Raw genomic sequence first — 72,089 nt, 5'->3', positions numbered from 1 at the left:
TCTAGATTAATGTGTAGCATCTAATGGAGTATTACAATATCTTTAAAAGAAACGAGAGATTACAATTTAAAGAAGAAGTGAGAATTAAAACCGGTTTATTACTCTAACTTTGAGATATTCAAAGATTATAAAATGCAGTTTCGGGTATATCTTTATGTCAGCAGACAAAACCTATTTCATGGAGGAGTCATAATGCACTGATATTAACAACCTAAGTTATAACGACATAACATGGTCACTAAATGTTGTTGGAAATTTAATCAGTGGACTCATAAGTTTATTAACTCCATATAATGTTTTGAAGAATTAGTGTGATAAAGTCAGCTACCATAACTCCTTGAACAGTAACAGTTCAAGAGGTGCTGCATTAAGTTTCGATACGCAATTAATTATTCGTTTATGAACAAATTGAGGAAACTAAGTTTTGTATCGAATACATTCATGATATGCTTAAGGATCCTATAACTGAAGGGCTATTACCCATAAGTCTTATTAAGAGAGCTCATAGACGGGTATTAATTAATAGTCGTGCGCAATTGCATATCGTACTATGAATGATTAAGTATTAGTTAATTTTCCTCAAGTTTGATTTTGTATGTCTGTTAGAATATGTTCAACCGGTATAATGGAATAGACAAATAAAAGTTACAAATCAAACAAAGGGCTTACGCGTATTTTGATCATGATGATTAGGTTTTAAATTAAGGCTATAGTATGATTAATGGGGGTCCTGAGTCGCATAATGATTCAACGGCTGTATTTTTCTGCTATAGTACTTGTTTAAGGCTAAAATGAGTGTTAACTCCTGATCAGGCTTATCTAATACTCATAGTAAATGATTACTCGGCTAAGTGTGAGAATGTAAGATTAAATATATTACGTATTAATATTTAATCTATAGCCATCATAATCATTTACATTATAGAGATCAAAATATATTAGAACCTATTATTTAATTAGTTGGTAATTGTTGATGGACCATATTACCCTTAGTAACTAATTAGGTTTCCTCCTGGGTGCTTATATAAGGAGAGTTATGTGGAGGTTTAGGGGTTACTCAGTTACACAATTACACCACCCCATTAGCCATAACATCATCACGAAACCTCCTCTCCTAACCGATACCCTTTTCGGTTTCTAAGTTCCCATCATCAGTTAGCACCCTAAGGAGGAACCAGATCACCTTGACAAAGATGTCGAACTCCATGTCGTCTTCTCTCACTGGATTCTCCTCTGCACTGTCTGCGGTGACAGGTATGTTTATATTGTTTTCCTTCATGCACAAACAGAACTGAACCAACAATCTGATAAAGCACTGGCAGCCGATTTGAAATTCTGGAGGTTAAATTGTAGGGTTACATCTGATACTTTTCTAAATCTTCAGTAGTTCTTCTAAATCTTCAATAGTTCTGAAAGAAAGCTTCAAGAGCTGAAAGGGGAAAAAGGAGAATACTGGCTGAGAGTGCGGGAAAAGACAAACACGGACTTTGTAATTTAAGATGTAGTATAATATAATATAATATAAGACATGGCTTTGTGTAATACTTTAGATACCGAATATTATGTCAAGTGGTAAAAGAATTTCAACTTTAATATCACTCCTATTTGTATACACTCAAAATTCAATTATAAGTTTTTATTTGGTTTGGCAGAGTATTTCGAGAAACCCTCTCCATCTCACACTTTATATACTTGTTTGACCCGGAAATTGATGAATGTTGTATCGTCCTCCTCTATTGGTCCTAGGATACTCTCTTGGTAAACCACATATTACTATATATAAACAAACAAAACTTTCTTATATAAACCCAACAAGAATCATAACAAACGAACACTAAAGATTCGTTTGAGGATCCTTAAAAAATTAATGTTGTCGATCAAAAGTAGAATCATACGATGGAGTATCATTATCTTGTTCTCATTTTCACCTTAACATTTGCTCTTATGGTACAATCTAATTTAGCTTGGTTAGGAAAAACTGAAAAGATCATTGCAGATACGGAGGACTACCTCGACAAAAATGCTAATGCGGCCGCGACCGCCATGGAAGCATATAATCCTGAGCTGTTAGCGTGAGTCTCTTAGAGAACCTCCAACGCTGAGGTTCATTTACGCCACCTCAGCATTTGTTTACCATTTGAGTAGACGTCCTTAAGGGTGTTTGTTTGTGTTCATCCTGATATCTGGACGAGCCGGATCTCTCACAACCATACCCTATAATATATATTTTTAAGAAAGGTGTTTGAAAAAGGCTGACAGTTTTTTTAAGGATGAATAAAAATCTAATATGCTAGCTGATGTGACATGGTTGTAAGCGTTGGAATTTCTAGTATTGGGGATGATAATAAAGTAGTTTTTAACAAATATTTTCCCATGTAAATTTAGTTTTACGTATGATTAACACTTACAAAATTTCTCTAGGTCTTTAACAGATACAGATTCGACAAGAAGGGACCTACATGAATGTCACGCAAGGAACCCGATTGATAAGTGTTGGCGGGGCAAAGCCGACTGGGCGGAAAACCGACAAGCGTTAGCCCAATGCGTGACCGGTTTTGCAAAAGGAACTACAGGGGGCGCGGGTGGGGAAATCTATACGGTGACATGTTGTTCTGACGAAGACGCCACAAATCCAACACCAGGGACGTTGCGCTACGGTGTCACCCAAGAGAAGCCTTTGTGGATCATATTTGAAAGAGATATGGTGATTACTTTGAAACACACACTTGTGGTGTCTAGTGACAAAACAATTGATGGTAGAGGTGCAAAAGTTGAGATTGCTTATGGTGGTGGTATCACCATTCATGGTGTCAACAATATCATTGTTCATGGGATTAACATCCATGATGTTAGAGAAATGCCAGGGTTTGGATCAAGATGTGGTTGTGATGGTGATGCTATTACTGTTAAAAGTTCTTCAAAGATATGGATCGACCATTGCTCCCTTAGTAAGGGTGTAGATGGGCTCATTGATGTCACTGTGGGTAGCACGGCTGTAACCATTTCCAATTGCAAATTCACCGATCATGACAAAGTAAGAGCTATCTCCTATTAGTTTCTTGGAACATCACAAAAATGTCTATCTTGTCTGATGAGTTTGACAAAATAGATTTGAATGTTTTTTAAAAAAACATTATTTGACTTGACTTTAGGGGTGTAAACGAGCCGAGTCGAGCCCAAACTCGCTTAGGCTAGAGCTCGGGCCCATTTAGCATGTGCGAGCTTGAGCTCGTGCTCATTTAACATATGAGAGCTCGAGCTCAGTTCGTGGTAATTCTTCAAGCTCGAGCTTGACTCGTTTATTATTTAAAAGTTAATTTATACGTACTGATTATATATTTTTTTAATAAAATTCATATGACATAATATATCTGTGTATAGGTTATTAAGTTATTTTTATCATCATTTTATAAATAAAATTATACTTACATAAATATATATTCAATATATTAAATAATAATGAAAGGCTCGTTTTCGCGAACCGAGTCAAGCTCGATAAATGAAGCTTTGGCTCAGGCTCGTCTATTAAATAAACTTACTTTTAGGCTCGAAATCATTTTAGCATGGCTCGTTTCGAGCTTTTTCAAGCAGCTTGGATCGTTTACACCTACAACTTGGTGGGGCGCAACAACATGAATTTGTTGCGCCAATTTTAGAACGGCGGTGAAGAACAGCGCAGGATAATGCATATGCATTGCTAGATGAAATTTTTTTACGTTAGGATTGAAATTTGTTAAAACTAAGGAACACATGTCAAACACTGGTTTATTAAAGTTTTTTGAAAGTCATAAATATTTTGTCAAGCACATCTTGTTCATCAAGATGGTCATTTTGGTGATTTCCTTTTAATTTAATTTAAGGTATATAGATAACTGAACTTTAGAATACATACATTATTTAACAGGCCATATTGCTTGGAGCGGACGACAAGCATACTGAAGATAAAGCAATGCATGTCACGGTCGCATACAACAAGTTTGAAGGAATCACCCAAAGAATGCCTAGATGTCGCTTTGGCTTTTTTCAAGTCGTTAACAACGATCATTGCGGATGGGGGATTTACGCCATTGGTGGTAGTTCGAATCCTACTATTCTCAGCCAAGGCAACCGATTTTGTGCTCCCAATGAAGCTCACCTAAAACAGGTATCCTATAAGTATATTTGAATGAGCTTTATCGTAACTAATATATTCTATCTAATAATTCCGAATTTTATATCAAGGTTACAATGAGGACTAATGCCAAAGAGGAAGAGTGGAAGAACTGGAATTGGAGATCATCAGACAAGGATGTATTCGAAAATGGAGCCTTCTTTGTACCATCCGGGGTTGATCCGCAGCTAACCCCTGAACAACAAGAACACATGATTGAAGCTGCACCAGGATGTCACGTTCCGAAACTCACTAGTTGTGCGGGCGTACTCTCATGCGTGCCCGGACAACCTTGTTAACAACCCTATTAACATACATTGTTTTACATTTATTCGCATTTTAAGTATTATATTTCCTTAAGAGCTAGTATATCTATCCAATTTGGCTCACCAACTTCACCTATCACTTATACATTGGTGTTGCCCACCTCTACCCGCTCGATTTCTCCGCTTCTCCACTGACACAGACGGATTCCACATCCCCTCCTGTCCACACAGATTGCGTTCGTGCGGGCAAAAATGCCCCCTCTCTCCTCCACATTGACCACCAACTCCTGCCACGTTGGCCACGAACGACCACGAATGTTCTTACTATATATATTTTTTTTATCACAGTGAATATTTGTAATGAGTAGAATGAAATCGATATATTTGAAATTATCATTTGAATAACTGGCTTGTTTTAGATTTTACTTTGTTCCTTTACAGGTGAAAACAACAATGATTAGGTTTAACAACATGAAGTATTTGATAGAAATATTCATCAGAGTTGAATATCTGGATTTTTATAACCATCTATACATAGCATAGCAAGTATATATGGCTTGTGTTATAAAAAGTTATCAACTTATGGTCTCAAAATCGTTGATTTAAAATATAGTTATATAAAAATATGTAACAAGTCAAATTTCAAAAATGACTTGGTTTGTTTACACAAACGCAAGTGCATTGTGTCTAAAGTGGGAGAATAATTACGAATCTGTGATGGAAACAAATCAACAACTGAGATTAGTGGATGGTGACGTAATGAACTGAAGGAGCAAAAATAGGAAAAACCAGCCATTATTGATTTTTATCAAGGTCCCTTCTTTGTATATGACACTATATATTTTCTCAAACTTACACCATTAAATCAAGCATTTTTCATTTATAATTGAAATATATATATAACATTATTATTTAGGGGAATTGACCTATAATAATCCCATATAGACCTTATTGGTCATTAATAATCCTACCTCAGAATATTCCCCCCACCAGTCCCACCTTTCACCTATTTTTCTAACAATTATCCCCCGTTAAAAAAAACTTAACGGAGTTAAGCTTTTTTTCCAAATTACAAACAGATTTTTTAGGGTTTTTGATCAGAACGATGATACGAGTCCATTGATGTAAAACTTACTTCGAAATGGTGCTCCAAGTGACGTGATTTTGGTTAATTGGAAATTTAAACACCCGAATTGAAGTGCCGTTTTCATCATTTGGAGCCTCGTTTCGAAACAAGTTTTACATCAATGGACTCGTATCGCCGTTCTAATCAAAAGCCCTAAAAATTTGTTTGTAATTTGGAAAAAAGCTTAACTCCGTTAAGTTTTTTTAATGGAGACCATTGTAGGAAAAATGGGTGAAAGGTGGGACTGGTGGGGGGAATATTCTAAGGTGGGATTGTTAGTGGCCAATAAGGTCTAGGTGAGATTATTACAGCCCAATTTCCCTATTATTTATAATTCAAGTATAATATTACTATATTTAATAAAACTAGAATTGATTTCCCACGTTGTGGGGATCGGTTTTTTAATGTGATTTGAGTGTACTGATTTTTTTTTTTTTTTTTGCAATTGCTTATCGATCAAAACGTAGACCAATTGAAAAATCTACAAAAAAACGGCAAAAAAACATTTTTTGTCTGACATAACTCATTTTCGAAACAAAAAATACATCAAAACATAAACCAAATTGAATTTATACCATACTTACATAAAAATAAGCACATAGGGGATCAAAATGTTATTACGTCAAAATGTAAATCAACTTGAATTTACACCGACACATACACAAACGTCAAAACAGACCAACTTAAAATGTTAATAAAAATAAGCAACAAAACATATTATTTTCGACATGTTTCATGAAATATAAAGTAACTTGAATTTACACCTTATAATGAAAACGTATTATATTTGACCTGCCTCATTTACAAACATAATTTACGCCAAAACGTACATCAACTGAATACGTCCATAAAAATAAACACGAAAACGTATCATATTTGATGTGACTCATTTTTTAACTTTTTGTATGTCAAGACGTAAATCGACGCAAATTTATACCGACCCGTAAAAAATTATACAGACCCGTATATAAAATTAGGCACATAAAAATAAACACGAAAACGTATCATATTTGAGATGGTTAGTTTTAAAATAAATTATAAAAAAGACAGGTGACCTTTGTAAAATCTTTAAAAAAAACTTCGCATCCCAGGAAAAAAAATTATGGTTCGCTACTGGCGTGAAGGGGTCGGCGTAGAAAATTCCACCGGCATGGAGGGGAGGGAGTAGTGACATGGTGGATTTTGATTGGTGGGTGGTATTTGGGTTAGTTTTGATAGGTTGTATGGTTATTATTTGTTTATTATTTTTTTTAAAAATGTCCCCTTTTATGCCCCTTCCACTTCGTATTTTTTTTAAACACGCCCCTCTGCCGACGTTGCTTTCACATGGCACTTAATCCCCGTCCACACCAAGTAGTCTATTGAAGTCCTCTACAATCCTCCAACATTTCCATCAAGATTGATATATCATCTTTAATCACATCAAGATATTATCAATATATTTGATGAGACGGAAATAATCACAACCATGAGAATAGAGTGTGAAGGGGTATGGTCCTGAATCCTACGCACGACATTACAAGACATGTGCACATAAGACCATACCCAGACTTAGCAGAACTATACTTAGTTACCACAAAAGCATTCACACAGCTCAGACCGGCTCATGCAGCGTAGTAACAACTAAGACGAATACAATAGTATAGATGGCAAGGGCTGTAGCCTATCAACATATGCCAGGAAATAAGAAGTACAAAAGGAAAGTGACGTGGAACCAATCAGGTTGCGTCGTTCACTGCTCCATGATCTCCACTCATAGCTAGCGGAAGACTCGACAACAAGGACAATCATTACGCCATATCCTGTTGGTGCATATTTCGTACGTCTGCCACTGTGCGAATAGTTAGATAGAGCGTGTATTGAGTATTATATAGAATAGAGAAAGTTGGACAGGTTTTAGTAATGTCAAAGTCCATCCGAACGGATGGACAAGTCCATCCGAACGGATGGACAATAGAATAGTCCATACCCCATCCGAATATAGGTTTGACATTGTAAAGTTCATCCGGACGGATGGACACTAGCTCATTCGGACATGTGTAGGCTATTGCCTATAAATAGGGATGCGGGGTTCCAATTTGGACAAGCTTTTGGTTCCAAGAGGGGACATGTTGGCCAACTGGTCTCACGGTACGGTAACTTACAGATACGAATAAGTGATCAGATTATAAGTGACTGCTCGGTGTCGTATATGTTGACATTTAAGAGATATACAGTCAAGAAAATCAAGAGCAATGGTGATATATATGCGGATTAGACACCAAAAAATAAACACTCAAAAAATGGCTACAAATTAAGGAATGTGTTTAGTGACGACATCAGATTCCTAATTGATGGAGAAAGGTCTGGTGGCAAGAAAAGCTGCTTCCAGAAGGTTGTCAAGTGTTTTCGCTTGACGATTCCATTCTTGGGTGGTTGGTTTGGCCCTTGTTCCTGTAACTCGAATCCTAGCCCGGTATATCCCATTTTAGCTCTACACCATTGTGAACCTTACGCCTTTTTTACTCTCTGATCGAGGTTCTCGGCATTGAAAAATCTTCGCAAACTAAATGACACGTGTATATGTGGGCATTTAAAAGATATACCATCAAGAAAATCAAGAGCAATGGTGATATATATGCGGATTAGACACCAAAAAATAAACACTAAAAAATGGCTACAATTTAAGGAATGTGTTTACTAACGGCATCAGATTCCTAATTGATGGAGAAAGGTCTTGTGGCAAGAAAAGCTGCTTCCAGGAGGTTGTCAAGTGTTTTCGCTCGACGATTCCATTGTTGGGTGGATGGTTTGGCCCTTGTTCCTGTAACTCGAATCCTAGCCCGGTATATCCCATTTTAGTTTTACACCATTGTGAACCTTACGCCTTTTTTACTCTCTGGTCGAGGTTCTCGGCATTGAAAAATCTTTGCAAACTAAATGACACGTGCATATGTTGACATTTAAGAGATATACCGTTAAGAAAATCAAGAGCAATGCTGATATATATGCGGATTAGAGAACAAAAAATAAAAACTCAAAAAATGGCTACAATTTAAGGAATATGTTTAGTGACAGCATCAGATTCCTAATTGATGAAGAAAGGTCTGGTGGCAAGAAAAGCTTCTTCAGGAGGTTGACAAGTGTTTTCGCGCGACGATTCCATTCTTGGGGGGTTGGTTTGGCCCTTGTTCCTGTAACTCGAATACTAGCCCAGTATATCCCATTTTAGTTTTACACCATTGTGAAGCTTACGCCTTTTTACTCTCTGATCAAGGTTCTCGGCCTTGAAAAATCTTCGTAAACTAAATCACACGTGTATATGTTGACATATAAGAGATACACAGTCAAGAAAATCAACAGCAATGGTGATATATATGCTGAGTAGACACCAAACAATAAACACTTAAAAAATGGATACAATTTAAGGAATGTGTTTAGTGACGGCATCAGATTCCTAATTGATGAGAAAGGTCTGGTGGCAAGAAAAGCTGCTTCTAGGAGGTTGTCAAGTGCTTTCGCTCGACGATTCCATTCTTGGGTGGTTGGTTTGGCCCTTGTTCTTGTAACTCGAAGTATATCCCATTTTAGTTTTACACCATTGTAAACCTTACGCCTTTTTTACTCTCTGATCGAAGTTCCCGGCATTGAAAAATCTTCGCAAACTAAATGACACATTTATATGTTGACATTTAAGAGATATGCAGTCAAGAAAATGAAGAGCAATGGTGATATATATGCGGATTTGAAACCAAAAAAGAAACACTCAAAAAATGGCTACAATTTAAGGAATGTGTTTAGTGACGACATCAGACTCCTAATTGATGGAGAAAGGTCTGGTGGCGAGAAAAGCTACTCCCAGGAGGTTGTCAAGTGTTTTCGCTCGACGATTCTATTCTTGGGTGGTTGGTTTGGCCATTGTTCCATTAACTCGAATCCTAGCCCGGTATATCCCATTTTAGTTTTACACCATTGTGAACCTTACGCCTTTTTTACTCTCTGATCGAGGTTATCGGCACTGAAAAATCTTCGCAAACTAAATGACACGTGTATATGTTGACATTTAAGAGATATGCAGTTAAGAAAATCAAGAGCAATGGTGATATATATATGCGGATTAGACACCAAAAAAGAAACACTCAAAAAATGGCTACAATTTAAGGAATGTGTTTAGTGACGACATCAGACTCCTAATTGATGGAGAAAGGTCTGGTGACAAGAAAAGCTGCTTCCAGGAGGTTGTCAAGTGTTTTCGCTCGACGATTCTATTCTTGGGTGGTTGGTTTGTCCCTTGTTCCATTAACTCGAATCCTTGCCCGGTATATCCCATTTTAGTTTTACTGGATTGTGAATCTTACGCCTTTTTTACTCTCTGAACGAGGTTCTTGGCGTTGAAAAATCTTCGTAAACTAAATCACACGTGTATATGTTGACATTTAAGAGATATACAGTTACGAAAATCAAGAGCAATGGTGATATATATGCGGATTAGACACCAAAAAATAATCACTCAAAAAATGGCTACAATTTAAGGAATGTGTTTAGTGACGGCATTAGATTCCTAATTGATGGAGAAAGGTCTGGTGGTAAGAAAAGCTGCTTCCAGGAGGTTGTCATGTGTTTTCGCTCTACGATTCGATTCTTGGGTGGTTGGTTTGGCCTTTGTTTCTGTAACTCGAATCCTAGCCCAGTATATCCCATTTTAGTTTTACACCATTGTGAACCTTACGCCTTTTTTACTCTCTGATCGAGGTTCTCGGCATAGAAAAATCTTCGTAAACTAAATGACACGTGTATATGTTGACATTTAAGAGAAATGCAGTTAAGAAAATCAAGATCAATGGTGATATATATGCTGATTAGACACCAAAAAATAAACAGAAAAAAATGGCTACAATTTAAGGAATGTGTTTTGTGACGGCATCAGATTCCTAATTGATGTAGAAAGGTCTGATGGAAAGAAAAGCTGCTTCCAGGAGGTTGTCAAGTGTTTTTGCTCGACGATTCCATTCTTGGGTGGTTGGTTTGGCCCTTGTTCCTGTAACTCGAATCCTAGCCCGGTATATTCCACTTTAGTTTTACACCATTATGAACCTTACGCCTTTTTTACTCTCTGATCGAGGTTCTCGGCATTGAAAAATCTTTGTAAACTAAATCACACGTGTATATGTTGAGGTTTAAGAGATATGCAGTCATGAAAATCAAGAGCAATAGTGATATATATGCGGATTAGAAACCAAAAAATAAATACTCAAAAAATGGTCACAATTTATGGAGTGTGTTTAGTGATGGCATCAGACTCCTAATTGATAATTGATGGAGAAAGGTCTGGTGGCAAGAAAAGCTGCTTCCGGGAGGTTATCAAGTGTTTTCGCTCGACGATTCTATTCTTGGGTGGTTGGTTTGGCCCATGTTCCTATAACTCGAATCCTTGCCCGTTATATCCCATTTTAGTTTTACATCATTGTGAACCTTACGCCATTTTTACTCTCTGAACGAGGTTCTCGGCGTTGAAAAATCTTCGTAAACTAAATCACACGTGTATATGTTGACATTTAAGAGATATACAATCAATCAAGAGCAATGGTGATATATATGCGGATTAGACACCAAAAAATAAACACTCATAAAATGGCTACAATTTAAGGAATGTGTTTAGTGACGGCATCAGATTCCTAATTGATGGAGAAAGGTCTGGTGGCAAGAAATGCTGCTTCGAGGAGGTTGTCAAGTGTTTTCGCTCGACAATTCCATTCTTGGGTGGTTGGTTTGGCCCTTGTTCCTTTAACTCGAATCCTAGCCAGGTATATCCCATTTTAGTTTTACACAATTGTGAACCTTACGCCTTTTTTACGCTCTGATCGAGGTTCTCGGCATTGAAAAATCTTCGTAAACTAAATCACACATGTATATGTTGACATTTAAGAGATATACTGTCAAGAAAATCAAGAGCAATGGTGACATATATGCGGATTAGACATCAAAAAACAAACACTCAAAAAATGGCTACAATTTAAGGAATGTGTTTAGTGACGGAATCAGATTCCTAATTGATGGAGAAAGGTCTGGTGGCAAGAAAAGCTGCTTCCAAGAGGTTGTCAAGTGTTTTCGCTCGACGATTCGATTCTTGGGTGGTTGGTTTGGCCCTTGTTCTTGTAACTCGAATCCTATCCCGGTACATCCTATTTTAGTTTTACACCATTGTGAACCTTACGCCTTTTTTACTCTCTGATCGAGGTTCTCGGTATTGAAAAATCTTCGTAAACTAAATTACACGTGTATATGTTGACATTTAAGAGATATGCAGTTAAGAAAATCAAGGGCAATGGTGATATATATGCGGATTAGACACCAAAAAATAAACACTAAAAAAATGGCTACAATTTAAAGAATGTGTTTAGTGACAGGATCGGATTCCTAATGGAGAAAGGTCTGGTGGTAAGAAAGGAAGCTTCCAGGAGGCTGTCAAGTGTTTTCGCTCGACGATTCCATTCTTGGGTGGCTGGTTTGGCCCTTGTTCCTGTAACTCGAATCCTAGCCCGGTATATCCCATTTTAGTTTTACACACCATTGTGAACCTTACGCCTTTTTTACTCTCTGATCGAGTTTCTCGGCATTGAAAAATCTTCGTGAACTAAATTACACGTGTATATGTTGACATTTAAGAGATATATAGTCAAGAAAAATGAAGAGCAATAGTGATATATACGCAGATTAGACACCAAAAAATAAACACTCAAAAAATGGCTACAATTTAAGAAATGTGTTTAGTGACGGCATCAGATTCCTAATTGATGGAAAAAGGTCTGGTGGCAAGAAAAGCTACTTCCAGGAGGTTGTCAAGTGTTTTCGCTCGATGATTCCATTCTTGTGTGGTTGGTTTGGCCCTTGTTCCTGTAACTAGAATCCTAGTCCGGTATATCCCATTTTAGTATTACACCATTGTGAACCTTACGCCTTTTTTACTCTCTGATCGAGGTTCTCGGCATTGAAAAATCTTTGTAAACTAAATCACACGTGTATATGTTGACATTTAAGAGATATACAGTCAAGAAAATCAAGAGCAATGGTGATATATATATATGCGGATTAGACGCTAAAAAATAAACACTCAAAAAAATGGCTACAATTTAAGGAATATGTTTAGTGACGGCATCAGATTCCTTATTGGTGGAGAAAGATCTGGTGGCAAGAAAAGCTGCTTCCAGGAGGTTATCAAGTGTTTTCGCTCGACGATTCCATTCTTGGGTGGTTTGGCCCTTGTTCCTGTAACTCGAATCCTAGCCCGGTATATCGCATTTTAGTTTTACACCATTGTGAACCTTACGCCTTTTTTACTCTCTGATCGAGATTCTCGGCATTGAAAAATCTTCGTAAACTAAATCACACGTGTATATGTTGACATTTAAGAGATATATAGTCAAGAAAATCAAGAGCAATGGTGATATATATGCGGATTAGACACCAAAAAATAAACACTCAAAAAATGGCTATAATTTAAGGATTGTGTTTAGTCAGGGCATCAGATTCCTAATTGATGGAGAGAGGTCTTGGGGCAAGGAAAGCTGCTTCCAGGAGGTTGTCAAGTGTTTTCGCTCGACGATTCCATTCTTGGGTGGTTGGTTTGGCCCTTGTTCCTGTAACTCGAATCCTAGCCCGATATAACCCATTTTAGTTTTACACCATTGTGAACCTTACGCCTTTTTTACTCTCTGATCGAGGTTCTCGGCATTGAAAAATCTTAGTAAACTAAATCACACGTGTATATATTCACATTTAAGAGATATACAGTCAAGAAAATCAAGAGCAATGGTGATATATATGCAGATTAGAAACCAAAAAATAAACACTCAAAAAATGGCTACAATTTAAGGACTGTGTTTAGTGATGGCATCAGATTCCTAATTGATGGAGAAAGGTCTGGTGGTAAGAAAAGCTGCTTCCAGCTGGTTATCAAGTGTTTTTGCTCGACGATTCCATTCTTGGGTGGTTGGTTTGGCCCTTGTTCCTGTAACTCGAATCCTAGCCCGGTATATCCCATTTTAGTTTTACACCATTGTGAACCTTCCACCTTTTTTTACTCTCTGATCGAGGTTCTCGGCATTGAAAAATCTTCAATCACACATGTATATGTTGACATTTAAGAGATATACAGTCAAGAAAATCAAGAGCAATGGTGATATATAAGCGGAATAGACACCAAAAAATAAACACTCAAAAAATGGCTACAATATAAGGAATATGTTTAGTGACGGCATCAGATTCCTAATTGATAGAGAAAGGTCTGGTGGCAAGAAAAGCTGCTTCCAGGAGGTTGTCAAATGTTTTCGCTCGACGATTCCATTCTTGGGTGGTTGGTTTGGCCCTTGTTCCTATAACTCGAATCCTAGTCCGGTATATCACATTTTTGTTTTACACCATTGTGAACCTTACGCCTTTTTTACTCTCTGATCAAGGTTCTCGGCATTGAAAAATTTTCGTAAACTAAATCACACGTGTATATGTTGTCATTTAAAAGATATACAGTCAAGAAAATCTAGAGCAATGGTGATATATATGCGGATTGGATGTCACACCCTGGCTTTTGCGGAAGCGTGGGTTTAATTTGGTGTGCATTCTTAATACCATAGCAAAAATCATAACAATGCTATATGTAAATAAAAACACATGATAGTCATCCATTCATCAAGTTTAAAGTTACCACAACATCATTGTTTAAAATGTCGACACATAAAAACAAGTTACAAACATGACATGAATTTAAAACGTGTTCACATGACACAACAAAAGGTTTTAATAAAAACACGGTTTAAGACTTGTAACCCGTCCAGGCAAGGGTCACACCTCGTAAACTTGGATGACATCATTATTCCCTACGCAGCTTGACACGATTGCACACTTTGCCAGATCCACTAATTTCCTGAAATACATGTAGTTTGAAAAATCAACAAAAGTTGAGCGAGTTCATGTAAAAGTGGGTATGTATAAACCTTTCATGTATGAATAAAAGTCCCTGGTATGTAGCAATAAGGAAAAAGAGATCACCAATGGGTTGCAAAGCCACTGGTATGTGTGAGAAGGTGCAGGAAAACTCAAACCTAGCAAATTTGTTACCGGACTTCGGCGGTAAGACACAGACACCTCTATGGGTCGCCCCGGCCTCATGGGTGTGGGCTCGCTACACCCAAATAGATCTATCACTCTTGTGTCCCTCGGTCCTAACAACGAGGATTAATGGCCTTAAGCGTTGTACCCACCCCTCACATGATTTAGTAGTAAAACCCTCCCTACGCTAACCATACCATGTAAATAAATGGTTGTAATAATTATCGCATGTATTTCACCCCCGAAGTATAAAACTGAAAACAGTAAAGAGAAAAGGGGGACATGAACTCACAGAAGTGCGTCTCCTAAAATCGTACTCAAATCTCCGATCTCGTCAGCAAATACGACCCCCTACAATGTGCTAATGTTTATTAGACGAACGGCCGTGCCTTGCCTATGTATTTACGGGTTTGAGTTACGTTACTTTGTCATTATTCCAAGTCTTAACTTCTTGTTAAAATAATAATTATTATTTTAACTTAAATTTTGTCTTTAGGGTTTTGGAATAATAGTTAGGCAACTATTTTGTATCCGAATTTCTCAAGTATTATATACGCGTATTTCCTTCCCAAGGATGAGGGTATTTATACATGTACACTTGTAATTCCGAAAAATATATTTTAAGTCCCACTTAGCAAAATATATTTAAATTATTTGTCTAAATCATCTTAATTTAAAATATATATATTTTTCCCAAAAATATTATATGTTACTTCATAAATTTTCCAAAATAATATTTTACCAAAAATATACAAAATATACATGTAAAAGTATTTTTCTGAAATATCACATAAGTTACGTTTTAGCATTTCGTATTGCAATAATAATTGCGTAACTTAAATATTTATTTCGCGAGAGTTTTGGTATTATTTTGGAGTCGTAATTTCATGGTATACATAAGTTATATTATTTTACCATAAAAAAATAATATAACTAGTTCTCAAAATAAACAAGTAATCACACGAGAGTTTTAGTATGAAATATATATTCTAAATATATATTTATCAAATTTTACTTACGAAAATCAACCTCCGGCACTTAGTATTTTTGTAATAAAAATCATGGCGAAGTTTATTTTGAAAACAAGGTTAAAAATATATTCGTAAGCACTTGCTAGAAAAATATTTTCTAAGTCTTGAGATTTTTAGAAAATTTCGCCAGAGTTTCCCCTAAAAACGGAGGTGTCCATGCTATTAAGCATATCATTTTCTTTTCAAAATCAATCAACAACAATCCTTGAATCATTTTTACATTACCAAGAGCAAAATATATGCGTTTCACACTAGTCATGAACTTGATATATCTCGAAAAGGCATAGTAACTTGGTAAGATTTTTAGTAGACCTAGTTACCTACTGAAACGTATTTATTTCTTTAAATATCATTCTCTTAAAATAATTTAGTGTTTACAACTTGTAAGTAATTTTTACAAAAATTTAACTCTTGAACTCTTCTTGTAAATAAAAGCTTTTTACACTTATTTTACTTACAAAAATTATGTAAGAGTATGTAAAAGTCATAAACTTTTAGAGATCGTTTCTTGAACTTGGTTTGTTTACAAAAACCTTTTGTAAAACTTGGATTAACAAGATCATCCATTAACTTGTTCATTTGTATTTTAAGAAAATTATTATTTTTTTTTATTCAAGTTCATGATCAAACTAGAAGGTGGTTATTTATGTATCACATAACCACTTTCTATTCTTGTTAAACCATGTTCCTAAACATTATTGAACAAGATCTTATGGTGTTTAACATCACACAAGCAAGAATCATCATAAAACTAACAACATACTCATTACAACATCAAACTAGTAGCATTTTTCATCTTCAAGTAAACTTTTTATGTAGGATTTCATGTAAAGTTTCATGTTCATCTTTTAGTGTTCTTGTTTCTTTAGTGATTTGAACATACTAAACATACTACAACTTTTGATCACAAAAGCAAGATGAACAAGGGTGTGCAAGTAACTTACTACTAGCACAAGGCTAGGGTAGAATCTAGTGAAGAAGATGATGAGAAAAGATGATGGTGAAGCAAGAAACAAGGCTCCTTTGAAGTTCCACACGTAGCAACTTCCTTGATTCACCTTACAAGCACTTGGATGAAGCTTAAAATGGAAGAGATGGTGGTTGAATGGTGGTGATGTTGGCGGTGGTAGTGAGCCGAGAGAGGGAGAGAGAGTGTGAGAGTGAGGGAGTAAATGATGAAGAGTGATGGTTGTGATCTTGCACCATGCTTAAATAGATCCCTTCACATATTTTGGTCATATTTACAAGTAAAAATCAAATAAACAAATGAAATATAATCCAACACAATATATGAGGGTATGGTGGATGATTGTGTGGGTCCACATGGGGACCGAATTCGGACTAGGGGGGTTAAGGTAAAGATTTTCCAACTGACAAGTAACTACTAGTTAGAATTCAAGCATACTCTTATATATGTTAGTTACTTAGATTTTTAGTGGGTGTTAGGGTGTTCGGGGATCACGACAAGCCAAGAAATAGGGAAACAATGTGTTTGGCAAAAATTTTGTGTTCCAGGTAACGTCCGGTTATTCGGTTGGATACCGTTCCGTTAAAGTGTTTAATTATTCCTTAAAGTGACTTTTATATATTTTTGCAATACTTTTAATCCCCGGCACTTAGGAAAGTATACAGGACCATTCTGACATATTTTTGCTCTTTACTAGTATTTTAAAATGCTGAATTTTATTAATGAGTGCCGAATTCTGCATTTAAAGTGTGTTTTAGGCGCTTCACGGTACTGTAACTAGCACCTAGTGACGCAGTTTTGTGGTCCTCACTTCCCTACACTCCATACTAGTGTAATATCCTGTCACTGGCCCATACTAGGCCTTTCAGACACTGTCTGTCTATTGCTGGCATTGTCAGCATATTTCTGAATTATCCATTCAGTGTGCTAACTGTGCTTTGTGCATCAAGTATGTCACTAAAGTTTGTGTGTAATATACGGAGTGACAGTATGAAATATGATGCATATGTATGTATGATGCAGAAATCATAAAGCAGTTTAGGTTGTCAGTTGTAATTAAGCACAGTCATTAAGCACATAATTAAAATTAATTAATTGTATAGTACCTGTAATTGTGTGGGTTGTCACATTCTCCCCCCGTTAAGAAAATTTCGTCTCGAAATTTTAGGTTCTGCTTCTAGTTGCAGGGGTCTTGGGGAATAAATGTGGGTATTTTTCCTTCATTCGATCCTCATGTTCCCATGTGAATTTTGGTCCATGTCTTGCATTCCATCGAACTTTGACGAGCTTGACACTACTCCGGCGTGTCTTGTTAACTTTCCAATCTGTAACCTCAACTGGTTCTTCAATAAAGTGGAGTGTGTCGTCAACATGAACTTCGTCGGCAGGAATGACTACGGTTTATTGTGTTGGACTCTTTTTCAAATTTGATACATGGAATGTATCATGAACGCCATTAAGTTCAGCAGGTAAATCCAGCTTGTATGCTACCAAACCAATTCGTTCCAGAATTCTAAATGGACCAATGTATCTGGGATTCAACTTTCCACTCTTTCTAAAGCGTGCCACACCCTTCCAGGGTGAAACCTTCAATAACACCATATCTCCTACCTCAAATTCCAGAGGTTTCCTTCTTCAGTTCGCATAACACTTTTGTCGATCGCGAGCCGCTTTGATGCGCTCTCGGATCTGTGCAATCTTGTCTGTCGTTTCCTGGACTAATTCCGGACCAACTAGTTTTCTATCACCCGCGTCAGCCCAACAAATCGGTGATCGACATTTGCGTCCATAAAGAGCTTCGAACGGTGCGGCTTGAATACTTGCATGATAACTGTTATTGTATGAAAATTCAACTAATGGTAGGTGAGTGTCCCAACTTCCACCTAAATCCATTACGCAGGCTCGCAGCATGTCTTCTAATGTCTGAATTGTTCTTTCACTCTATCCATCAATTTGCGGGTGAAATGCTGTATTCAGATTCAACTGAGAACCAAACGCTTCTTGAAAGGATTGCCAAATCCTTGACACGAATCTTCCATCCCTATCTCAGATGATTGAGAGAGGCACTCCATGTCATGCAACAATCTCTCTCATGTATATCTCAGCTAGTTTACTCGTGTTGTCTTTTTCCCTGATTGGCAAGAAGTGCGCAGATTTCGTTAAACGGTCTACTATTACCCAAATCGTATCGTGACCTTTGGGCGTCCTTGGCAATTTCGTTATGAAATCCATTGAAATCTGTTCCCATTTCCATTTGGGTATTTCAGGTTGCTGTAGAAGACCTGAAGGCTTTTTGTACTCGGCTTTCACTTTGGCGCAAGTTAAACACTTGCCAGCATATACCGCAACATCGCCTTTCAACCTTGGCCACCAATAGAAATTCTTAAGGTCTTGGTACATTTTATCCGCTCCTGGATGAATTGAGTACCGTGACTTGTGAGCCTCATCGAAAATAACCTTTCTCAATCCACCAAATAGAGGAACCCAAATTCGTTTCATGAAACATAAAGTTCCTTCCTCGTTTGGTACTAACTGCTTCTCCATCCCACGGAGATACTCGTCCTCAATATTCCTTTCTTTGAGAGCTTCTCTCTGCGCGGCACGAATGCGGAATGAGAGGTCTGTCTGGACAATCATTTCCAAAGCCCTAACCCTTATGGGCTTGATCCATTCCTTTCGACTTAGGGCATCGGCGACCACATTCGCCTTCCCTGGATGATACTTGATTTCGCAATCGTAGTCATTCAACAATTCTACCCAGCGTCTTTGCCTCATGTTAAGCTCCTTCTGATCAAATATGTGCTGCAGGCTCTTATGATCAGTGAAGATTGTACATCGCATACCATACAAATAATGTCGCCAGATCTTTAACGCAAATACCACCGCGCCTAATTCCAAGTCATGCGTGGTATAGTTTTTCTCTTGAACCTTTAACTGGCGTGACGCGTATGCTATAACTTTCTATCGCTGCATCAACATGCAACCCAAACCTTGACGCGAGCCGTCACAATATACCACGAAATCGTCTGTTCCTTCGGGTAGCGATAAGATCGGTGCGTCACAAAGTTTGTTCTTCAACAACTGAAACGCTTCTTCTTGTTTGTCTCCCCAATCAAACTTCTTGTCTTTCTGGGTAAGGGAAGTCAAAGGTTAAGCGATTTTTGAGAAATCCTCAATGAACCTTCGATAGTAACCAGCCAAACCTAAGAACTATCGGATCTCGGTTGGCGTCTTTGGAGTCTCCTAATTCTTTATCGCTTCGATCTTTGTGGGATCCACATGGATTCCACTTCCATTACCACATGTCCAAGAAATTGGACTTCGCGTAACCAGAACTCGCACTTCGAGAACTTGGCATACTATTTCTCCTTTTTAAGTAGCTCCAAAATAGCTCTTAAATGTTGTTCGTGCTCATCCTTCGTCTTTGAGTAGATCAAAATGTCATCAATGAACACAATCACGAACTTGTCGAGGTACGGCTTACAAACTCTGTTCATCAAATCCATAAAAACGAATGGCGCGTTTGTCAACCCAAACGGCATCACCAGAAACTCGTAATGTCCATATCGAGTTCTAAAAGTAGTCTTGGGAATATTTTCCTCTTGAATTCTCAACTGATGATATCCTGATCGCAAATCGATCTTTGAGTAGTAGCTTGAACCTTGCAATTGATCAAATAGGTCATCAATTCTCGGCAGAGGATATCTATTCTTGATTGTCAGCTTGTTCAGTTCTTGGTAGTCGATACACATGCGAAAACTACCATCTTTCTTCTTAACAAACAAAAGTGGAGCTCCCCAAGGTGAGAAGCTTGGCCTGATAAATCCTTTGTCGAACAGCTCCTGGAGTTGCGTTGACAACTCCTGCATCTCCGAAGGCGCAAGTCGGTAGGGTGCCTTAGCCACAGGCGCGGCGCCTGGAACTAAGTCAATGTGGAACTCGACTTGTCTTTGGGGCGGTAATCCTGGCAAGTCTTCTGGAAAGACTTCAGGATATTCTTTTACGACTGGAATGTCTTCGATCTTTGGCTCAGCAGCTTCTTTATCCACGATGTGTGCCAAGAAGGCAACACATCCCTCTGTAAACACTTTCTAGCTTTCAGACAGCTAATGATTCTCAGAGGCATATCACACTTTTCTCCATGGACTATGATCGTCTCTCCATCTTCTATTGGGATGCGAATGGTCTTTTCGTGACAAATAATCTCGGCTTTGTTTCTTGACAACCAATCCATCCCTACTACCACGTCGAAACTTCCCAACTCTACTGGTAGTAGATCCAAAGTGAACTCGCATTCTCCCAGCTCAATTATGCATCCTCGGACGACTTCAATCGCTTCAACTAGCTTTCCATTAGCCAGTTCAATTGAGTACGGAATATCTAACTTACTAGCAGTTAACCCAAGCATATCCTTAAATTCTAACGATACAAAGCTATAGTCGGCACCAGTATCAAACAGAACAGATGCAAAGCGTTGGTTTATAGGGAACGTACCAGTGACAACGTTTGGATCCTGGCGCGCTTCCCTTGCTCCAATGTTGAATACTCTCCCACGAGCTTGATTCAGTTTTGGGCATTCCCTCTTAAAGTGCCCAATATCTCCACAATTGAAACATCCCGGTCCCCGACCATTACCATTTCCATTTCCACCTTGAGTGTTGTTTTGGTTGCGATTTCCACTCCCAGCTTGGTTAGCAACATTCCCACGATTTCCATTTCCGCCATTTCCTCCTTGTTAGCGGTTTCCATTACCATTCCCATAACCTCGATTACCACCACGCCCAGCACCAGTTCCGGCCCAACACGTATCCTTCGAGTGGCTGTTCTTCCCATATGACTCGCATTTCCTCAATCTGCACTGGCCAGAATGGTGGCGCTGGCACGTATCACACTTGGGCAGAGTACCCATGTAACCCTTTCCTTTGTTTTCGACACCGGTTGTGGCTCTGGCCGGTGTGCTTGACTCGCCCTTCTTGCTCACATTACTGGTACCTTGCTTGAAGTTGGAAAATCTCCGTTTGTTTTCACCAGACGACTCCACATGAGTCTCTTTCTTCTTCGGTTCAGACACTGAAAACTTGTTCAATCTAATAGCTTCCTCAGTAAGTGCCACACTGAGATCGATGGCTTCCGTGATCGTTGCAGGCTTGGACGTGGTAACCATGCTCATGATCTGGGGTGCCAATCCCCAGATGAAGCGCTCAACACGTTTAAACTCGGGCGTGACCATGTACGGCACTACATGGGACAAATCATGAAACCTTTGAACATATTCTGCAATCTTAGAACCCTCCATTCTTAGGTGCCAGAACTCAGTTTCTAACTTCTGTATTTCAGCACGCGAGCAATACTTCTTCCTCATTAGCTCTTTCATCTCATTCCAGGTTAACGCATAAGCTGCCGCTTCTCCTAAAGTTTGCACTTGCAGATTCCACCACGATAGGGCACCATCCAGAAACAGCCTGAGATGTAGGTCACTTGTTGCTCAGGAGCACACTTGCTCATCCTTAGGACAGAGTCTGTCTTTTCTGCCCACCTGACAAACGCAACATCACCTCCAGTGCCGTCGAAATTTACGGGCTTACAGTCGAGGAATTGCTTGTAGGTGCACCCATTAGGTGGATTGTTATTGCTGTTGTTGTTCGAGCTATTTCCGCTTGTTTCTGCATGGGAGGCCGCATATTGGGCTATAGCCGCGGCAATTATCCCTTGGAGTTCCGCCTCAGTAGTGGGCATGCGCGCATCGCATCGTGGAGGCATCTTCTGAAAGATGATCATGTTGGTCATGTCATAGTAAGTATAATAAATATGCATATATAGTAATATCCATCAATCACATAACATCCCATGTTAATATATAAAACAAATAATTCAACAAAGCATATAGTGAGAACGTTGCCATTGAGCTTTTCATTAATCATGACCACCATACTGTTTTTACATGTTTAATAGTACATCATACATCCAATGATATCACAGGGTCACATCACCCTCAAAATACAAGTCAAACTACACATATCATATACAAAAAGTGTGATCTCTCAAAAGTCTTCGTATGCTGGCTCAATTGCGACTTTCTCACCAAAATAATCTACATGCATCAAACCAAAAGTATCTATGCTGATGGCGGAGGAGGAGGAGAAGGAAAATAAGAGAAAAGCAAGCAACGCATGTGCAACCAGTCCTCCTCAAGTGCAGACAGACGTGTATCAGATAGGCAATCTGTTGCTCAGATGTAAGGAAACGAACATCCGAATCAGGGGACATTGGATGGGGAGTGTATGGCGCTGCAAAGGGGGTCTGACAGTGACAAGGTGGACGTGGAGCTCTCTCCAACTCCTGAATACGACGACCCAATGCGTCCTGCTGTAGCTGCAGCGACGCAAGTATATCCTCTGTAGTGTACCCCACATGAAATGGATGGTACGGGTCAAATAATGGCATAACATGGGGCGTAGTCCACAAAAATGGCTCGCTCGATGGTACGGATGATGGTGTAGTATGGGGGAACTAGGACATGAAAGGTACTGATGACGGTACAGGTGGAGCAAAAACAGGCGGCTGCCTCGATGAACCCTTCCCAGGACGAGGTGGCGGTATATCCTGGAGGAATGTGATGGGAAGATCAGTGCGATGGACGTCAGTGGTGTGTGGGTGGAACAATGGGAACTCAGTGGGTGCGGAAACAGGTGCTACGGGAGGAGTGACAGGTAGCACAAACGGTGGGTAATCATCATCCTCAATCCACCCGTTACGGGTGTCAGCATAACGAGGATCTATGTGAGCGGCGAAAGATGCACGGTCAACCAATACCGGCACGGGATCAGGTAAAGGTGCATCAACAATAGGATAATCCACCACTGGTGGCGCAAGAATGGGAAGGTCAGCAATGGGTGGTACAAGGGCTGGTGCATCATCAGGAACAGGGTCAGGCTCCGGTGCAGGATCAGGAGCAACAACAGCCTCTGGGACCATGACAGGCTCAGGGTCAACCAGGTCCATATCAAAGTCGGCAGGGATGTCAAACAATGGATCAATAGGAGCCACTGGCGCCTCTAAGGGCTGGTCCATATGAATAAACTCGATCTCATGATCAGGATCGAAATCAGGAGGAAAAACTGGATCAAAATCGTCATCAACCTCATGGTCAAACTCAAACTCGTGTAACGGACCAGGTGCAGCTGACATCGCTACGTCGGAGTCAGCGTCCGGAGAGTGGTGTTGCACGCCCTGGTCGTGTAAAGACGTGGATGCCACAGACTCCAATGAGTCTAGAACAGGCGAACCAAGAGGAGCCTCCTCTACAGGGGCCTCAGCGATAGGAAGGATAGCATCAACATCAATCGGGGCCTCACCCTCATAGTCGTCCTCAGGGGGATCCTCCTCGAACAGATCAATGTCGTCATCAGATACGACATCGAGTGTCACATCCACCACGTGGAAAGCAGCAAGCGGAATGGGAGCAGGGATCACCGCAAGAGGTAGATCCCCAGCAGGAATGCCATCAGCAGGCTGAACCTCAACTCCGATGTCTGACAGAGCGAACGGCTGAAAATCATCGTCATCTGTACTCGTGGTGTCTGATGTATACACGTCTCCCTCTGATGGTATCTCATCGACTGACACAATCGCCATGGGGTCCACTGTGTCTGATACTCCTGTGTCCGAAGAAGAAACCATGGTGTCTGTAACCCAACCACACATATGCACATATATCAACATGAAATCAAATAAACATGTAAGTCACAATAAAGCAAACAAGTAATTCTCCTAGTCTCCCTAGACTATCCTCCCAGCCTCTCAGACTGAACTCCCTACCCTCTCAGACTAACTCCCTGGTCTCTAAGACCAACTCCCAGTCTCTAAGACTAAACCTCCCCAATCTCTAAGATTGAACCCTTCAGTCTCTAAGACTGAACCTCCCTCAGCCTCTAAGATTGAACCTCCCCAGCCTTTAAGGCTGAACTCCCTCAGTCTCTAAGACTGAACTCCAACAGTCTCTAAGACTGAACCATAAATTTTTGAAAAAAAAAATGTATTTGTGCCTTTTATTTGTAAAAATGTTTTGTACCCTGGATCTAGACGTTTAGCATAAGCAATGTAAAAATGTTTTCGTGAGAGCCCTAGTGATCATAGTCTAGACTCGAGAAAGAATCCTAGTTTGCTATGATCGAGGCTTTGATACCAAGCTGTCACACCCTGGCTTTTGCGGAAGCGTGGGTTTAATTTGGTGTGACTTCTTAATACCATAGCAACAATCATAACAATGCTATATGTAAATAAAAACACATGATAGTCATCCATTCATCAAGTTTAAAGTTACCACAACATCATTGTTTAAAACGTCGACACATAAAAACAAGTTACAAACATGACATAAATTTAAAACGTGTTCACATGACACAACAAAAGGTTTTAATAAAAACACGATTTAAGACTTGTAACCCGTCCAGGCAAGGGTCACACCTCCTAAACCTGGATGACATCATTATTCCCTACGCAGCTTGACACGATTCCACACTTTGCCAGATCCACTAATTTCCTGAAATACATGTAGTTTGAAAAATCAACAAAAGTTGAGCGAGTTCATGTAAAAGTGGGTATGTATAACCCTTTCATGTATGAATAAAAGTCCCTGGTATGTAGCAATAAGGAAAAAGAGATCACCAATGGGTTGCAAAGCCACTGGTGTGTGTGAGAAGGTGCAGGAAAACTCAAACCTAGCAAATTTGTTACCGGGCTTCGGCGGTAAGACATAGTCACCTCTATGGGCCGCCCCGGCCTCACGGGTGCGGGCTCGCTACACCCAAATAGATCTATCACTCTTGTGTCCCTCGGTCCTAACAACGAGGATTAATGGCCTTAAGCGTTGTACCCACCCCTCACATGATCTAGTAGTAAAACCCTCCCTACGCTAACCATACCATGTAAATAAATGTTTGTAATAATTGTCGCATGTATTTCACCCCCGAAGTATAAAACTGAAAACAGTAAAGAGAAAAGGGGGACATGAACTCACAGAAGTGCGTCTCCTGAAATCGTACTCAAATCTCCGGTCTCGTCAGCAAATACGACCCCCTACAATGTGCTAATGTTTATTAGACGAACGGGCCGTGCCTTGCCTTTGTATTTACAGGTTTGAGTTACGTTACTTTGTCATTATTCCAAGTCTTAACTTCTTGTTAAAATAATAATTATTATTTTAACTAAAATTTTGTCTTTAGGGTTTTGGAATAATAGTTAGGCAACTATTTTGTATGCGAATTTCTCAAGTATTTTTTACGCGTATTTCCTTCCCAATGATGGAGGTATTTATACATGTACACTTGTAATTCCGAAAAGTATATTTTAAGTCCCACTTAGCAAAATATATTTAAATTATTTGTCTAAATCATCTTATTTTAAAATATATATATTTTTCCCAAAAATATTATATTTTACTTCATAAATTTTCCAAAATAATATTTTACCAAAAATATACGTGTAAAGGTATTTTTCTGAAATATCACATAAGTTACGTTTTAGCATTTCGTATTGCAATAATAATTGCGTAGCTTAAATATTTATTTCGCGAGAGTTTTGGTATTATTTTGGAGTCGTAATTTCATGGTATACATAAGTTATATTATTTTACCCTAAAAAAATAATATAACTAGTTCTTAAAATGAACAAATAATCACACGAGAGTTTTAGTATGAAATATATATTCTAAATATATATTTATCAAATTTTACTTACGAAAATCAACCTCCGGCACTTAGTATTTTTGTTATAAAAATCATGGCGAAGTTTATTTTGAAAACAAGGTTAAAAATATATTCGTAAGCACTTGCTAGAAAAATATTTTCTAAGTCTTGAGATTTTTAGAAAATTTCGCCAGAGTTTCCCCTAAAAACGGAGGTGTCCATGCTATTAAGCATATCATTTTCTTTTCAAAATCAATCAACAACAATCCTTGAATCATTTTTACATTACCAAGAGCAAAATATATGCGTTTCACACTAGTCATGAACTTGATATATCTCGAAAAGGCATAGTAACTTGGTAAGATTTTTAGTAGACCTAGTTACCTTCTGAAACGTATTTATTTCTTTAAATATCATTCTCTTAAAATAATTTAGTGTTTACAACTTGTAAGTAATTTTTACAAAAATTTAACTCTTGAACTCTTCTTGTAAATAAAAGCTTTTTACACTTATTTTACTTACAAAAATTATGTAAGAGTATGTAAAAGTCATAAACTTTTAGAGATCGTTTCTTGAACTTGGTTTGTTTACAAAAACCTTTTGTAAAACTTGGATTAACAAGATCATCCATTAACTTGTTCATTTGTATTTTAAGAAAATTATTATTTTTTTTATTCAAGTTCATGATCAAACTAGAAGGTGGTTATTTATGTATCACATAACCACTTTCTATTCTTGTTAAACCATGTTCCTAAACATTATTGAACAAGATCTTATGGTGTTTAACATCACACAAGCAAGAATCATCATAAAACTAACAACATACTCATTACAACATCAAACTAGTAGCATTTTTCATCTTCAAGTAAACTTTTTATGTAGGATTTCATGTAAAGTTTCATGTTCATCTTTTAGTGTTCTTGTTTCTTTAGTGATTTGAACATACTAAACATACTACAACTTTTGATCACAAAAGCAAGATGAACAAGGGTGTGCAAGTAACTTACTACTAGCACAAGGCTAGGGTAGAATCTAGTGAAGAAGATGATGAGAAAAGATGATGGTGAAGCAAGAAACAAGGCTCCTTTGAAGTTCCACAAGTAGCAACTTCCTTGATTCACCTTACAAGCACTTCGATGAAGCTTAAAATGGAAGAGATGGTGGTTGAATGGTGGTGATGTTGGCGGTGGTAGTGAGCCGAGAGAGGGAGAAAGAGTGTGAGAGTGAGGGAGTGAATGATGAAGAGTGATGGTTGTGATCTTGCACCATGCTTAAATAGATCCCTTCACATATTTTGGTCATATTTACAAGTAAAAATCAAATAAACAAATGAAATATAATCCAACACAATATATGAGGGTATGGTGGATGATTGTGTGGGTCCACATGGGGACCGAATTCGGACTAGGGGGGTTAAGGTAAAGATTTTCCAACTGACAAGTAACTACTAGTTAGAATTCAAGTATACTCTTATATATGTTAGTTACTTAGATTTTTAGTGGGTGTTAGGGTGTTCGGGGATCACGACAAGCCAAGAAATAGGGAAACAATGTGTTTGGCAAAAATTTTGTGTTCCAGGTAACGTCCGGTTATTCGGTTGGATACCGTTCCGTTAAAGTGTTTAATTATTCCTTAAAGTGACTTTTATATATTTTTGCAATACTTTTAATCCCCGGCACTTAGGAAAGTATACATGACCATTCTGACATATTTTTGCACTTTACTAGTATTTTAAAATGCTGAATTTTATTAATGAGTGCAGAATTCTACATATAAAGTGTGTTTTAGGCGCTTTCCAGCACTGTAACTAGCACCTAGTGACGCAGTTTTGTGGTCCTCACTTCCCTACACTCCATACTAGTGTAACATCCTCCCTGGCCCATACTTGGCCTTTCAGACATTGTCTGTCTATTGCTGGCATTGTCAGCATATTTCTGAATTATCCGTTCAGTGTGCTAACTGTGCTTTGTGCATCAAGTATGTCACTAAAGTTTGTGTGTAATATACGGAGTGACAGTATGAAATATGATGCATAAGTATGTATGATGCAGAAATCATAAAGCAGTTTAGGTTGTCAGTTGTAATCAAGCACAGTCATTAAGCACATAATTAAAATTAATTAATTGTACAGTACCTGTAATTGTGAGGGTTGTCACATTCGACACCAAAAAATAAAAACTCAGAAAATGGCTACAATTTAAGGAATGTGTTTAGTGACGGCATCAGATTCCTAATTGATGGAGAAAGGTCTGGTGGCAAGAAAAGTTGCTTCCAGGAGATTGTTAAGTGTTCACACGACGATTCCATGTTTGGGTGGTTGGTTTAGCCCTTTTTCCTGTAACTCGAATCCTAGCCTGGTATATCCCATTTTAGTTTTACACAAGTGTGAACCTTACGCCTTTTTTACTCTCTGATCGAGTTTCTCGACATTGAAAAAACTTCGTAAACGAAATCACACGTGTATATGTTGACATTTAAAAATATACAGTCAAGAAAATCAAGAGCAATGGTGATATATATGCGTAGTAGACACCAAAAAATAAACATTCAAAAAATGGCTACAATTTAAGGAAGGTGTTTAGTGACGGCATCAGATTCCTAATTGATGGAAAAATGTCTGGTGGCAATAAAAGCTGCTTCCAGAAGGTTGTCAAGTGTTTTCGCTCGACGATTCCATTCTTGGGTGGTTGGTTTGGCCCTTGTTCCTGTAACTCGAATCCTAGCCCGGTATAACCCATTTTAGTTTTACACCATTGTGAACCTTACGCCTTTTTTACTCTCTGATCGAGGTTCTCGACATTGAATAATCTTTGTACACTAAATCACCCGTGTATATGTTGACATTTAAGAGATATACAGTCATGGAAATCAAGAGCAATGGTGATATATATGCGGATTAGACACCAAAAAATAAACACTTAAAAAGTTGCTACAGTTTAAGGAATGTGTTTAGTGACGGCATCAGATTCCTAATTGATAGAGAAAGGTCTGGTGTCAAGAAAAGCTGCTTCCAGGAGGTTATCAAGTGTTTTCGCTCGACGATTCCATTCTTGGGTGGTTTGGCCCTTGTTCCTGTAACTTGAATCCTAGCCCGGTATATCCCATTTTAGTTTTACACCATTGTGAACCTTACGCCTTTTTTACTCTCTGATCGAGGTTCTCGGCATTGAAAAATCTTCGTAAACTAAATCACACGTGTATATGTTGACATTTTAGAGATATACAGTCAAGAAAATCAAGAGCAATAGTGATATATATATGCGGATTAGACACCAAAAAACAAACACTCAAAAAATGGCTACAATTTAAGGAATGTGTTTAGTGACGGCATCAGATTCCCAATTGATGGAGAGAGGTCTGGTGGCAAGAAAAGCTGCTTCTAGGAGGTTGTGAAGTGTTTTCGCTCGACGATTCCATTCTTGGGTGGTTTGGACCTTGTTCCATTAACTTGAATCCTAGCCCGGTATATCCCATTTTAGTTTTACACCATTGTGAACCTTACGCCTTTTTTACTCTCTGATCGAGGTTCTCGGCATTGAAAAATCTTCGTAAACTAAATCACACGTGTATATGTTGACATTTAAGAGATATACAGTCAAGAAAATCAAGAGCAATAGTGATATATATATGCGGATTAGACACCAAAAAATAAACTCTTAAAAAATGGCTACAATTTAAGGAATGTGTTTAGTGACGGCATTAGATTCCTAATCGATGGAGAAAGGTCTGGTGGCAAGAAAAGCTGCTTCCAGGAGGTTGTCAAGTGTTTTCGCTCGAGGATTCCATTCTTGGGTGGTTGGTTTGGCCCTTGTTCCTGTAACTCAAATCCTAGCCCGGTATATCCCATTTTAGTTTTACACCATTGTGAACCTTACGCCTTTTTTACTCTCTGATCGAGGTTCTCGGCATTGAAAAATCTTCGTAAACTAAATCACACGTGTATATGTTGACATTTAAGAGATATACAGTCAAGAAAATCAAGAGCAATGGTGATATATATGCGGATTAGACACCAAAAAATAAAAACTCAAAAAATGGCTACAATTTAAGGAATGTGTTTAGTGACGGCATCAGATTCCGAATTGATGGAGAAAGGTCTGGTGGTAAGAAAAGCAGCTTCCAGGAGGTTGTCAAGTGTTTTCGCTTGACGATTCCATTCTTGGGTGGTTGGTTTGGCCCTTGTTCCTGTAACTCGAATCCTAGCCCGGTATATCGTATTTTAGTTTTACACCATTGTGAACCTTACGCCTTTTTTAGTCTCTGATCGAGGTTCTCGGCATTGAAAAATCTTCGTAAACTAAATCACACGTTTATATGTTGACATTTTAGAGGTATACAGTCAAGAAAATCAAGAGCAATGGTGATATATATGCGGATTAGACACCAAAAAATAAGGAATCAAAAAATGGCTACAATTTAAGGAATGTGTTTAGTGACGGCATCAGATTCCTAATTAATGGAGAAAGGTATGGTGGTAAGAAAAGCTGCTTCCAGGAGGTTGTCATGTGTTTTCGCTCGATGATTCTATTCTTGGATGGTTGGTTTGGCCCTTGTTCATGTAACTCGAATCCTAGCCCGGTATATCCCATTTTAGTTTTACACCATTGTGAACCTTATGCCATTTTTACTCTCTGGTCGAGGTTCTCGGCATTGAAAAATCTTCGTAAACTAAATCACACGTGTATATGTTGACATTTAAGAGGTATACAGTCAAGAAAATCAAGAGCAATGGTGATATATATGCGGATTACACACCAAAAAATAAACACTCAAAAAATGGCTACAATTTAAGGAATGTGTTTAGTGACGGCAACAGATTCCTAATTGATGGAGAAAGGTCTGGTGGCAAGAAAAGCTGCTTCCAGGAGGTTGTCGAGTGTTTTCTCTTGACGATTCCATTCTTGGGTGGTTGGTTTGGCCCTTGTTCCTGTAACTCGAATCCTAGCCCGGTATATTGCATTTTAGTTTTACACCATTGTGAACCTTACGCCTTTTTTTGTCTCTGATCGAGGTTCTCGGCATTGAAAAATCTTCGTAAACTAAATCACACGTCTATATGTTGACATTTAAGAGGTATACAGTCAAGAAAATCAGGAGCAATGGTGATATATATGCGGATTAGACACCAAAAAATAAGCACTCAAAAAATGGCTACAATTTAAGGAATGTGTTTGGTGACGACATCAGATTCCTAATTGATGGAGAAAGGTCTGGTGGCAAGAAAAGCTGCTTCCAGGAGGTTGTCAAGTGTTTTCGCTCTACGATTCCATTCTTGGGTGGTTGGTTTGGCCCTTGTTCATGTAACTCGAATCCTAGCCTGGTATATCTCATTTTAGTTTTACACCATTGTGAACCTTACGCCTTTTTTACTCTCTGATCGAGGTTCTTGGCATTGAAAAATCTTCGTAAACTAAATCACACGTGTATATGTTGACATTTAAGAGATATACAGTCAAGAAAATCAGGAGCAATGGTGATATATATGCGGATTAGACACCAAAAAATAAACACTCAAAAAATGGATATACAGTTTAAGGAATCTGTTTAGTGACGGCATCAGATTCCTAATTGATAGAGAAAGGTCTAGTGGCAAGAAAAGCTGCTTCGAGGAGGTTGTGGTGGGTCGCGAGGGGCACATATATATTTACAGTGAACTTCGCCCTCGCGTGTGTTTTATTTATTTATAAAAATGGTTTATACCTTAGCTGTAAAACACACACAACAAAGGACAAGTGTATCATGTCATACATGTAGCAAAGTATTGGTAAGAGCTAGTTATCGATCCATGGAAGACGGGCGTTATTAAGTACAAAATCTTTGTCATTAATTTATCATTAAAAGGATAAGTGAATGGTTGTTTAACTAAATTATCTAAAATTATATCTAAAACATAGTAGACTCCAAATATGAAATATAAATATTATCTTGTTTCACAAATGACCTAAACATGTTCCCTAGATATGTCAGAAAAGCACTTAATCAATTTTTCAATTGCAAGACAGCTAGTTACCGGGTCTGGATTTCTTGCATTATGATTCTTCAAAAAGTTAACGCGATAGTTACATGTTAACCACCTAAAATCATTCATTAGCAAGCTATTAATATTTATTCATGCGAATTTTTAAAGATAGGTTATTTATCGGGTCTGGATTCCTAACCTAACTTATCAAAGAAAGCAATACCGATGGTCACAATACAGCCACGAGGATAAGCAATTAAGTAGATCGTATAACAAGCTATTTCACCTATACAAGTCTTAAACACAAATCTACCATGTCAGCAATTTCAGACAAAAACTACTAAACAAGGATCATAAACCGCGTTCAAGAACATGTAATCAACACCATATAATTCGTTAGAACCCTTACGTGCAAGAAAGCATTCCTAATCAAAATAAGATATATCTTGTATAAAACCAATACCCTGGTCCGGTTTCATGGTGTAAACAAAGTCTACAAACAAGTGAGTAATCAAGAAATAGTTACCTTCCCACTAACCACAGATTCATTATCCAAGATAATCAAACATAATCAGGAACTCAACATCAATGAAACATTCATTATATAATCATGAAGATTTAACATGAAAAAGTACTAAAGATTCATATAAACAAGATTACAACATAAAGATTATTCAAGAAACAAGTTCATTACTACTATTACATAAACTAACATCAGCTCAATACTTGAATAATGATCAGAATACATGTATAAGAACAAGGAATCGAACCATAAACAAGCAAGGAATTGATGGGTTGGATCGGTTATGCTTCCACTCGATCTTGGTGCTTCAAATGGGTCTGATCAGGACTACTTCGGAACCCAGAAATTGCCCAGAAACATGGAGAAAAAACCCAACATTTTGATCAGTAGCGAATCCTGTTATTTACAGGAAATTTTCAGTTTGGCACGGCCGTACCGTTAGATCACACGGCCGTGCACTGGCACGTTGTCGGGTGACGTCATTTCTCCGACTCGGGGTCAGACAAGTGGACTAGTGGACAAGTTGTCTCGGTCACCAAATTGGCACGGTCATGCCAATGGTCGTACGGTAGTGCGAGGTCATCAGAATCGAGATCAGAAAGTATGGTCCAGGTGGTGCACGGGGGTGCGGTTGGCTCGCACGGGAGTGTCGTTGGCTTGTAGGGGGTGCGGTTGAGATGCACGGCCGTGCGTACGGAGTAATCAGTGACACACGCTCCTGCACTTGCAGTGCTTCCGGGGTCGTAGGTCACGCACATTAGTGCGGTCGGATTGCACGGCCGTGCAATATCTAGCATTCACATAATTTTGCCAATTTCATCAGAATTGCCCCGTTTTCATCATATTTGTCTTTTGCCCTTTGTATAAGACCTGAAAATAGAAAAGTACCTGTTTTGGTACCTAAACATCGCAGCTTCGGTAAAAAACGCTTAAAACAAGAGTGTTTTGTGGGATAAAAACATGTATAATTTAACGTATATCATGTAGTCAAGTGTTTTCGCTCGACGATTCCATTCTTGGGTGGTTGGTTTGGCCCTTGTTCCTGTAACTCGAACCCTAGCCTGGCATATCCCATTTTAGTTTTACACCATTGTGAACCTTACGCCTTTTTTACTCTCTGATCGAGGTTCTAGGCATTGAAAAATCTTCGTAAACTAAATCACACGTGTATATGTTGATATTTAAGTGATATACAGTGAAGAAATTCAAGAGCAATGGTGATATATATGTGGATTAGACACCAAAAAATAAACACTGAAAAATGGCTACAATTTAAGGAATGTGTTTAGTGACGGCATCATAATCCTAATTGATGGAGAAAGTGGCAAGAAAAGCTACTTCTAGGAGGTTGTCAAGTGTTTTCGCTCGACGATTCCATTCTTGGGTGGTTGGTTTGCCCCTTGTTCCTGTAACTCGAATCCTAGCCCGGTATATCGCATATTAGTTTTACACCATTGTGAACCTTACGACTTTTTTACTCTCTGATCGAGGTTCTCGGCATTGAAAAATCTTCGTAAACTAAATCACACGTGTATATGTTGACATTTAAGAGATATACAGTCAAGAAAATCAAAAGCAGTGGTGATATATATGCGGATTAGACACCAAAAAATAAACACTCAAAAATGGCTACAATTTAAGGAATGTGTTTACTGACGGTATCAGATTCCTAATTGATGGAGAAAGGTCTGGTGGCAAGAAAAGCTGCTTCCAGGAGGTTGTCAAGTGTTTTCGCTCGACAATTCCATTCTTGGGTGGTTTGGCCCTTGTTCCTGTAACTCGAATCTTAGCCCGGTATATCCCATTTTAGTTTTACACCATTGTGAACCTTACGCCTTTTTTACTCTCTGATCGAGTTTCTCGGCATTGAAAAATCTTATTAAACTAAATCACACGTGTATATGTTGACACTTAAAAGATATACAATTAAGAAATCAAGTGCAATGGTGATATATATGCGGAATAGACACCAAAAATAAACTCTCAAAAAATGGCTACAATTTAAGGAATGTGTTTAGTGACGGCATCAGATTCCTAATTGATGGAGAAAGGTCTGGTGGCAAGAAAAGCTGCTTCCAGGAGATTGTCAAGTGTTTTTGCTCGACGATTCTATTCTTGGGTGGTTGGTTTGGCCCTTGTTCCTGTATCTCGAATCCTAGCCCGGTATATCCCATTTTAGTTTTACACCATTGTGAACCTTAAGCCTTTTTTTACTCTCTGATCGGGGTTCTCGGCATTGAAAAATCTTTGTAAACTAAATCACACAAGTATATGTTGACATTTAAGAGATATACAGTAAAGAAACTCAAGAGCAATGGTGATATATATGCGCATTAGACACCAAAAAATAAACACTCAAAAAATGGCTACAATTTAAGGAATGTGTTTAGTGACGGCATCAGATTCCTAATTGATGGAGAAAGTTCTGGTGGCAAGAAAAGCTGCTTCCAGGAGGTTGTCAAGTGTTTTCGCTCGATGATTCCATTCTTGGGTGGTTTGGCCCTTGTTCCTGTAACCGAATCATAGCCCGGTGTATCCCATTTTAGTTTTACACCATTGTGAAACTTACGCCTTTTTTACTCTCTGATCGAGGTTCTCGGCGTTGAAAAATCTTCGCAAACCAAATCACACATGTATATGTTGACATTTAAGGGATATACAGTCAAGAAAATGAAGAGCAATGGTGATATATATGCGGGTTAGACACCAAAAAATAAACACTCAAAAATGGCTACAATTTAAGGAGTGTGTTTAGTGACGGTATCAGATTCCTAATTGATGGAGAAAGTTCTGGTGGCAAGAAAAGCTGCTTCCAGGAGGTTGTCAAGTGTTTTCACTCGACGATTCCATTCTTGGGTGGTTGTTTTGGCCCTTGTTCCTGTAATTCGAATCCTAGCCCGGTATATCCCATTTTAGTTTTACACCATTGTGAACCTTACGCCTATTTTACTCTCTGATCGAGGTTATCGACATTGAAAAATCTTCGTAAACTAAATCACACGTGTATATGTTGACATTTAAGAGATATACAGTCAAAAAATCAAGAGCAATGGTGATATATATGCGGATTAGACACCAAAAAATAAACACTCAAAAAATGGCTACAATTTAAGGAATGTGTCTAGTGACGGCATGTGTCTAGTGACGGCATTATTGGTGCATATTCCGTACGTCTGCCACTATGTGAATAGTTAGATAGAGCGTGTGTTGAATATTATATAGAATAGAGAAAGTTGGATAGGTTTTAGTAATGTCAAAGTCCATCCGGACGGATGGATGGACAAGTCCATCCGAACGGATGGACAATAGAATAGTCCATACCCCATCCGAACATAGGTTTGACATTGTAAAGTTCATCCGGACGGATAGACACTAGCTCATTCGGACATGTGTAGGTTGTTGCCTATAAATAGGGATGTGGGGTTCCCATTTGGACAAGCTTTTGGTTCCAGGAGGGGACATGTTGTCCATCTGGTCTCACGGTGTTGTAACTTTCAGATATGAATAAGAGACCAGATTATTAGTGACTGCTCGGTGTCGTATCTATCTTCTACTCCTTTCTTAGTTATAATAAACGCACCAAACACGTCGTATCGGGACCGAGGCTCCTTTAAACTCGCCGGTTCTTGGATTAGTAGTTTTTATTTTTTTTTACTTATAATCTGGTCTCTATTCATATCTTGACAAGTTACAGCACCAGGAGAACAGTTGGACAGCATATCCCCTCTGGGAACCAAAAGCTTGTTCAAATGGGAACCCCAACTCTCTATTTATAGGCAACATCCTACACATGTCAGAATGAGCTAGAGTCCATTCGTCCGGATGAACTTTACAATGTCAAACCTATATTCGGATGGGGTATAGACTATTCTATTGTCCATCCGTCCGGATGGACCTTTACAATACTAAAACCTGTCCAACTTATACTATTCTATACAATATTCAACACACGCTCTATCTATCTATTCGCACAGTGGCAAACGTACGAAATATGCACCAACAGATTCCCCATCGGCTGTCACTGTCGAATCGTCACTAACACTTTTAGAACCTTGAGCCGTGTTTAAATATTCTGTAATCTTCAACTTTTCTGCAACTTCAATCAGGCATCTTGAAATCTGACAATAAATTCCCCCTTGATTGATGATTCAGGTTTTCTTTGACAGAATAAAGCACCAATTCCCCCTTAAATGAATCTTCAGGTCTTTTGCACAGTTCACGACTCTCCTCTAATTTGCTAAACTACAACAATCACAAACAATCGCCAACTTGAAACTAATCAATGTAGCATCCTCGGTTTCAGCTTTAACTGCATCCCAGCTCAGTTTTTGATATGACATGTCAGCACCATGATCTCGCATTCCGCTTGCTCGATCTAATGAATGTACAAAAACTCAACCGGCAATTGATAGAAACTTCAAATACCCCACTGGTTAATATCAAATCCGTAATTCCCCCTGAAGATCTGATATCTCGTTTACCGTGATCAACGTTAACGCATCGTAAGAATGACAGATCCGTGTAAACGGTATTCTCCACAATCAGCAAATCTTCATCGGAAAACAAATCATCTGGTAATGTTATCTGATCTTCAAAGCATTCGTCCACAATCAGATTCATCTCCTCGGATAATCTAGATCACAGAAGCTATCATCCACGATCACTCTTAGATCTCTGATGCTTTCGTCCACGATCAGATATCAACACCTCGGATCATCTTGATCTCGGAAGCTTTCACCCATGATCAGATTCACATTCCCCTTGACAATCTGAAGTCGAAACCACCCTAATACTGTTGCAGTGTCACGAATTTCAAAAATGCTGGAACATCTGAAAATTTTTATTCCCCCTCATTTTTCAAATTCTGTCGTCTCTATCACTGAATTCCCCCTCAAACTGAGCAATTCAGTCCTTTTTTATCTGTAAAAAACTCGACTATGCCGAAAATATGACAATTTTCCTCAAAACGTCAGTTTTTCATCATTGCGGATTTTACTTTTTGGCCCATAAATAGTCAGATATCCTGAATGATAAACATTCTGCACCAATATCATGACTACCCCACTAATTTCCACAATCCGTGATCGCATCATCAAATCTGTTCACTGAAGCCCCAGACGGTGTCCCCGGACAACCCAGCTTAAAAACTCGAAAAAATTTTCAATCACCAAATTTTTTCTGGAGACTCTCCTTATCGTTGCGATCAAAAAATGCCTTTTTTATATTAAAAACAAACCCTAAATCACAATATAGAATACCACACACGCACATATTATCATTTCTTCCACCTAGTGACAATGCCGCACACAGTATTGTCTCTTTATACCACCTACTCTTTATCTATAGCCTATTATCTCTGATCAAAATATTAACCCAATTCAAGCAACAATTTCCTTTCTTCTTCAAACATCAATATTTCACCACCAAATTTCCTTTTTCTCTTTGATACACATGGAAATCTGAATTTCCAGCAAATCAATTATGTTTGTGTCATCGAAGAAACTACAACAACACTTCTTCTTGTTTCACCTATCAGAGATCTGAACTTCTTATAGATTCGACATATGTCACATATCTACTTTTGTATAACACTTTTAAACACAAATTTCAACCACAACCTATTCTTCGCATAAAGTCATATCAACAGTTATGAACAACACATGTGATTCGTGTATATGGTGAATGATCTGCACAAATGACGATCAAGTGTTTTGAGCGTATAAACAATCCAGCGATTCACACGAATGAAGAAAGCACAATCCATGTGAGTGAAGAATATTAGCGATGTACAATTATTTCTATTGTTGTTTGTTGTTTTTCTAATAGATTTTGATATCTTGTAAATCTTCTTCTACCTTTTCTGTTTAAGAATAACAAGAATTTTAACACACACACTGCTGTGTCTTATCAAATACAGATTTGTAACAATGAAATGTGTTTATTGATGAATTCGAATTCAGATCTGTAATCAACAGTCAATTGTCACAATACCAATCAGAAAAATTTCAGCAAATTTAATTCAGATCTAATATGAAACTTTCTTCATTTCTATTACAATTTTACGTTTTCAATAAGATTTCTATGATTTTGTGATCAAAATGTCGTGTTTTGATTCAATTTCAGTTGTTAAAACATTCGAAATAAACCAGACTCAGATCGAAATTCATTGGAACGGATCGAAACCAATCAGAATGTTCAAAATATGATTAAAACAAATCAAAATCACGTTGAAAATCAACCGGAAATCATTTGATTTTACCGAAAACAGTTCAAATTTTCAACTTGATCATCTGTGAGGGTTACTGAATTTGATCATGCTTAAAAGTCAAATATGATAATAGACATTTATATGTTTAGAAAACTCTCACCAGTTAAATCTAAACGTTTGAACAATGATAAGATTTGACAGGAAGCTAAATGAAAAAAAAGTATTTTTTTAGGCATTTTGTTCATCCGATCGAATGGGATAGTCGTCCAGATGGACTGATCTTGGATCACTTTAACAGTTAACCACCTGAGTGTCTTCATCCGAATGAGTATATGGTTCGAATGACGATTCGATCGAATGGGTCTACTTGTCCGGATGAATCAATGGTTCGGATGGTCGTCCGCCCGGATGGTCATCCGCTCGGATGGTCATCCGAGTGAAAATCACTATATATGGTTCGGATGGTCATCCAAGTGATTTTGTTCTAATAGCTCAAGAACACTCAAAATCACGTTTTTCGATCCAGAATCTTTATTTGTGTGAATTTCATGATGAAACTTCACAAGATTGTGCGTGAATCAATTCCGAACAGATTGATGGCTTCAATTCCAAAATCCATCCGTGAATTGACCTTAATATTGATGATTTTCTCTGTTTTAACATCAAAACTCCTGTTTAACCCAAGATTGATGAGCTTGGGTGATTTAACCGACTGTTAGATCGGTTAAATCGGTACCGTAGCTCTGATACCACTACTATTCCAGGAACCGGCGAGTTTGACGGAGCCTCGGTCCCGATACGACGTGTTCGGTGCGTTTATTATTACTAAGAAAGGAGTAGAAGATAGATACGACACCGAGCAGTCACTTATAATCTGGTCTTTATTCATATCTTGACAAGTTACAGCACCAGGAGACCAGTTGGACAGCATGTCCCCTTTGGGAACCAAAAGCTTTTCCAAATGGGAACCCCAACTCCCTATTTATAGGCAACAGCCTACACATGTCCGAATGAGCTAGTTTCCATCCGTCCGGATGGACTTTACAATGTCAAACCTATATTTGGATGGGGTATGGACTATTCTATTTCCATCCGTCCGGATGGACCTTTATAATACTAAAACCTGTCCAACTTATACTATTATATACAATATTCAACACACGCTCTATCTATCTATTCACACAGTGGCAGACGTACGAAATGTGCACCAACACATCCCTTGTTGGCAACATCTGGCCCAGGGTCCATCAGCCCATCTCCTTCTCCACACTCTTCGGCTATAAATACAAACCTTCGACTACAGGTTTATGGATAGGCTCTCTCACTCTTGCTTTTAACGCACACTCATTTATTCTTCTTAAACGATACTTATTCTCACGTCGGAGGGTGGTTACTAGAAGAAACCCCCACCTCTCCTCATTGTAACGAGTCTCACAGTGTTTTGTTTTGCAAATCATACTCAGATCATCCACGAGGAAAGATTAAGGATTAACCATTCTTTACTAGACCACTCCCAAAAGGATAAACCCGTCGGTTTAGACTTGGTGTTTCTTCATTAGCGCACGCCGATTTTCTACTACTCATCACCTTTTTCTTTCCTCTCTGATCGTTCACATGGCTGATATGGGTATTCCTTTGCTAAATTTCAGTTCAAGCTCTCAACATGCTCCGAGTGCGAACAACACGCACGTCCAAACCCCACATGTTGACGGGTACAAAGAGGGATGGGCATGGTGGGTGGTGTTGACGGTGGTGGGTAGTGACGACGGTGGGGAGTGATGGCGGTTGGGGGTAGGTGACGATGGTGGTGGGTGGAGGTGAAGTTAGTGGATGACGACGACGATAATGGACAGTGGTGGTGGGTTGTGGTGTTGTTAATGAAGGGTGAAAGAGGAGATGGAATGAAAAAACCAAGGGAGTGGATAGAATGGATTTGAGGGAATGGAATGCCTTGTGTAATGGGTGATTCCATTCATTGACCAACCAAACACCCTTTTCTTCATTACCTCTTAATGGTCCATTCCATTCCGCCTCTCATTCCTGTATTCCAAACACTACATTAGGGTTAGACAAACGAAAAGCTTTGCAATTTGGTTCCTGGCCTAAATACGCCATTTTTTCCCTTCGAGTGCTTAACTTTATAAGCTACTTCGCTAGTGTCTTCACGTAAGCAAAACACCCAAAAATCTTCAAGTGTTGAAGATTGGGTTTTCCTACTTTCCAAGCCTCATAAGGTGTAGATTTTTTACCCCTTCGATCGTTTCCCTATTCAACATATATAAATACGGTATGACACACTGCCTCTCCCTAGAAAACATCATCTGGTACCTCCATCGTCTTCAACATGGACCGAATAACACCTAGAATAGTCATTTTACAGTGTTCTACAACTTCGTTTTGTTGCGAGGTGGCGTGCGTCATTGATGTGTGTGATTAGGTAATGATTTTTAGTTGATATTTTGAACACATTTATCAAGGTTTTAAATTTTTTTTTAAAAATTATTTAGACAAAATACACACAACTGGAAGTGAACCTATCACGTATAGTATATTTTAGATAAGAATCAACTATCGTCCAAGGCTACGCTTCCCCTACTCAACCTTCCATTGTTATTTTGACCAATATTATTTGTAGATAGATTCGTAGACTAAATAGTAATATATGAACTCTTGGATAAGTCTTGCTTATTTAATATAGTTAATTTTATTTAATTTGAGTCAAAAAATGCTTAATTTTTCTTATTTATCTCTTAATAAAAAGGGAAAGCGGCTCCAGTTCACAACATATTGATGGACGGCTTTGAAGTTGCCTGCTTTATAGGCTTTTAATTCGACCATCCTTTGTCTTTCGATTAGTAAACAATGTCATATTACAAAACTGGTTTTAATGCCATCTTGATTTATTATCTTTTTTGTAACTTAGTTATTTTATGTTGTTCTAAGCTTAAACTCAGGATTCCTATTAATAAAGTATAAATTAGCAACTTTTTGGTGTATTATGTGTTGTACCCAAGTTTGAGGAGTTTTCCGAAAAAAAAAACTTTGATTTTTCACTTTTAACCCAAACATTTTCATATTTTGTATTTTAACCCTTTTTAATTTTTTTACTTTTAACCCAAACTTTTCCATCTTCTATAATTAACACAACACTTTGTTATTTACAACTTTGTTCACCCATACTTTTTATCTTTCGCAAGTTTTACGTTTCGTTCTAAATTTTGCGAGTTAACACGTCGTAGCGTGCATGTGAGGTTCAACGTTTTTTGCTCTATTTTTCATATTTGACAGACCCGTCGCAACGTGTCCATTTTTTTCTCTTTTGACAAGTTCGCCGCAACAGGCGGGTCCTAGATCGACTAAGTTATTATTTTCTACGTTTTACGTTTCTGGTTAATTTCTTCGCATTAATACACTGTAACGGGTGTGCGTGGTTCAACGATTTTAAATCTGCTTTTCGTTCAGTGTAATTTTTCCCATTTTATATATTTTATTTTTACGATGTTGAGAGTCGATGCCGTTGTGGCATTGGTGCTACCTGACACTATTTTACAAACGTTTTTAACTATTAAATTTTTTACTAATATTTTGTTTCGGTTTACCCCTATACTTCCTTTACTTAAAAACTATTTTTTATGTGCATATTTTATGTACCGGTAGGTATAAATATAATTTGTTCTACATTCCGTCGTAAACTTTTTTTGATAGATGAGTCAGGTCAAATATAATACGTTTTCGTTTAAAGAAACCATTTTTACGTGCATATTTTTATGTACGTTTTGGTATAAATTCTAGTTGTTCTACATTTCGACGTAAACTTTTTTTGGAAATGCTTCAGGTCAAATATAATATTTTTCGTGTTTATTTTATGTATGTTTCGTAAGTTTGCTTCGAACCGAGTGGAGTCAAATTATGGTTTCTTTTTCTCCCCTTTTTTCGAAAGCTCTAGTTAATCTCTTTCTGTGCAAATTTTCCTTCATACCCATTACGTTTTCTATGTGTGAATTCGATCATATATAATACGTTATGATTGTTCGATATAAAGTTGATTTACTTTACGATTAATCCAATCACAATGCTTATACAGGTTACATTGAGTTCAACTGGTTACGTTGAAATGTGTGTTTTCATATGGTTAATGTATCATATAACGTTTGGACCAATCTATTCAATGTTTAGGATGTATCCGCGCTGCAACGCGGACAGGTCTTAATCCTAGTTAGGATCTATTAATTACTAAGGTGAATAACTTCCAAACTAATTAAGCTACCGAATAAAGAAAATAGATCCTCCATTGATCTTGTTACGCGCGCAGCTCTATAGCCGTGATCCCTTTACGGGTCCAACAGAGAAATAAGTATTTAGTAACAATCTAGCCAATTTCACTATTTTGTAAGATTACCCAATTCCCATCAAGTCATTGTAAAAGAAGTTGAATTATCGGAATGTGAAATTGTTGATAACCCGACTAGTAATAATCCTTCCATTTATATTTGAGAGGAAGTAAGAAGACAATACATAAACAAAGAACCTTGTCAACTGAAAAGTCGAATTTCCCTTAGGCTATGAGGTGTGGATAGAGCCCCATGGGGCTTTATCAAGTCCACGTAGGATCTACGTCAACAATGGAGCCTCTCTTTAATTTGTAGGGTGTGGATGGAGCCCCTTATTAAACAAAATTTAAAAAAAAAAAAAATTGATTGGTTTAAAACTAGTGAGTCCCACCTGAATATGTGCATATGGGCGCTACCACTAGTTACCATGATGTGTTTGCAAGTGCATACAATGGTTTCAAGGTATGGGATCTCAAGGGTTACAGTAAAAAAAAATTAACATTCTCGGATATGGGCCTGCTCACAGATCTCGTGATTTTAAGATTGACCTCATTCTAATACTCAAGTGATCATAACCCTAGCATTTTAAAAACAGGAATTGGATAGTAGCTGTGGGAAGGGTACTGGTTTGTTCTACCATGAGTGTTGTATGAGAAACAAAAATAAGACTATCTCCAAGAATAGGCAATTGCTTTTCACTCTTTATTGTTATTGAAATACTGAATATGAATACTGAAACAACCAGAAACAAAACAAAGGACATTAAATTAAACTAGTTTCTTTTCACGTCGCGCGTTGCGGTGAAACCGAGCAAATGATAATGTAAAACAAACGTGTTTTAAAAATAAAGCATGTTGTTTAGAAAGTCAAACCATTAGAGAGGTTTAGTTTATCATCGTACCGTTATGACACCAAATAAATACTTTATTTTGAGTACAACTTTATTTTTAACAAAACTTATAACGAAATGTTAGGGGAAAAATTAAGCACAACTACGAAGTTAAGTTTTTAGAAAAAAAAAAGTTATAACCGTAAATTATTAAAAAAGTATCAAATTAATCGATAAATTAATACATGTTTAAAAAAAAGAAAAAAGAATTATAAAAAATGATAAATGAAATATATGATTTTAAAAATGGAAAAAAATAAAGGGGAAATGGACTGTATCACCCTAAATATGCAAAATTGGCCAATACCACGCCCAACTTTCAAGTTGGCTCCCACCACCCTCTACTCGACATTTAGGTGACAGTGTCACCCCTTCGTTAAAAAAACACTAACTGAGTTTGTTTATTTTGCTGATGTGGCTTTTTATCTGACGTGGCAAAGTGACATAGCTTTTTTTTTAATTATAATTACTATAAATATATAAACACAATACAATCACTTTATAAGACCTATTCTCTCTCTAACTCTCCTTTTCTCTCTACTTGAAGAAGACGACGATGGCAACATCCCCCACCTGCAACTCTGGCTGCCACAGGAGCACCACCGCCAACAGTCCACCACCCTACAATACGGTTATCTATTTTCCCCTTCGACACCACCTTGCATCGTCGGCGACTCACACCACCTACAAATCTATTCCCCAACCTCCCTTTCCTCTGAAACCTTTCGGTGACACCACTGCCGCACCACCTACAACTCTCCTCCTTCGCCCAGCCGTGATATTTTTTGTGTCGAATGGAGCTTTTAGTCTTTTGTCTTATCATATAGACCTGACTCAATTTTTAGGGCTTCTTTTGGGTTGACAAGAATCATTTAATTGGGATTTAGATGTGAAGGATGGAGGATTGTCAATGGTGACGGTTACAGGTGTGAAGGTTGGAGGTTGTTGCAGCGGCTCGAGGTAGGAGTGGTCGGCGGAGGTGGTTTGATTGCAGGTGGCCTGGTTGTGGTAGAGGGTAGAGGGTAGAGGTGATGGAACTGCAAACAAGACCTGGTGTCTCTATCTTATCGCAATTCATCAACACCAAATTAGGGCTAAAAAGGTTGTTGTCTGTTTGTAAACACCATATTAATTTTTGAACATGTTGTTGATTTAGGATTTATTGAATGATTTGGGGATTGATTTAGGATTTATAAGTGGGTGGTTGTGGTGGTTTGGTGTATGCTGGTGGTAGAGAGAAATGGCAGGATGGTGTATTTGGGGATTTATTTAGGATTTATAAGTGGGTGCATGGGATGTCGGAGACGGAGACGGAGGTGGCTTACAAGTGAGGTGGCTTACAAGTGAGGTGGTAGCAGTGGTTTTCGACTGTGGCTGCAACTCGGTGGTGGCGGTGGTGTATGCTGGTGGTGGAGAGAGATGGCAGGATGGTGGTGAGACTGAAAATTTATAAATATATATATATATATATATATATATATATATAAGTATTTTTTTTGTTATTTATAAACTATGTTCCAGATCTACCAGCATGCCACATTGGATAAATTAGCCACGTAGGCTGTCCACCTCATCATCCCCATGCCACGTAGGATTAAAAAATAAACTCAGTTAGTGTTTTTTTAACGAAGGGGTGACACTACCACCTAAATGTCGAGTAGAGGGTGGTGGGAGCCAACTTGAAAGTTGGGCGTGGTATCGGCCAATTTTGCATAGTTTAGGGTGATACAGTCCATTTCCCCAAAAATAAAAGTAGGCTGTTATATTTAAATATAATAATAAACTATTATATTAAATAAAGAATAATAAAAACGTATATATATTATTATTCCATATATAACTTTGCAACAATTTTGTGCATCACCACTTGCACATTGTGCTTTGGGTGTCTTTTAAAAAAAAAGTTTATTTTTTACTTTTAACTCTAAGGTTTTTACCTTTTACAATTTTAACCCTATATAATTTGTTTTTTTAACTTTAACCTAAAACTTTTCATTATTTGCAATTTAACTTCACAACTTTTGTCACTTATACTTTTCATCTTTCGCAAATTTTCGTTTTACGTATAGCTCTAAATTTTTCGAGTTAATACGACGCAACGTTCATGTGTGATTCAACGTTTTTACCTCTATTTTTCCATGTTTGACAAGTTCGTCGCAACACGCATATCCTAGGTCGAGTCGGTATTGGTGGTCGATGACGGTTGTGTGACATTAGTACTATTTGACACCGTTTTAAGCCACCGCAACGCGGGTGTGCTTTGGGGGGTTTTCAAAGAAAAAATGGTTATGCATATGGTTGTCGTAACGTTGGCTTTGTGGGTTTTACAAAAAAAATGTTTTTTTTTTACTTTTCACCCAAAAGTATTTCATAAATTACTTTTAACTCAAAACTATTTGTTTTTTTTTACTTTTGACCCAAAACTTTTTATCTTTTGCAATCTATTCTCACAACTTTTTTTACTTTCAACTTTGGTCCTTTATAGTTTTCATTTTTTGCAAATTTTTCGCTTTTGCTTGGTTCTAAATTTTGTGACTTAACACATCGCAACGTGCCTCTTTAGTTTAACGTTTTTATGTTTCGTTCTAAATTTTGCGAGTTAACACGACGCAACGTTGCGTGTGTGGGTGAACGTTTTTACATCGTCTATTTTTTCCCCGTTTGACAGGTTTAACATAACGTGCGGGTTCTAGATTGACTTAGTTATAACTAAAGAATCCCCGCCGCATTGCGGCGGGTCGCAATCCTAGTTATTATAAAACGGCAACATATACATCTTGACTTATTCAAATATTAAAGTAACAGAAAAAAGGATCCAACTGTTAACTAGAAACTGCCAAAGGGATAAACATGTGCAATAAACATACTAATAATAATAATAATTACTTGTTTAATCTGGTATGAAGATAAGCCTTGACTTCATCTTCTGTGGCACCGGGGATCTTAGCGACAAAATCTTGAAACATAACGTCATTAACACACGACATGGTTGCATGCTGGATTTTGGCTTCCATCTTCCCCAACGCCGACATCAGTTTCAACTCCGGCCAATCGCTGTTCGCCGACTGCACTCTTATAATCGCATATTCACCCACCATTTTCACTTGTATGTTCTTCTTCTTCTTCTTCTCACAATTAACCTTTGTACTGTCCCTCATTTCCAGCTCGGATTCGAGTTCTTCAACCTTTTGTTTCAGTTCGTTGATGTAACACACCGCGTCCCCTAGCAACGACGCCTTGTCCATCTTGGAGACCTTTGGGACCACCGACAAGAGACTGTAGAACTGCTTGTTGAGGTTCTTCTCACGCCGCACGTGGTTTTTTGCTTTCTTTTTCACCACCCTGGGTGCGATAACCAGCTCGCGGTCGGAATCCGAAACCAGACCGTTTGGTTGTGGTACTAAAGCAGCCACTGGAGGAGGAGCAGGTGTGTTAGAAGAAGAAGAAGAAGAAGTGCAAGGTGAAAGAATGAAAAAATCATCCATGGTTTTGAAATGGGAATTTCCGAAGTTGGGGGTATAAATAGAAATAACACTAGTGGTTATATTAAACCATATGAATCACGACCTCAGTTTCCACAAACTCATGGTTATATTAACCTCTCTCAACTACTTAAATGTTATCTCTCGTTAGAAAAAAGATAAAACGAAAACCAAATTGTTGTTTGTTTTTACATATAAATACAAAAGATATGTGGATAAAGATATTGGAAATGAGAAAGGTATGTATTTACATATAAATACAAAAGATATGTGCATAAAGATATTGGAAATGAGAAAGGTATGTATTTAGTTATTTATACAGGCAATACACGTTTTCCACACTAGTTTGCAACTGGCTTAGGTGTTTGGTATTGTACTCAATGCTTAAGAAATTTCTTGTGCTTTTTCTATGCATTTAGTTCTGATCGAATTACACTTTCGGATCTTCTAGATCCACTGGATTTCATTCTGTTTGTGCTTCTTGGTTAATCGATGGATTGATATTTTTTTTTTAAGTTTATGGTGATAAGGGTTGTACTCTCTGTTTGTGCTTCTTAGGTTTCATCAGCGGAACCTGGGGGTTGTAGCTTTCCACTGTCACTATGTCTGCATTCCTACCCTTCATGAACCCTAACTTGAACACAATGATATGATTCATAACTGAGTTAATGGTTGGATTTGCTAAAAAAATGTTTGCGGTGAGTGATAAATCTTTGGAATGTCATTTACTGCTTTTATTTGAATCTTTTAGTGTTAATTATTAAACCATGTGTAGTGGTTTAGTGAATAATGCCTTTACCTTTGGACGTTTTCCGTCATGTGGCAGTCCAGTCAGTAAGGAGGCATTATTGTGCATTTTTACAAGAGGGGGCGTAGTGGAATAATGCCCCAACCAATCATTACACAATTATTATTTTTGTTAAATTAAAAACTAATAATACTTCACTAAATAAAACAAAAATTACAATACTAAAAAATTACATTGCAAAATTTTAGGTTTTATAAAAGATTCAAAATGAGACATTTAATAAACAAAACTTTAGGGACTGATATAACATTTTTGATACTTGAAATATTAAAGATTTTAAAGTTTAAAACCATAGGGGCCTAATGTGACAACTGAGCAAACTTTTAAATCAAACCACCAGCTTCCCATCTCTTATTCTTCTTCGTTTGACCGGCAAAAACTCCGGCTAACCACAAAACCTAAACCCAAAAATTCCGACAAACCCAAACCCAAAAATTCCATCTCTATCTCTTTAAACCCACATGGTCTTATCTGATTGGCCAACAACATACCCCAACAACGTGATTTAAAACACGCCAAAACAAAAAAAAAATGGTGAAACACGCCCAGGGGGGTGGCCTTACGGCATGATCGGGCGTTTTTGGTGGCTTTTTTTGAAAAAAAAAAACACGCCCACTACTGACGGTCTTAGTAGTTAAAATGTGACTCATATTCATAGGTTACAAACATAAGCATTATAAATTTTGTACTGGGCTTTGCTTTGAAATAAGAAAACCACTATTATGATTTTCCTTCTTAGTATCTAGAGCCTTCATCGATCCACTCTAAACTCATCTTTTTTTTTCTTGCTGCTCCTATTCTTCACCAAATCATGACTGACACTAGTCCCCCTCCTCCCCCTCCTGATAATCAACATTTTCAGTCTCTCCCTAATATAGCCAACTTTGTTAGTGTCAAACTAACCAATGAAATTATCTTACATAACACCAACTTGTTACCATTCTCAAAACAATGGGATTACTTGAACATATTAGTTCGACCCCACCCGCTTCCATCAGTGATACCGACAAATGGGACCGCGATGATGGGTACGTCTCCGTTTGCATCAATGCAACGCTAGATGCTTCAATTGCTCATCTTGCCATCAGTACCAAACCGTTGCGGACCTGTGGAAGATCATTGAAGACACCTTTTTTTACTAAGTTTTTTTTTCCAAACGTTCACATCTCATAAGCCAATTTTAGTTATTAAAACAAGCAAACCAGTCTATTACCACCTATTGTGATCGAGCCAAACAACTTTCTGATCAGTTGAATTCAATAGATGACCCGGTTACTGATGAAAGTCTTGTGCTCCAAGTTTTGAATGGCCTTGGCAATCCAAAATTTGACAACTTTGTGTTAAATGTTGAACACTCTGATAAACAACCAACTTTTGTCCAACTACGATCTAAACTTCTAAACTATGAAGACCGCCTGAACCAACAAAAGCAATTTTCCACTCCTCCGGTAGCCATGGTTGCTGTTGATAACTCCGGGCACTCGCCCGTTGTCGACAATTTCCGCTCCTCACCATCCAACCCTCAACTTCGTTTCATGTGACAAATTTGCAAGAAAATGGTCATGAAGCCCCGTATTGCCGTTACCGTTACACTCCGAGCAATCAATCCCCTGGTCCTCATAATAACAACTTCACAAATCGTTACACCGGAGGTCGTCGCGGCACTTTCAATGGCTACCATGGTCGCAGTCGTGCGTCTAGCACTCGCCTACCATTTGCAAACACTTCCCAACAGGCAATGGCCTCCTCCGTTGATAACTTCTCTAATCATCCCTTTGATTTGGAATTTTCTAACCAGGTTTTTATAAATCCCACAAATGGTGGTGCATTGAGTCAACCTTCTTCATCTCATGTTAGTCCCATGCCTCAACACGTACCCTCGTATAATCCAACCCTTTGTTCCGACCCATTTCAATCCGTGTCGGAACATCATATTTCTAAGACTCTTTCAAATACTAATTCACTGTATTCTTAACCAATACATAAATAGTTGTTCTACTAGAAGGGTGTAAGCCTATGTAGCACGGATACGGGTACGGGACTGGGGTACGGGGAAAGGCAAAATTCAAAAATACAAGATACGGGTACGGAAAAAAATAATATTAAAAATAAAATTATATTAAACAAAGTCCAAAAAATAAAACTATATATTAAACTCCATAAACACTACATAAACCATAGGTAATTCTCGTTAATCAAAACATTTTCAAATTCCGGTTCATCTAGCGAAAGATCGGCAACCTCCAAAAACACAACATCTTCCATTGAATCAAAAGCATCTCGACCCACATCTTTACATCATCATTCAGATTCCTTGACAAAAGTCGTAGATTATTATGGATGTAAACCAAGTCTTCAGCACGACTTGTAGTCAACTTGTTCCTCCTTAGCGAATGAATAATGCATAAGTACTCCAATTACGCTCAGCACAGAAAGAAGAACTAGGTTGTCCAAGTAATTTAAAAGCCAAAGTCTGGAGAAAAGGAGTTTGAGCACCAAAGTTAACCCACCAATTCTTGGGTTCTATAGTAGCCATCTGTTCAATGCTTGTTAAATCCGCAAAAGGACCACTCTTCGTTGAAAACATTGCATACTCATCAAGGACTCTTGTATGCTCATAACCATTAGGAAACAACCTTCGAAAACATTTTCGCCTTTCTTATGAAATTTCTCCATCCCTATGTGGAGCAAGTCTTTCAGAATCCTCACATAACCATGCATCATTATAATATCTACAACATTCAAAAGTCAAAACATAAGTACATAATAGAAATCAAGCATATAGTTTAAAAGCATATACCTTGGATTTAAAGAGTGAGCTAAACATTGTAGGGGGTGTTATTCTTCGTCCATCGAGCCTGTAAAATACCACGTACAACATCATAAAAGACATTTAATTCATGTGCTTGACGTTTTTCTTTCTTGTAGATCTCAATCTTCACTTTCTCAATCATCGAATCCCACATCTCATACACCAAGTGTAAACATGGCTTGTCGGTGTCACAAACTCTAATCATCTCATATATAGGTCCAGTAAAACTAAGAATATATGATACTTTTCCCTGCCATTCATCATCCACAATCTTTTCTTTAACTTCATTTGCTTTCATAGTGTCATCTTCTCTATAAGAAGACCATTCCTCGCTTATGACCATAGCTTGAAGACCCCTTTTGATAAGTTTCAATCTTTTAAGCATCACAATGACGGAGCCAAATTGAGTATCGGCAACCGAAAGCAGACTAATAGGAGTAAACTTGGTGAAAATCGAGAGTCTCATGTTATGGTTCATAATGAAATTTTTTATTGCAAGCGCATCTGCATGAACTTCTTTTATCCATTGCACTCTTCATAAAGTGTTTCATTTGTTTCCACATACCTTGGTGAACAAATGATCTTCAAAGCAAGATTAAGCGTATGAACAACGCATGGTGTCCAATAGATCTGAGGAAACTGACTCTCTATGATCTCTCCAGCCGCCTTGCAATTTGGTGCATTGTCAGTAATGATTTGCACGACATTTTGATGACCAACTTCATTTATGACTTCTTTCATCAAATTAACAATAAAAAATCTATCTTTTACTTCCCCAAAACAATTCATTGCCTTTCGAAACATATGACCACTACCTGAGGTAGCCATGAAATTGATTAGAGGCTTTCTTGTAGGATCACTCCAACCATCACTCACAATAGTGACCCCTTTTTCTTTCCATGAAAACCTAACTGGTTCCAATAGCTTGTGAACATTTTGTTTTTCTTTTTGTAGTAAAGTTGTTCTCAGCTTATTATAACCAGGAGGTACATAACCATCAATTTTGTTGGCAACAACAAACTGAAAAGCCCTATGATAGTGTAAAACATTAGCCAAGCATGGCCTTTGTTTGACAAGAGCTCTTACGATCGATCTTGGATCCCGAGACTATTACACACTCTAAAAGATGAAAGATGGATGATGGTGGTAGGTGTTGGTGTTGTAGTGGTGGTGGACTGGTGGCAAATGTGAGAGAAGTGGTTTGCCAATGGATGAGTTGGAATGAAACCAAGCACCCCTATTTATAGTTGAAATCAGAGTGCTCACACGACCCCGTGCCCACCTGGCAAGGCCCCGTGGCCTTCATTCTCTCTTCATTCATTAACTGCAGATGTCAGGTCTTGTACTAACACGGCCCCGTGTGTCAAGGGCACAGTCCGTGGTGATTGTACTTGTTGTACTATCTCAGAGTCTGCGAATCTTAGAGTTGACCACGACCCATGGTGAGTTGGCACGACCCCATGTTGGTTTGTCTTTTGCTGTTATCTTTTTCTACAGAGAATCTTGACTGGGCACGACCCCATGCTTGGTGGGCATTACCCCGTGTCTAAGCTTCTGTTTTTTGTTGGTTTGGATGTGGACGGGGGCTCGGCGAGTCGTGTCAATCCTTCTTCTTTGTATTTATGTTGGTTTCTGCTGTTAATTTGTTCCTTTTGTTCATTTAAGCTCTTTTGATCTTGTAAATTAAAAGTAAACAAAGAAACATGCTTTTTCCAACATTAGTACCGAAAAGGGTTGATTTTACGCTTTATTTGATGTAATTTGTATGTTGTATTTTACGCACATCAATTATAAACAGAGGAATGACGAGTTGGAGCATGCATATCCTGAAGAACATGGGCGTGGGTGGTGGCGGCAGGTAATGGTGCTGGTGACGGTAGGTGGTGGTTTCCTGAGAAAGAGAGAGATTAGAGAAAGTCAGAGTGTGTTTTAGAGACAGTGAGTGTGTGTGTTTTTATATGTGTGTGAATTTTTTCTTATATTTCAATAAAGTAAGGGGTAAATAAGTAATTTTAGATTGACTTAACGGAGAAAACTAACCCCCATCCACTCCAAGGACTATTCGAGTAACAAACTATGAACCATAAAGACCACCGGTGTAATTTCCAAAAGTTAGCGACTATGTGTTATTTTACCAAACCATAGGTACCATCCGGGCATTTTACTCTTGTTACTTATTACATAAACTTCAAAATATTGTTAGAGTAAACTGCCAAAATGGTCCCTGAGGTTTGGTCACTTTTACTACTTTAGTTCAAAACTCAAACCTTTTTAATATGGGTCCCTAGGGTTTCAGTTTTGTTGCCATTTTCATCCAAAATCAAAATCTTATCAGATTTTCTAGTTAACATCCAGTTAGTTTTTTTTTTTTTTTTTTTTTCACTCTTTTAATGAAGTGTAAAATGTTCTTTTAACGTTTTATTATAATAAGTTAAAAAAATCAGACCATTTTGCCCTTTATTAAAAGGGAGGAAAAAGACAAAAAATCTGGATATAAACTGAAAAATTTAACCAAATTTTGATTTTGAATGAAAATAACAATAAAATTGAAACCACGAAGATTTAGATTCAAAAGATTTCAAAAGATTTGAATTCTAAACTGAAGTAGCAAAAGTGACCTATTTTGTCAGATTACTCGTATTGTTATTACATAAACTTCAAAATCAACAACATTAAAGGGCTGTTTGGTAGCCTCTTAATGACCATTCAGATGCTATCTCTTAATGGTTTAAAACATCTGAATGAATAAGAGGTAACCTCAAGTCTGAATGGTTAAGAGGTAACCTCTGAACGGTAAATCATCACATGTCACATTCTTCTACCTTATCATTGGTAAAATTGATTATGGTTCCATTAAAAGGTATCCTCTGAATAAACATTCAGAGGCTACCAAACAGCCCCTGATAGTGTCCCTTCAGCAAAGGGTTTATCAAGATTCTACAATACCCTCGTAGATTCTGAAAAAGAATAACCCTCCTCACCCGTGAAGAACCCCATTAACAAGTGTTGTGAAGAAGATGTTAAATCTTTCAATACCCTCAACACCCATCATCCAAAACCCTAAAACCCCTTTTTGCTTAAACCCTCAAATCTCTTCTTTACCTACAATCAAACTCCTGAACCCAATCTCCAGAAAACTCTCTTTGAAATGTCAATACTCCGACCAGCAACAACAAAGGCCCGATGTTTCATCCTACTCTCAACCCAGACAAGGTTTTTTTTTTTTTTTTTTTTTTTTTTTTTTTTTTTTTTCTGTTGTGTTGAATGAAGTTGACACGCGTTTTGTTTGGATTGGTGAATAGATACTCCAAAGGTTTTCATTGGGCATTCTATTTACAAAGGGAAGGCTGCGCTTACGGTTGAACCTCGCCCACCTGAGTTTGCGCCTTTGGATGTAAGTTTTGAGTACTTTTGGAGTTTGCGGCTGCGAAACCCTGAAACCGTACCCTAGGTCACCTGTCACATCATATGTGCTGAATGGGTCAAACGGGTCGTATGGGTCAATTAGTGGTCACATCATTAGTCATTTTTTGTCAATCATAACATTATATGGGCCGTATGGTTCATATGATATATGATAGGGCGAAAAAAGATCATACACACCTTATAGGTAAAATAGTGGTCACGTCATATGGGTCGTATGGGTCGTATGATAGGGCGAAAATGGCCATACGGATGGGTCAATCAGTGGTCACATAAGTCATTTATTTGTTAATTACATCATGATACGGGCTGTATGATTTTGATTGCATACGATCTATAAGAATATTTCTTGCCCTGTCATACGTCCAATATGACAATCATATGGCCTATTAACCACTTTTTGCCCCTATATTACCACTTTTCGACCCTATCATACAGCCCATGTCATGGGTGTCTTGATAACATGTCAATGGTGTTCCAATATCAGCGGGCTTATTATATACTTTGTTTGATTTTAGCGGCAGATTTATATGAAAAGATTGTAACCCATGCTAAGTAGTTAATGCGGTAAAATATCGGATATCGGTCAAGGACCGGTATTTGAGATATCGCCATCGGTTATTGTGGTGGGATATCGGTAATTTTAATATCATGCTAAATTTTTGTATACAGAAATTTAACATTAACAATTCAGTATACTTTCTTACCATTAACAAATTAACCTTTTGCAACTTGCAAAACACTAAAAATTGTAGCAAGTAGGAACTGACTAAGACTTAAAACACTAACATTTAACACTAACAACTAACAATTAGGACTTAAAACACTAATAGCAACAATAAGAAGAAAGACGAATGGTAGAACTAAGAAGAAAGGTACTGATATCGGGGAAAATCAGTGATATATCGGTTAAATATCGATCAATATCGTTGATATTATCGGTACCATAGTCACAGGATTCGTAGAACCCCCCACGTATCGCGAACCAGATCGCCCGTGCTGGAATCGGGTACAGAATCAAACCGGACGCTATGGTTTCGCGATCCGGATCGGAAAAGTTGGTTTTACCCGATTGTCACTAAATTTGTTCCAAATCATATGAAAACCGAAAACGCATTTCCGATTGAGTAATTCGGCGTTCCGGAATGCTCCGATACGTGTACCGGAAACGAAAAAGCTGACTCAGACCAGTAATTAGACTTGTGGAACACAAATTAAAATTTGACTCTTTGTTTATGTCCCTTACATACTCTTCTTTCCCATTGTTTTTTAATGGCGCCAATTCACACATGGGTATGTATAAATATCTATTACAAAATGTGTTATTTTAGATTGGATTTAAAAAAAAATTTATTATAAACTGTTTTGTATACGATACGACGTACCAAACTATATGGTACACCGTACCGCGTACCGAATTGGCGTTCCACCTGAATCTACCCCCTTCGTACCGAGTTTTAGAAATGCACGAACGACGTACCCGTTTTCGTTCCGCATAAGTGCGTTCCATGTGACTATGATCGGTACCAATATTCTGACCAATATTTTGCACTGATATCTCGGTAGGGGACCGATAACTGATATATCACTGATATATCGGTGATATCTCGGGATATTAACTACATAGAACCCATGTCAATTTGATGTCGAAAACTAACATGTTTGACTCTAAAAGTCAAAACGTGTCTCTTAACTTATGGTTTATTTGTGGGGTGGTTGTTTTTGCAGTCGGGAGCGTTCAAGCTGACAAAAGAGGGTTTCATATTGCTTCAATTTGCGCCTGCTGCTGGTGTCCGCCAATACGATTGGAGTAGAAAACAGGTAACCTTCTTTTCTTGGTTTTTGATCGATAGTAAACTTCGATATATTCATCATATGGAAAAACATGTTATAACGTTATTAAATTTGTAGATTAAAAAATATACCCTTTATCCATACCATAACAATTTTATTAATTTACGTTCTTACCCCTAACTCGGCTCTTTAAATGAAATAAGATAAAAAAAATATCACCTTTATTCATACCATAACAATTTTTATAAACAACCTTTCTTTAAACATCATACATAAATAGGCCCTTTAAAGGAAACAAGATGTGAACTATCCATAAACTGATCATACACAACAAGGGCTACGTAGGTTTTAGGTTTATCATTGCGAGCACCGCCTTTAGCTACGATTGTTAGGTTGTACTCTATTCCATACCCTTGATGGATCTCCGCTTTGACCACTTTGTCGAACATGAGGTTGCTATTGGCCTTGTTGTTGTGTTCTCCCACTGCAAACTTCCCAATTTTCACCAGTTTTGGGCCGTTCAGATTCTTGACGGGAATCCAACTATCGGCATGCGTCTTGCTACCGAATGCAGGGGAGACATTGCAGAAAATGGAACCCAGAAAGAAGACTAGTATTGTAAGGAGAAGAGTATGATTTGAACTCATTTTTTGTGTGAACAACAGAACAAGATTTTGGCTTTAAAGATTTTGAAAGATAATCGGAAATAGGAATTGTGGGTGGGGGGTGGGGGGGGGGGGTTAGGGATTTATAGTAGTAAGCTCACAATTTCACATGAAATATGATGTTATACTATAACATGGTCAGAAACATGTGAAGCTTTTTTTTAGGCTTTTAGTTGATAAGCTCTTTTTTTTTTTTTTTTTTTTTTTTTTTTAAGTTTGAAGTAGGCATAACGATTTTTAATGTGTTACTATCAAAATTATATATGTAAAATAAATGCATATTCGATTAACAGTATTGGTTAGGAGTTGGCCAAAAATATTACTTTTTCTAAAAAGAGTTAAGAAAGAATTTAGGCCCTTAGATTAATGGTGTTAACGGATGAGATTAGACCAATGACATTTTTGTAATATGTGTTATAGTGTTATATATTAAACAGGAAATTACATTAACCAGGGTTATAAGTGTATAACTGGAATAGCCTCAAATTGGAATTCCTCCTTATTTTGAAACGTTAATATTTTTGAAAAAAAGTTGCACCATAAAATTGAGCATATTTTTATCTTTAATTTGAGTATAATTTGTTATATAAATAAAATAAAAATATGATGTTTTCAGCAAGGATTAAAAGAACGGAAACGAGTTTTGAGGCGTTTTTCCTTTGCCTCACGAGGCGGAGGCGTAAGCCTCGAGGCGAAACGAAGCGTAAGGCCAAGGTGGTATTAATAAATAAATATAAAAATTATGTATATTATAAAAATAATAATACTAACTAATTTCATCATCATATTCATAAAAATCATCAAAAACACACATAAAAAAGACCTGGAATGCTTGAAATTGACACAAAAAGTAAAAAAATCAAAAAACAACTATCAAAATCTCCTGAGGCGCACCTTAGGCGCAACCTTTCTTAGCGCCTCGGCCTTTCTGAGGGGTATATACAATAAAACCCCATGAGGCACGCCTCAGACTCGTTTTTTGGCCATTTCGCCTCGAGGCGTGCCTTGAGGAGCATGCCTTGAGGAGCATGCCTTGAGGGGCACGTGTCAAGCGTTTTTTAAAACCATGGTTTTCAGTAATTTATGGCGTCTTTATATATTACTATCCTACCCTTCTAGTTAAAATTACACAGATAGAGTTAATTAACTCTATTTATTAAATAATATATATATACACACATGGAATATGTATTGTAATAGAACTCGTAGTTGCCCCGCCCGTGTTGCGGGGCGATGGCCGAATAATTCTCAATCAATTAAAAAAACAGTACAATAATTTTGCTAGGAAAAAAACTAAAACGATGATAAGACCGTAATTTTCGGATCAAGGCAAAACTGTAATTTTTTAGGACTAATGAGTGAGTGTTTGGCAGCTCCTTGACACCGAAAAAAATTAAACGGAGTCAACCAATTAAAACAAAAAACTTTTATAGTTTTGCTAAAAAAACTAAATCGATGGGAAAACCGTAATTTTGAACTGAGGGCGAAATCATATTTTTCATTCAGGGATAAAATCGTAAATTAAATGGATCAATGGGGGAGTGGCAGGCAGCTGCCGACATGACTGTAATTTTCACTGGGGGCAAAATTGTAATTTAACCAGGAAAACAAACAAACACAATGGAGAAAATGTAAATTTAAGTTGAGGGAAAAATCGTAACGTGGCTGTGAGAAAAAAAACCTAATGGCAAAACTGTAAATTTAAACGGGGGAAAATCGTAAATTTGAACCGATGGCAAAATTGGAATTTTTAGCTGGGAGCAAAAGCGTAAATTTATTTTTATGTGGGGGTAAAAACATAATTTTGAAGTGATGGCAAAATCGTAATTTTAAGGGAAAAAAACTAATGGCAAAACTGTAAATTTAAACCTCTCGTCTGGGCTTGGCTTTAATACAAAAAAAAACTGGCCCACGCGTGCCTGGGGTTTTCGGAGCTGCATTCGTGCGGGCATGCACGAGTTCAATTAAATTTCAATTCAGAAACTCATTTTTTGCACCCCCCCTGCGCGCGGGTAGGACTTGTGGTAAAACATGTCATAAAGCTACAATGGAGTAGTAAAGACTTTACCTTATAAACAACCACTCACTTTGTCCCCACACCGATGTGGGACAAAGTATTTACCACCTTTTGAGACTTTCATTCACACACCCAACATATAAGTCCTTTGCTACTAACTATGTGTACATTTATGTTTTTTTCATTTTAAAACATGTATAAAGCTTAATTATAGCTAAATCATAGGTATTGGAGGCTACACACTTATGGGATATATAAAAAATAAATTTTATAATCACTTTGCGCTTCGCGTACGAAAAGCTCACCGCTTTTGCGCTTCGCTTTAAAAAAAGCTTTTTTAGACCTCATCGCTTTTGTGCGCTTCCCGCTCTTTTAAACCAAGATTATGATATAATATAATAATATGACATCACATGATATAACATAACATAATGTAATATTCCCTAAACTGAAAAAAAGAATATAATATATAGTATAATATGACATGATATAATATGATATAATATCACAACATAATATAACTTATCGTAACACATAACATAATATTTATATAATATAATATTAACTAAACTAAACAAAGAATCATAATCAAAGTTTAACATATTTTATAATATTTCTTTTACAAATATAATGGGTATTTATATTTTTTAGACTTATTGACACAGATTGGGTTTTATATATTTTTTTAGAGTTATTGACACAGATATTCCTTGTGGTCCATTGAAAGTAACACCTTTGAGTACTAACAAAAAATTATATAAGGGTATTTTAGTCATTTTACACTTATTTAACAGAAAGTTGAATGACAATTAGCCTTAATACTCAAAAGTGTTACAAAATCGAAATCATAGAACCTGAACATGTTACAAAAAAAGTTTGTACCCAAAGGTGTTACTTTCAATAAACCACAAGGACTATCTGTGTAATTAACTCTATGTGTTATATATTAAACAGGAAGTTACATTAACTAGGGGTATAATTGGAATTGCATAAAATTGGAATTCCTCTTCATTTTTGAAACGTTTTTGAAAAAAAAGTTACATCATAAACTGAGCATAATTTTATCTTTAATTTGAGCGTAATTTAGTTATATAAATGTTTTCTGTAGTGTATGGTGTTTTATATATTACTATCGTACCCTTCTAGTAAAAATTTACTAATTAAAATTTTATTGCTATTTATTATTGGTTTAATTTTTTAAACTTTGTGACGGGATCTTTGTAATTATAGAATTAGTTTAAAGTAAAAGAGTATTCTTTCACACACCACTTTCAAATATTCTCATAATAAGCATGTTAGATATAGGGCCATGTAAGTTCACATGATATATGGTGATATATTAGCTCTTAATAAAAATGTACATGAAATATAATGCTATACTGAGTTGAGATCCGATACAAACCATATTAATTGTAAAAACAATGAGAACAGATTTGGGTCATCTAGATTTTTAATCGATGGATGGTATTGGTTGCACATCAGCCTAGGGGTGTAAACAAACCGAACGTTCAGCGAACGGTTCGTGAACCGTTTGGCGGGAAGTTTGTTTATGTTCGTTCGATTAAATTAACGAACGAACACGGACAATAAAATTTCGTCCGGTTAGCTTAGCGAATGAACACGAACAAAGGTCTCGTTCGTTCGACCGTGTTCGTGAACGTTCGGTAATATGTTCGGTTACGTTCGTGTTCGTGTAATTAATAATTATTTTAAAATATAATAAATAATAAACCTTTTATCTAAACATATTGAAAACTTGAAACCCTATTTTTTTCTAAGTTAGCTAAAATTTGGACATTCAATACATTTTTTAGGATAATTATGTCTTAGTTAGTTAAACTTGATTCATTGTTTGATGATTGTAGTAGACTTCTTGTGTTCTGATTTATCATTTGATGGTTGTATTTAACTACATATGTCAAATGTTTAAGGTTAATAATGTTTTTATTTTCAAGTTAAATGTTTGTTTACGTTCGTTTTTATTCGTTTGTGTTCGAGACCAGTGTTCACGAACTGTTCGTGAACAACTGAATTTTATTAATGAACGGACATGAACAGAAACTTATGTTCGGTATGCATTCGTGAATAGTTCGCGAACATGTTAATTTCCTTAACGAACGAACACGAACATGGCCTTGTTCATGTTCATTCGCTTCGATTACAGCCCTACATCAGCCCCTTAGTATTAGTTATCTCAATTGGTAGTTTTAAGGGTATTCTAGTAATTGTGCTGATTATATTAAATAAAGGAATCAAGTTAAATTTATTTTATACACTTTATTATTTTTTAAATAAATACACCATAAAGTCAAGCATTTTTTATCTTTAATATGTGTATAATATTGCTATATTTTTTTAGAAATGACATTTAGTAAAAAGTACTAAAACTAACACTTCAAAACTGGCTATGCTGATTTCAAACTTGTTTTGTGCTGATTTTGTCTGTGCTGGTTTCAATACTGTCTGTGCAAATTTCGAACATGTGTTGTGTTGTTTGTGCTGGTAATTTTATTATTAAAAAAATTAGTTACCATAGTTATAGGGATATTTACATAACTAATAAGATTAAAGTTACTATTTTACCCTTTTCCAAAAAATAGTTGAATGCTATGTGTTAAATTTATATTGGTTTCTATTGTTTTTATACAAAATAGTATTTGTATTTGATCCTCCTCCATGCTATACTTAATCATAGCTCATAAGAAACATGTGATCCAACACATATATTTTTTAAATCATAAGATACCTGTTTGTTGCTGATGTGGCTACAGTTTTGCCATGAGGAATTTTTATAAAGCAAGTTTTCTTACTTGTAATAAATATATACAATACAATATAAACGAATAAAACAAAAATTTATAAATATTTTAAACACACACACATACCCAATTAACACTTCTTTAAGTCACAGGAGGTAGCTTGCAACTTTCATTATTAGTAATTATGTACGCTTAAAAAAGGGTTTTTGGAGCCAGTGTTTAGTTTGTTCTTTTTATTCTTAAAATCTTACTGCAATATTTGAAATTCTTGGTGGTTATAATCCTTCTTCCATACTTTTCAACTATGAAATTAGCAATTACTTTCTTGTTTCATTAATTGTCATTCGTAATTCCAGGTATTCTCGTTATCAGTTACTGAAATCGGAAGCATTATCAGCCTTGGCGCAAGAGATTCATGTGAATTCTTTCACGACCCTTTTAAAGGAAAAAGGTTTATGTTTTTTCAACCATAATCATTCTGAAGGTAAAAACGCCTTTTCTTTTGCTGAATCGCACTTTTTTTTTGGCAGCGATGAAGGTAGGGTTAGGAAGGTTTTGAAGGTTGAGCCCCTGCCAGACGGATCCGGCCACTTCTTTAATCTCAGTAAACCATTTTCCTTTTTATTATTTTTATTTTTATTTTTTTATAGAACTCATTTTCTTGAATTTACGTTTAACAAAGTGGTTTTGTGAATTGAAGGTGTTCAAAACAAGCTTTTAAACATGGATGAAAGCATTTATATCCCTGTTACAAAGGCAGAGTTTGCAATTCTCATCTCAGCTTTCAATGTATGCTCTTTCCGACATCCCCTTATAGTTATGATTTTTTTTTTATATTTCCGTAAACTAAGTGGTTGCAATTTTGGTCCATTTATTTAAAATGGGTGGATTTCGTTGGGTTATCTTTTAGCTCTAACGGGTTAAGTGGATCGAGCAGGCCAGACGCATTCATAGTCACTCAAAACGTATTTTCAAGGCTATTCAAAATATTATAGTAATATAGTAATATTGTAAATAAATATTATAGTAATATAGTAACATATTAACAAACTTACACCAAGTATCCCATGAGGTGTTTCTATACCTGGACCTATTCGAATACCACAAAAAACGATTTTATCTCACCGATAATGCTTTCGACACCCGATCATAATTAAACCTTTCACCATCTCTTTCTTCCTTTCCGATACAAAAAGGAGTGATACTTGCAAGAATGTTATTCTTTGTCAAAATACAATCTTTTTTTTTGGATCAATCTTGGAACTTGTGATACTTGTAAGAATGAACATTTTCTAAAAATATTGTATGTTATGCAGTTTGCTGTGCCATACCTTTTGGGTTGGCATACCTTTGTGAATTCTATCAAACCCGAAGGCACAGCCGGTTTGAACAATGCTAATTCGCGATTCGGCGCTGATTTAGAATGGAGCAGATAGTCGTCGCTAGTTTACCTATGGTCATGAGGATGTATTTTGAGTCTATTGTGTGTTTGTTATAAATTATGATTTAGGTGGTATCTTCTAATCTCATTTCTTTTGCTTTGGTGAATCCAACTTTTTAGAATATATGGTTTGTGTATCTTTTGATATTCAACTTAAAACTATGAGTTTAGTAGGATTTATCTTTTTATTCACATTGTTTCTTACACATATTTAAGAACATTGATATTAAAGATGTGCATGAAGATATTCAAATTCTCTTTTTATAAAAATATAAACATAAAATCTCTTCTTGTTTTGTAAAATATACTTAACTTTGATATTAAAGATGTGCATGCAGATATTCAAATTCTCTTTTTATTAAAACTAGTAATATGACCCGTGGGCGATGCGCCGCGGGCTGTTGTAAACATCAAATAGATTATCTAAGCATTAGGCCATCCGTAGTCATAAAGCCCCTTTGTGGGTGTTATGTAACACGTGTCGTGCCACGTCACATAGGAAATTTATGGGGCGTTATGTCACTTAAGGCCGTAGTCATAAAGTCCGTACCCATCATTACCTAATTATTAATTTTCAATTTTTTTTAAATTAATTATAAAAACCCTTAACCCTCTCTGATTGGTCAAAGTTTGAAAACCAAACACATATAGCGCCGCTATATGCATGGCGTCACCCACCAAAAAATCCCCCATAACGCCGCCCGTCGTGGTGTTCGGGGTGTTATGGGAGAAAAAAAATCAAATATCACGCCCCACTACAGGGGGTCTTATGTCATGTGTTAACCATATGAAAACATATGTTTCAACGTGCTCGGTTCAACCCCATATAACCTATATAAGTATTGCGGTTGAATCAAAACGTAATGCAAATCGAATTTATGTTGTACAGTTATAACGTAACGCACCAAAGAAACATAAAGCATGAATAGAAACCACAAAAGGAAAAAAAGAAAACACGTTCACATTAAGGGTAACCATAAGTGTTTTGTAAAGTGAAAGGACCAAAGTTGGGAGGTGTAAACGTCAACATCTTTGGTCTTTAGCATTGATATATAATAATAATAATAATAATAATAATAATAATAATAATAATAATAATAATATAATTGTAATTTTACTTGTCTTGCGTCGCGTGAGGTTGAAATAGAGTAACTCGAGTATATACCGTCAGTTTATAATGTATTATATTTAACCCCGCTTGAGCTAGAACAAAATTTACGTCAAAACGTACACCAACCACGTACATAAAATAAACACGGAAACGTATTATATTTGAGTTGACTCGTTTCCAAAAAAAAATGTTTACATCTAACATAAACCAACTCGAATTTATACCAACACGTACATAAAAAATACTAATTCTTTAATGTAAAGGAACAAAAGGGGTAAGCTCGAAACTTAGAAACTAAAAACGTTTACGTCTAAACGTAAACCAACTCAAATTAATACTGACACGTAAATAAAAATATTTTTTTTTAAAGTAAATGAACGAAAGGGGTAAACTTGAAACTTAGAAACTCAAGGATGTTAGCGACAAATTAGTTCTTTAAAAACGAAATTAGTGAACGAAAGTTATTGAAGAAAATAATAGATTAACAACGAATATTATATATGCATAAGGAATTAATTTACCAAACTCGTAAAATAAAATAGGAGTTTAGGGACTAGAATTAGTATTTTTAGTATAAGGGTAAAGTTGGAATATTAGACATCTAAGGAATTAATTTACCAAACTCGTAAAATAAAATAGGAGTTTAGGGACTAGAATTAGTATTTTTTAAAACTTTGAGGTTATTAAAGTAAGGGGCTTACATAATGTGCATATATGAGGTATTAATATTTTATTTTTTATAAAAGTATCTTCCCACGTAAGTTTATGGGTGGATGGAGGCTGAAAGTGTAAAACAATGCTATTGGTCCAAGTGTGTGTAACATGTCCGGGTAATATGGGGTTTTCTATCTTTGTGTCCGGTGTTGGGCCAACGCAACAGTCTCCCCAATTATACATGCCAACTTCTTATTGGACCTACCGCCAATATTTGATAGATACGAGCTAACATCTTTGTATAAAACTAGTTATTTGCGAGCCGCGCGTTGCGGCGGCGCACGGCGGGAAGAACGTGTAGTAAAACACCGAGTATAAAACACATTGTGTTACACACGATTTGTTCAAGTATTAGGTGATGCGTTAATCATAAGAAAACGCGTGTTTTGACATATTCGATTGAACTCAATGTAACATATAGAAGTATTGCGATTGAATCATAACGTAAAGTAAATTGAATTTATCTCATACAATCTAATAAATAGTGTTTTTAATATATTATAATAATATGAAGAGTTTTTTAATACTTATATTATTTTAATATTTATATTTGTATATATACTATATATGTTTGTAGGATATTTATAATTATAATTACCACCATATTTTTACTTCAGGTGTCATGAACCTTTTTTGTGTTCGTATATAGAAACCAATGCTACCAATTTTAGACCTAGGCTATTTTCTTTCCAAATACTAATAATTTATTGTTAAAACCATGTGCTATGAACCAGCATATCTTTGGTGGATTTGTAATCTGAATACCATTACCATAAAAACCACACCACAACCACAGTGTTTAATCTTTCTCTCAATACAACCTTAAGCACCAGAATTATTACTCTCCATCTCTACTCCAAGACCTCCACCGGCTCCAATCGCAACCACCACATCACCGTCTCCGTCACTCTTGCTCTTACTCCCTCTCCCCCACCCCTCTATCTCTACCCGTCTGTCTCTTTGAAACCACCGGCGATTCCCAGCGGCCTTCGGAACCGCCGATGCCTCAGCAAGAACTGACCATATGATGGCGGAGGTCCAAAGTCAGTCTTTCAAACCATCATTAGATCTGGTTGCATTCCGGTGACCGGTGACAAAGACAGTTCCGGTCACATGCAGTGACAAATCTAGGGTTACGGGATGGAATCTGCTCACCTCTTTTCGAGTTAACTTTTTTTTTCTTAATAAATCGACGCGTAGGGGGCCTAGGTTTACCGCCGCCGGAGTTCCTCTTTCTTTTACTGTTTGCAACATGATGGTGAAAAAAAAAAGCTGAAACAAAGGGCAAATTGTAGCTAAGGCTATCACAACGGCCCAGTCGTATAAGGGATTGTGTTAGCATTGGTGTAGTGGGTCTAACGGTTGCAACGCATTCCGGCAGGGGCTGTCTGGTGGACCTTTGCATGTACCTGTGTTGCTATGTTTGTTCCTTAGTTGAAAAGTTACTAAAATTGACGGAATAGCAATATTGTATTTTTTTTTCATTAAGGGCACTTTCGTAAATGTCATTGGCAGTCTAATGAAAAGTAGTTGGTCGGTGGAAAACCACCGACTTTGTAATTTAAGATAGTATATAGTATATAATGTACAGGTCATCAGTTATATTTGTTATAAAATAAAAAGTGATTCTCGTAGATGAATATTGTTAATTTTTAAGGGGGAAGGGGCAAAGACGGTGGAAACCCCACCGATTTTCTCCTTTAAGATTGTACTAGTAATATGACCCGCGGGCGATGCGCCGCGGGTCCGTTGTAAAATCAAATTGATTAGTTTAAGCGTTATGTTATGCGTTAATCATACGAAAACGCGCATTTCCAGGTATTTGATTTAACTCAATTTAACCCATTGCCAAGGGCGGACCTAAAGCCAACCCAAGGTGGGCGGGCGCACCCCCGGGGAAAAAAAAATTTAGTGCTAAATTCCGTCGAAAATCCCGTCCGCACCCCTTGGAATTTTTCGTCCGCACCCCTTAGAATTTTTCGACCGCACCCTTGAAAATTTTCGTCCGCACCCCTTAAGTAAAAAGTGTTATCAATTTATATTTTAAGTTTTTTTAGTAAACTCTTATTTTAAAAAAAAAAAAATACTACCTAAATTATATAACTTTTAATACCTAACTAACCAAACCCAAATACTCATACCTTTACCCACTTATAATTCCTAAATAGCTAGCCCACTAAGTCTTTGCCCATTAACCAAACCTAACAATATTTCAAACTATAATAAAATACTTAAAGCTCAAAAGCTTTAGAAATTCTCTCCCGCTCTCTCTCTTACGTTATGATTTCTATGGCTTGAATAGTTGAAAATTAAAATTGAAACATTATGTTATGGAGCGATAACTTATGTTATATAGAGAAAGAATTGCTTAAGAAATTAGTTTTAGATGATATTTTGGATAGATTCAAAAAATGAAAACCCGTAGGGCGTCGACGTTTTAATTATGTTTGTAACAAGGTTTGACATGTTTTTGATGATTATATAAATTTAGTTTGATGTTCGTTTATTTTACATGACCCGACCCGACCCGATACGAACCGATTTTTTTACTTATATACCTAGGGGCCTAAAATTTTTAAAAATGTTCCGCACCCCCATGGAAAAATTCCTGGGTCCGCCACTGCCCATTGCGGTTAGATCAAAAGGTAAATTAAAATTAAATTTATATTATACAATCATAAACATATTATATGTGGCCTAACTCACACATAAGAAAAGGAAAAAAAAACGTAAAACGTGTATAAAGGGAAAACCAACTTGAGTAATCAAAAGAGATTAATTAGAGCTTTTATAAAAGAAAAAAAACAACAAATGACAAAAGAAAACATATTAGGTAAACATGAGAGTTTTAGAAAGTTAAAGGACCAAAGTCATGACTCATGAGGTGTAAGACGTAACATAATATTACTTTTACCCATCGTGCGTTGCGACGTAGTCGAAACGTAAAGAAACTTTAATTCATACCGTCAAATGAAACGTAGTATTTTTTACCCCACTCGGTTTGGAGCAAAATTTACCTCAAAATGTAGATCAACCAAAAACATTTATAAAATAAGTATGAAAACGTATTATATTTAACCTGACTCATTTCTAAAAAAATATTTACGTCGAAAATTATATTTAACCTGACTCATTTCTAAAAAGAAAATTACTCGAAACATTAAACAACTTGAATTTATATACCTATGTACCTAAAAATACATACAGGCTTATCTAATTAAGGTTACATGTAATATAATATATCAAATCATGTATCTTATCTGTGCGTAATTCTTTAATGTAGTATATTGTAAATGTTGGGCAAAAATACTATGGCCATACACCCCTTATACTAAAGTAAAATAGAGAAAAAGGAGGCATGAAAAAGCAAATGACATTTAACTTTAATATTATGTATATGTATATCTATGTGTTTTTAATATATAAATAATGCAAGTTCATAAGTCAACAATGGCAAGCTCAAATGAATTAAAGAAGTTGGTCGGTGCTAACTCACCGACTTTCTTCTTTAAGATAGTATAGAATATAATATAAACATAAATCTCTTCTTGTTTTGTAAATTATACCTTTTTTCAAATTAATCTTTTATTGTTTCGTAAATTATATCTTTTTTTATTATACAAAACGTACGAATTGCATGGACATGTGAAAAAGAGCGGTGGCAAAATCGTAAATAACTCGATTTGCAATTTTGTTCATGCCTATCGTATATCTTGCAAATCAACGACTCAGATTCTATTTCATATTCTTCCATGATTTAATCAGATTTAGTAGCTTGATTTTATGGCTAGGAGTTAGTCGACGATTCTATATTATCTCAAAATCAATTGATCGTGTCGTCGTTTCATCATCGAAAGCTGAACATATGAACTCTATTTTCCAAGGTTTGTAGTTTTTTTATCGTTTTCGCTTTAACTTGTTTTTTTATAGTATGAATTGGTATAGTTAAACTAATTTTCACATTTGTCTTACGAGGACGCCTATGTTCATATATGTAGAGCAATTTTACATCAGTATAGTAATGTTTTATAGAATAATTTATGTAGCTCGTATTTTTATATTAGTAGAGTAATTATGGCTAAAGTTATTTTAATATCATGCAGATCAGTAGAGTAATTATGGCTAGAGTAATTATATGGGGATGCCTTTGTTCAAATAAGTAGAGTCAGTTTTATGGGGACACTTTCTTCACATACGTACAAGAATTTTGTATCATTAGAGTATTTTTTATATAATAATTTATGTATGGTTATTTTTATATTAGTAGAGTAATTATAGCTAGTGTTATTTAACATTATGCATATCAGTAGAATAATTATAATAATTAAGGCTATAGTAATTTTATGGGGATATATTTGTTCAAATAAGTAGAGTAATTTGTGACAAATGACAATTTATCAGGTAATTCCGTACAACTAAATCACTCTCTAACTATTTATTTTTGTGTATTAGACTTAATTATGGTATGATTGAGTTGAGTCTCATAACTCTAGCAATCCCCAGGAAATGCATTTCATTTACATATCACATGATCGTATTCGCCGCGTCTCGATGCGATAAAAACTATTTCCAAGATCGTTGGTAGATTATCCGGTTACACTATTAATGATATAGGACATTAAATCATGTCCAACATTAAACAAATACCAAACCCTAAGTGGGGAAACACGTTTACAAGATATAACTTTCCGAAAAAAATAATAAGTACTACCTCCGTCCCATTAAAAGTGTCATATTTTGAATTTTCAAAGTCTTTATGTATAAACTTTGACCTTAAATAATTTTGTTTGTGTTAGATAATACTTGATGAAAGTTATAGGATTTGAGCGTATTTTACAAGTGTTTTTATCGGGTTAATTTTCATCAAATTTTATATAACACAAAAAATATATAATTAAAGTCAAAGTTTATAAATCAAAACTTTGAAAATTCAAAATATGACACTTTTAATGGGACGGAGGGAGTAATAAATTGTCAATCCGAGCCACAAAACTACAATATCCATAAACCAGCTAACAATTTCATCATTATTGTGATCATATATGATCAATGGATAATGTTAATTATTATAGATAATGTTAAAGGCATTAGATCTGCCCTAAGGTTATCTAAACATTTATTTACCAAACGACATTTCATAACTGATCATTAATCTAATCGCGAGCACAATATTGTCCGTTTAACATAGGGATGGCAATGGGTCGGGTTTGGGACAGGTTTAGGTAATCCCAAACCCAAACCCGATTAGATAAGCTTGTCCCAAACCCGTCCCAAAACCCGTCGGGTTTCTAGCGGGTAAATACACATCGGGTACGGGTATACCCGCGGGTTTTGGGTAAACCCGTTAATTTAAAAAGATTACTCATTGGGTATACTCATCTCAAAACCCATTGGGTATCTATCGAGTAATTACTAACCGGTTACATTTTGTATTGTTATTACAAAAATATATATCAAGTAACTACAATGTATACGGAATAGAATACCTTATATGTGTAAAAAATGGATGTCTCGTTTATATACATATTAATAATATAAAAGAAATTATATCGGGTATACAATCGGATAAACGGGTACACTTTATCGGGTAATTGGGTCAGGTAAACGGGTATATCACTAAATCCCAAACCCGTCCCAAACCCGCGAAAAAAATAAAAACTATTCCCAACCCCGTCCCAAACCCGATTAACCGAACCCAAACCCGTCCCAAATGAGTCGGGTTTCGGGTTTACCCATCGGGTTTGGGTTTGATTGCCATCCCTAGTTTAACATCCAACTAGGTTTAAAAAATTTCACGTAACACCCCGAAAATATAAAACTTTATATTAGAATTATAAAGTATAAATAAACAAGAATTAACTAACTAGGAATTCCTAACCTAGTTAACTAGAAGTCTAGAAATAACCCAAAATAGGGTTAAAATAACCCTATTATATGTCAAACAAAAGTAGAGGGGTTCATGTTGTCAAAAGTTTAAACTTGTAATATCTATTTTAATTAAAAACAAAACCAAACACCTCATTTGGGGATGTCTGGTCGATCAGGAGCAAGAGAAGGGCGACCCCCATTCTCCAAACCCTAGTATTCATCAAATTCACAAAATTGAAGCCCCTAATTCGCTCTAAATCAAGATCTAAACACAAATTAGTGATCACCTCGTCGTAGGGATCAAAAGGTATGTAAAATTTTGGTATTTTGTTGCATCTTGAATTCTAGGTTAAATGTGAAGAACAAAAATTTAGCTTGATTACTGATGCATGGATGAAATTAGAAGGGTTATGAGGTTTAGGAACAAACTCTAGATGGTTTCTTGACAAAATCTTGCATAATACTTGTAGAGTTTCGTAATCACCATTGTAAGTGATTGGTGAGCTTGAAGAAACTAGTTAGATATTAGAATTATAACTCTTGCTCTTGTACAATCTGAAATTAAGAATTAATTTCAGAAATAATGATATCAAGATGTATGTAAAATTTACTAATTAAAGTGAAATTAGATGTTAATTCCAAGTCATGAACTTGGTAGTAATTATGTGAAAAATCTGACCCGCCAGGTGTTTGTTGAAATGCCCAAGTGGGGATTTAAAGGCTAGAAATAGAATGAAAACGCAGATTTGATTATTGTTTAAAATGATGCGTTAATAGTCATGAAGAGAGTTCTAAACAAGTGGTAAATTGAATTCTCCAGGCAAAGAGTCCGGATCGTCAAGCGGACAAGTCGGAGGGAATACGCGTGGGAAAGGCGTGCTCTGAAGGTACGAAATTTACTGTTTCGTTACATTAAGTCTATTTATTAGTTTTATGTGGTTATTTTGAAACATGGTAAACAAGATAGACTAATAT

The 72,089-nt window shown here is 36.8% G+C and overlaps 4 protein-coding genes across 4 annotated transcripts; 2 read left to right on the top strand and 2 right to left on the bottom strand.

The window, feature by feature from the left end:
• The first annotated feature begins 1,896 nt into the window (after positions 1–1,896).
• Positions 1,897–4,689, top strand: LOC110911521 (pectate lyase 2). The gene is made up of 4 exons (XM_022156148.2): positions 1,897–2,072; positions 2,422–3,034; positions 3,905–4,144; positions 4,222–4,689. The coding sequence occupies exons 1-4, from the start codon at positions 1,897–1,899 to the stop codon at positions 4,447–4,449; spliced, it is 1,257 nt and encodes a 418-aa protein (XP_022011840.1). The 3' UTR covers positions 4,450–4,689.
• An 18,445-nt stretch (positions 4,690–23,134) lies between these two features.
• LOC118487450 (proline-rich extensin-like protein EPR1) lies at positions 23,135–24,304 on the bottom strand. Its single transcript, XM_035984306.1, has one exon. The coding sequence runs from the start codon at positions 24,302–24,304 to the stop codon at positions 23,135–23,137; it is 1,170 nt and encodes a 389-aa protein (XP_035840199.1).
• A 22,724-nt stretch (positions 24,305–47,028) lies between these two features.
• Positions 47,029–47,821, bottom strand: LOC110911520 (transcription factor bHLH14). The gene has a single exon (XM_022156147.2). It carries the CDS (start codon positions 47,703–47,705, stop codon positions 47,103–47,105), a length of 603 nt encoding a protein of 200 aa, XP_022011839.1. The 5' UTR covers positions 47,706–47,821; the 3' UTR covers positions 47,029–47,102.
• A 6,391-nt stretch (positions 47,822–54,212) lies between these two features.
• Positions 54,213–63,609, top strand: LOC110911519 (single-stranded DNA-binding protein WHY1, chloroplastic). The gene is made up of 7 exons (XM_022156146.2): positions 54,213–54,535; positions 54,625–54,716; positions 56,474–56,566; positions 62,337–62,431; positions 62,511–62,584; positions 62,681–62,769; positions 63,297–63,609. Exons 1-7 carry the CDS (start codon positions 54,340–54,342, stop codon positions 63,414–63,416), a joined length of 759 nt encoding a protein of 252 aa, XP_022011838.1. The 5' UTR covers positions 54,213–54,339; the 3' UTR covers positions 63,417–63,609.
• Positions 63,610–72,089: the final 8,480 nt, after the last annotated feature.

Source organism: Helianthus annuus, chromosome 15 (genome assembly GCF_002127325.2).
Source record: "Helianthus annuus cultivar XRQ/B chromosome 15, HanXRQr2.0-SUNRISE, whole genome shotgun sequence".
Classification (NCBI taxonomy): Eukaryota; Viridiplantae; Streptophyta; class Magnoliopsida; order Asterales; family Asteraceae; genus Helianthus; species Helianthus annuus.
Note: the sequence above shows the minus strand (reverse complement) of the source record. Positions and strands in the feature narration are given on the sequence as shown.

Coding starts and splice junctions, on each gene's coding strand:
- LOC110911519 (XM_022156146.2), top strand. CDS start 54,340: ATGTTAAATCTTTCAATACCCTCAACACCCATCATCCAAAACCCTAAA. Junction 54,717..56,473: donor CTGAGTTTGCGCCTTTGGAT/GTAAGTTTTGAG, acceptor TTGTTTTTGCAG/TCGGGAGCGTTCAAGCTGAC. Junction 62,770..63,296: donor TTCTCATCTCAGCTTTCAAT/GTATGCTCTTTC, acceptor TATGTTATGCAG/TTTGCTGTGCCATACCTTTT.
- LOC110911520 (XM_022156147.2), bottom strand. CDS start 47,705: ATGGATGATTTTTTCATTCTTTCACCTTGCACTTCTTCTTCTTCTTCT.
- LOC118487450 (XM_035984306.1), bottom strand. CDS start 24,304: ATGGTTTCTTCTTCGGACACAGGAGTATCAGACACAGTGGACCCCATG.
- LOC110911521 (XM_022156148.2), top strand. CDS start 1,897: ATGGAGTATCATTATCTTGTTCTCATTTTCACCTTAACATTTGCTCTT. Junction 3,035..3,904: donor AATTCACCGATCATGACAAA/GTAAGAGCTATC, acceptor ATTATTTAACAG/GCCATATTGCTTGGAGCGGA. Junction 4,145..4,221: donor ATGAAGCTCACCTAAAACAG/GTATCCTATAAG, acceptor TTTTATATCAAG/GTTACAATGAGGACTAATGC.